The sequence below is a fragment of the Lygodium microphyllum genome, chromosome 15, assembly GCF_053477565.2.
Source record: "Lygodium microphyllum isolate KBCC chromosome 15, Lygodium_microphyllum_v1.1.10, whole genome shotgun sequence".
Taxonomy (NCBI): Eukaryota; Viridiplantae; Streptophyta; class Polypodiopsida; order Schizaeales; family Lygodiaceae; genus Lygodium; species Lygodium microphyllum.
In genome coordinates, this window is record NC_141149.1 from 96787292 (window position 1) to 96859380 (window position 72089).

The following is a 72089-nucleotide window of genomic DNA, read 5'->3' on the forward strand; positions in this document are numbered from 1 at the left end:
GACCTTATTGTGCACCCAAGGTTATCCCATTGGTACTAGGTGGATATGCATTCCAAAGCTTCAAAAACCATGTGTTCCTCCTTGAGCTACAAGGGAAGCCTCAAAAGTGACTCAATCAACTATCATAGTACCACCAACAAATCACAAGTTAAGATCCCTAAAACTACAAGAAAAGACTCATTAAACCTATGAATCTCTATAGGGAAAAGGCACTTGTAGAGCTTCTAAGAAACACTTACCATAGTTCCTTTCTGCCTTGAGCATCAAACAAATGTAGGCATCAAAATCAAAATCATTTAATCAAGTATCAACTATGAAGAAATCAATGCCTTGGCAACCATTGGTTGTTGATAAAGCCTCAACTAGGCAGAAAAACAAATACTACCATAGCCCTTGAATGCTGCACAACCAATGGGTCACTCCAAGGATAAAGAGAAGGCCTACAAGAAACCATCGATTGCCATCAATTCCCGAGGACTTTCTAAATCTTCATCAACAATTCCCTCTAGAAATCTGAGTCCATCAAAGTCACAACCCCACCAAAGGATACATCATCACCTCTCACTATTCATCACAACTTATAACAATAATCAAAGAAGACAACAACCACCTTCACAAATGAATAATCAATTGAATGTCTACAATCAATGCCTCCAAAGGTGTCAAGTAATCATAGCCATCAAATATGTGTTACCAAAACCAATAAACCTTGAGATTTTCATCCATCATATAAAAGACCCTTGATCCTATAGTAACTGCTAACATCACTATTAATACATGTGAAACCATAGCCACAAGCATCAAATTTCTTGAAAATAGTTTCATCTTGTTCAATCGTAGTTATGTCTAGATTGACCTAGATCTTCTAGATGACAAGATAGTTGAATCTATTAGATCCCTTCCATGTTCATGGGAGGATTACAAATTCATATTCACCAAGCATGTTACCATTGCAAAAGAGCTAATAATAATATAGATATCTTGGGAAAAAGTTGTGAATAGCTACTTGATCACTTTCTTCAAGCATAGCTATCTAGACACTAGAAAAGAATATATATAGGATTTGGACTGCCTATAAAAATCAAAATCGCCATTTTTGAAGAAATGATTTACTCGGTGAGCACAATGGGAAAGGATTGACTCTTAGATCATGACAACATAGAAAATGATGAGCAATCAACACAAATAAGTATGATCCAACCTATGTCACTCCTATATCACGACACAAATCCCTTCTTGGATAGAATGCTTAGTGATGAGTAAGAGTTCTGCATTGCTAGTATATTAGATTCAAGTGACTTCCTAATGGACATCTTGACCTACGTCACACATACATGTCAAATAACCTCAACTGCATACAAGAATACCATTGACATTGACACCCTAACTTTGTTCTAGGTAGACAAGAATACATCAACATCAACATCCTAACTTTATTCAGCATGATGTGTCCTAATCACTATCTCAAAGGCCCTCTACTTCCTCAAAATTAGGCATCAATTGCTTCGAGAACACCAATAATCATAAGTAGGTAAGGTTCTTCAACAACATCATTTTCTCCAATATTGAGGCTTGCACTTTAAGAGTATTTCCTAAACATTCATTTAATACACACCAATGCATAAATAGTACATAGAATTGAAATTGCCATCAAGATTCCCCTTCTAATTCTAATGTTTTTTGTTCACCTTATAAGGCTAGAAGCCTCATTTTATGGCACTCAAATATTTATTTACAAGAAATAAAAAAAGAAAAGAAAAATAAATGAATGTTTATGCATGATTGCACTACACGGCAAGGAAGTCCTCAAGTTAGGAACACCTAGTGGCCTTGGTTGGTGGGCTCCATCCCTAATCTGCTAGCCTATCTTACAATTTCCCCACAATTACTCAAGGCCCATAAAGGGCAAGGCATACCTAGGGAGCTCAATTGGACCTATCTCCCTAAGTCGCTTGCACTTTCCTCTTCCTACTTCTCATTCACACCAATGTCACCATAGTAACAATAGAAGCATGGAAAAAGGGAACTTGAGCAAGAAACCAATTTTTCCAACTACCAAATGTAGTTTGCAAGCACTACAAACGTTGTTCTTCAAAATAGTTTATCTTTGATATGGTGCTTTATCCAACCTACTTATGGTGTATCCCTATAATATTCTCCAAGTTCCCTTTTCCTCGATATCAATGATTATCCCATGCTCAATCACCAAGTTCTCCTACTTCATTGACTAAAGAACTAACTAATTTTTCTTTTGATAAAGTAACTATATAAGAATGTGCATCTATGCACATATAAAGTAGCTATGTAAGTATGAACATGTATTCACATATAAGCATCAACTTATGCATGGTTTGGATCCTCGAGTGTGAGATAACACTCAAGGCTTACTTGGAGTTCAATCCATCTCCCAAACCAACAAAATATGTGTTGTACATTAGAAGTAGATTAGCATTTCCTCTAGGGAGGGAATGCATGCAAGGTTTTCCATTGCAAAAATAAAATATGAGGAGAATCCTAAATCATCATTTATTTTTTAACAACTACTCTTCCATCCTCTCTAACCTATTACCTAACACCAATGAGCAATCAAGCTTATCCAACAAGAAAACCACCAATCAAGTGCGACAACATCAACAACAATAAGACTTTCAATAAAACCAGCCACCAATTTAATAACTGAACATTAAGTATAATGCAACTTTCTTCATCGACAACTACCACCACTCCTCTAAGGATAGCATCATGATGTCCATACTATTCCACGTCCACATTGAAATATTCTACCTTTGATAATGAGTCCCATGGGACTGGTACTTGTCTAGGAGGGGGCTAATATTAGCTAAAAATAGAAAATAATAGTAAAGAAAGATAAAAAGTCAAGCCATGTCAAAGAGGAAGCATACAAATTGAAATGCAAGAAGTTCCTTGGGATTTTTTTATTTTTATTGCATTGTGTTAATTTAGACACTTTCATCTACAATGTCTAACTAAAATGTATTTAAATCTTACGATTGCATTATTGTTTTATAATGTTATTTAAGAGAGGACTTGCTCTCATTGTAATGTTTGCATTACTCAGTTCACCTTAATAAACAATATTCATTCATTACAATTCACCTTAGGAAACAATATGTGTCCATATTCTATCAAAATAAAGCAAGGTGCAAAATTATCTGCTTCAAAGAAAAGGTATTTAATGTTTAAAAATATATTTGTATGTAAAGTTGTCACATTTTCATACACGTGTTCTTAGAAAAATTGAAGTGTAGCATTGAATACACACATTTTGAACTAATGCTAATCGTATTTCAATAATAAGGATGATTGTTATTATTAGTAAGGTGTTACATACCAATTTATAAGTAGAAGTACTTAAGAAACCCTCCCAAGTTAAGCTTATTAAAATAATGTTTATAAGATAAAACAAGAAGAACTAGCCTAGTGGATAGTTACTTGGTAGTTAAGTGTACTTGAATGGGGATGCTGCTAGGATGGGTGACCTCCTAGGAAATTTTCCTACAAGTGAGTAGTGGCTACTCCTCACATATAGCCAATACTACCAACAAAGCCTTTGTAGCCCATTTCCAAGTATACCAAGGCCAATATTCCAAGGTCTATGCGCCTTGGTTGCCACCTTAGTCATCACCTTGGACTTCTCTACCTTGCTTGTTGTTATGATAATAAGAGTTCGTCAAGTGGAGTCTTGGGAGTTAATGACCATGTGGCTTTGCATAGTGATTAGTAGTCACTTCAGTGACTTGTTTCATGGGATATGTGGTGAAGGATGAAGCATGAGATCAAGAAGACCATTCAACATAGATTTAGGGGTGCCAACAAGACTAATTGGGTGGATGCTATCCAATGTGGCCACAAAGATGAAGGCGATGGCATGCTAATTTGGAGAGAACGTGAGGAAAACAAAAGGTGGGGGAAGAGCCAAAGTAAGTAAGTGGAATGGAGACTCATGCATTAGATAAGAGAGAAGAGAGGAGTATATTGGGATTTTTTTTAGCATAGAAAAATAGAGGAAGAGAAAGTAGCAAGCTGTCCTTGAAGATCTTCATCTCTTACAAGATCTTGAAGGTGATCCCTCACTTGATTCTTGGTTTGAACATCAAGGAGCCTTCCTTGATCATCAGAGAGGATATTTGATGGATTTACACTCTTCGTGTGGACTATTTTGGGCTATGAATAACATTCAAGAATAGGAAAACAAGCCAGAAATGGAGATTTGATGCTTAAACATGGCTTTTCTTGAGTTCTATTGCTTGATTCTTGATCTCTACATTTGGTAGACATAGTATAAACAACAAATATAGATTTTCTCTTGGATTTGGAGTAGCATCTATACCATGTTTTACTACTATATTAAAACTATAATTACAAGGCTCAAGTGCTTTTAAAGGCGCATAGAAAGTATTTGCAAGGATTTATGCATTCCGATTCATGTGTCTTGTCTATCTATCATATTCCATCAACAGATTGATGTATGCATGAGATTTTGAGGTGTTACTTATAGCTTTTGGATTATGTAAAGTGGGGATTATTTATTTATAGGGCTGAAGTGCTTTTAAAGTCACATAGAAGGTATTTACAAGGATTTATGCATTCTGATTCATGTGTCTTGTCTATCCATAATATTCCATCAACAGATTAATAATGTATGCATGAGATTTTGAGGTGTTACCTATAGCTTTTGGATTATGTTAAATAGAGATTATTTATGTATAAGTGTATATACTAAGCCATAGAATACCTCATTAGAGAATTTTGGAATCTCCCAAGTTCCATTTTCAAATAAGGAGTAAAGATTTGACCAAGTAGTTAAATCTTAATCCCATATTTGAGAGTGGGACTTGGGAGGATTGCTATATAGCATCTAGGAAAATTTACACATTCAAGGGGATAAGATTTGACCATGTATCCAAATATTAATCACATTAATAATTTCCAAACTTTATGAAAATTCCCAAAGTCTTGAATATGTGGTTATAGTCTCTGGGCTATCATCCCAAGTATGTGTATGTGCCTTTATCTTGGGCATACCTATAAGATCTATCAGATGTATTGTAGATTGATTACTCTCCTAAGCTATATAAAATGAAGTCACTCAATTTCACCTCCATCTATCTCCATTAAATCTTTCAAATTCTAAATTCTCTTCCTTCCGTCTTATTCCATCTCTCAATCTCCCTACACTCTTTTGTCTCTTACACGTGTGGCAGTCCTTCAACCCTACATGCTCCAACACCATCTTGATTTTACTTTTTTCTATAGCCAATGAGTACATACCCACCATGTTGATCTAAGCTATCCATTATATATATAACCCACTTTGTGTTTAATTCATGTGTTATGCATATCAATAGACCCCCTCCCCTTTGTGTGTCCCAAGAAAATATGAAAAAAATGCCAAGAATTTTTGTTTGAAAGAGTAGATATTGTCAAAACCATGAGAAGGGAAAAAATATTAAAGAAATCAAACCTTTGTCGAGAGAATTTGAGAAGAAGAGTGTGAAGTAGCCTTCATTACAAGGAAATGGAAAAATAGATGGTCATTTCAATGTGATTAGGTAGTATTGCCATAACGACAGTCATTTTCAATGGGATTAGGTAGTGTCACCACATGTGTCACTATTTGCGTTAGCAACACTAATAGCGACAATGTTTTGGGGGGGGGGGGGGGGGGGGGGACATTGAAACATAAGTGTGGTATTTTATAGGTTTGTAAATGAGCGAGAGCAAGAGAGCAAAAGAGAGAGAGAGAGAGAGCTCAAAGTAAGGGAGGTTTAGAGAGAGAGAGAGAGAGACACACACACAGAGAGAGAGAGAGAGAGAGTGTGTGTGTGTGTGTGTGTAAGGCCACCATTGCCCACTGCCATCAACAAAGAAAAAGAAGACAGGTGCAAAGGGGCATAAAGGAGGAGGGTACCTTGCTACGAAGGAGAAGAAGAAAGAGAAGGAAAGTGTGAAGGGATTTTTCTTCAAGGTAAGTGCATTCTCTCTTCTCTCTTTGTTTTTCCCTTTTCTTCACTTCTCTTTATTTTTGTTGATGAACATATGTATAGAGAGAATAAGGGAGAGAAAGAAAGGGAGAGAGCTCAAAGCAAGGGAGGTTGAGAAAGAGAGGCTACCACCACGACCATTGCCACCGCCATCCACGAAGAGAGAGGAGAAAACTGCCAAGGAAAAGGAGGGAACATATGAAGGAGGAGAAGAAGAGGGAGGGAAGAGCAAAAGGTTTCTTCTTCGATCTTTGAGGCAAGTGCATTCTCTCTTCTCTCTTTTTTTTGCTTCTATCTTTCTTTTTGTTTATGAAGAGATGCATAAAGAGAGAGAGAGAGAGAGAGAGAGAGAGAGAGAGAGAGAGAGAGAGAGAGAGAGAGAGAGAGAGAGAGAGAGAGAGAGAGAGAGAGAGAGAGAGAGCAACAAAGAGAGGAAGAGAGAGGAATAGGGGGAGAGAGAGAAAGAGAGAAAGAGAGAGAAATAAAGAGCGGGAGGGAGAGAAAATTGGAGAGAGCAATACAAAGAGGGAGAAATAGGGGGAGACATAAAAAAAAGATGAGGGAGACAAAATAGAGAGAGCAATACAAAGAGAGGGAGAGATATATATATATATAAATTAAAAAAATAAGAGAAAATAGAGAGAGAGAAAGAGAGGGAGAGAGAAAAATAGAGAGATAAGAGAGAGAGAGAGAGAGAGAGAGAGAGAAGAAAGGAAAATAGAGAGAGGAAAGGAAAAAAGAGGAGAGGAGAGAGGGAGAAAGAGAAATAGTGGGAGGGAGAGGAAGAGAGAAAAATAAAGAGAAGAAGTAAAAATAGAGAGAGGGAGGGATACAAAGAGAGAGAATATATATATATTTAGAGAGAGAGAGAAGAAGAAGAAGGGATGGAGGGAGGGAAAGAATGAGAGAAATAAAGATAGGAAGGGGGAGGGAGAGAAAGAAATAGAGAGAGGGAGAGAGATAAAAATGGAGAAATACAGAGTGTAACACACACACACATAGAGAGAGAGAGAGAGAGAGAAATAGATAGAGAGAAAAATAGAGAGAGGAGAGAGGGAGAAAGAGAACTAGAGGGAGTGAGAGGGAGAGAGAGAGAGAAAAAAATAGAGAGAAGAAAGAAAAATAAAGTGAATGAAAGAAAGTTATATTAGCATCTACAAGAAGCCAAGTTGGCCTATGAGACCAAAAGGTTACATACAAAATGTCTAGGAAGTTTTTCAAGTCTCCTAGTAAAGCTACTATCTGGTGTTGGTAAACTAGGTGAGTAGGTATAAAATGGTATATAGACTCTATACAATCTAGATACACTTTAGGTGCAGTGTGGAGCTGCTCATGGAGCGTGGTCATCTTAAGATGTCCCACATGGGCTTGTCTAGCATGGAGAGACTGAATTGGCAGGGTATGGCTCCTCGGTGGTGCTATAGTATCTGTTGTATCTGTAGGCGATGTCTCCTACAGGGGCGTGGGCCTACTAGGTGTGGGCAGCAAGCTCTGTCTCTCTCTATAGCTCTATCCAAGGTGACTCCTCGGGGTGGGGCCACTGGTCAGTTGGCTACAGTCCTCATTGTAGAGTGGGTGGCCAAGGGTCAATAGAACTCTTGGAGGGTGCATTGCTACGTGTTTTTGACTATTTGGTCTCGGACCCATAGAAGGTGGTCCCTATGTCGGCGAAGCTCTAAGAGGAAGAGTCCAAGGCATTTCTGGTCGGGAAAGTCAAGTGTTTGGGAGAGTGGTCTAAATCCCTCCTTGAAGAGACACTGGAAGTGGCCTCTGATCTCGTAGTACATCAGGCATCTATATATGTAATGTTCTTCTATCTCACTGGCTCCAGCTGGCAGAGTTGCCAGATCTTGTCCTCTTTGGGGGGGAGAGTCCGCTCCGTATCTGCCTATCTCAATCCGTGGGACAGGTGTACATCCATGTATCTCGGGCGTATAATGAAGCCATCATGTGTGAGGCGTAGGAGGTGCTCTTCAATATAGAAGGATATTATTTAGCTACACACAGCCAGGACATGGGTATTACCGACCGAGGATCTGGGAAAGAAGATGTCACTTCGGACCCCGTGGGACAGGTGTACATCCATGTATCTCGAGCAGGCGTATAATGAAGCCATCACGTGTGAGGTGTAGGAGGTGCTTTCGATAGAAGGGCATCTTCTTTCCCAGATCCTTGGCCGATAATACCCATGTCTTGATTGTGTGTAGCTAAATAATATCCACCTTGATGATGCGGTTTAGCTCCTCCCGACTAATCTTCACGTGGGGGCAGTCCAGACTATATTGTAGGGGTGGAAGGTGGTCCATGTGTAGCCCATGCAGCTGCAGCCAAGACTCAGTACAGGGGCATACCAGCATTCAATGTCCACTTGTGATACGAGTTGTTTGGATGATTCTAGTGCAAGTCAGGAGTATATGTGTCATGGTAGGCTTCAGGGCCTCTACCACTATAGGTGGTACTCCCAATTCTGCCCTCACGATCTCGTGTGGTATTGATGGTTTACTCCTGATCAAATGGGAGATCATCATCACCAGGGGGCATTCCATCTGCTCCCATCCTTTGTATCTATCCTCCTCTTCAGGCAATGGTTAATCTTGTGTGGTTCATCGTGTATGCTAAAGGCTAGACCCCCATATCGGGACCCCATATAGAAGTGCTGGTGTGGCCAAGGTATCAAAGAGCCATAGCTTCGTCCGAGGTTCCTGAAATTGTAGACGTGCACATTGGCTTTCCATATATCCCAAGGCAACGTAGCCATGTGTCAGTCTATCTGCCCTAGCCTTCCTCAGGTTGAATCTCACCTTGAGAATGTGGTCCCCATGTAAACATATTTTTGGACCACCTCGACTATATCCTCTTAATATTTGAAGTGGGGCACTGACCCGTGGATCCATTGGGTGAATGTGTTAAATACCATGATCTTGGTTTTTCCCAAGTTCACTTTGAGGTGCTTGTCTTGGTAAAAGGTCCGTAATGCATTTAGGTGGCACAGCAGTCCCTCTGGCATGCTAGAGAGGAGAACTATCATATGCATATACTAGCATGGGTATCAGTGTCCCCCCCAGGCAGGACCCCTCCCCTCCAAGTCTATCCACATAATCTAATATCTCATTGATGTAGATCCCGAACAGGGTGGGGGAGAGGGGTAGAGAATGTGTGTGTGTGTGTGTGTGTGTGTGTGTGTGTGTGTGTGTGTGTGTGTGTGTGTGTGTGTGTGTGTGTGTGTGTGTGTGTGTGTGTGTGTGTGTGTGTGTGTGTGTGTGTGTGTGTGTGTGTGTGTGTGTGTGTGTGTGAAAGAAAAGACAGAGAGAAATAAAGATAGAGAGGGGAGGGAAATAGAGAAATAGAGAAATAGAGAGAGGGAGAGAGAGATAAAAATAGAGAAATAGAGAGACAGAGAGAGGTGTAAAGGAGAAGGAGGGAACCCATGAAGGAGAAGGAGAAGAAGAAGAAGAAGAAGAAGAAGAGAAACATGAAAGGATTCTTCTTCAAGCTTTGAGGTGAATGCATTCTCTTTTCTCTCTTTGTTTTTCATGGTATAACTCTTACAAATGCCCAAAAACTCCCCCAAAAAGACTTGAACAAGTTTGAAATAAGCTGGAGTGAGCAAAAGATCCTGTATATATAGCTAGAAAAGTGGCAGGGCTACATGCCCTGCCACCTAATTTTTTTCCCCTCTATAACCTTCGCTATTTGCATCGAAAATTTAGTTTGTAGTCATCACTATTTGCGTCACTAATTCTCATAGCGATGCATATAGTGACACTAATAGTGAGTGATCTATCGCATTGCTAATAGTGACTCAAATAACAATGATAGAGGTGATTTTTTACATGAATAATTTCATTACTTTAAACTTTGGTATTGGGTCTATATATTGTAGTTCTTTTAGGCTATCCAGTTCACATTTTGTCATCACATTACTGCATGATCCATGACTTATTGCAAGAGGCACACATGTGATACTAGTCGCATTATGTCTGGTAGATAGATGAAATGATACTAATCGCACACATTGCTTAAAGATCTTCATCTCTCATAAGGTCTTGGAGGCAATTTTTCATTTGATTCTTGGTCTCAAACATTACGGGAGCCTTCCTCAGTCATCAAATAAGAGTTTTGATGGGTTTATACTCTTCATGTGGACTATCTTGGCTTGTGAATAACAGTCAAGAATAGGGCAACAAGTTGGAAATGGAGTTTCAATGCTCCAATAGGGCTTCTCTTGAGTTCTATTGCTTGATTCTTGACCTCTACCTTTGGTAGACATAGTATAGACAATAAAGATAGAGTTTCTCTTGGATTTGGGATATCATCTATACCATATTTTACTACTATAATAAAACTATAATTATAGGAATAAAGTACTTTTAAAATCCCGTAGAGGGCATTTACAAGGATTTATGCATTCTGATTCATGTGTCTTGTCTATAGTGGTGCCATCTATCATGTTCCATCAACAGATTGATATATGCATGAGATTTTGAGGTGTTACTTATAGTTTTTGGATTATGTTCAATAGAGATTATTTATGTATTAGTGTACATATTAAGCCCCCATAGTCTCAGTTTGTGTTGGGCTATCACCCCAAGTGTGTGTATGTGCCTTTAAATTTGGCATATTTATAAGATACCCTCTAACACCAACACCATTCTGATTTTACTTTTCGTCATAGCCAATGAGTGCATACCCACCATGTTGACCTAAGATATCCATTGTATATAAAACCCACTTATGTGTTTAATTCATGTGTTATGTATGTGAATAGCTCCTCCCTTTGTATTTGTGTGTGTGCCAAGAAAATGTGAAAAAATGCCAAGAAATTAGTTTTGAAAGAGTGGATAGTGATCAAACCATAAGATGGGGAGAGTGTGAAGTAGCCTTTTAGACTTGAAAATATCCAGTTCACTACAAGAGAGTGGAAAAACCCTAAAATGTGAACTAGTTTCACATGATCCACTCTAGTTTGAAACCATAATGTGGTTAAGTTATCATAAAGCAATGGTTAGGGAAATAAAAGAAATAATTATGTCAACAATGAGATTATCGTACACTCCAAAGCTTACTTCAACAAAAAACATAGCTTGAAAAACAATGGAAGGACTAATCTTGATTGAATGATGCATGAGGCTTCTGAAAATGTATGCTTTTTAAGCTTCTTTGGTAAGCTAAGATCTCTTTACCTTGAAGATTTTGATCATCACATGCATGTTATCAAAATCACTTACAACATAGTTAGTAGGATGCAAAGGATGGAATAAATTGAATCATGGGAAAGCTCTCACGTTAAGAGAAACATGGTAAAGTAGTCCATTGATGAGGGGAAACTATAAATATGGGTTGGATCCTTGAATCCGAACCCTACATAAAAATACTTCAAAGTAGGATCAAAGAGAGCTTGATTGAGTGTGAAGACACGAAGATAGAGTTATCCCTTGCCCGGAGAGGTAACTCATTTCAAAATAGATTGCCCAAGAGCTTGTTTTCTCCTCATTGTATGCAAATCTTACAGAACATAAAGAGTTTCTTGGCATCACTTTGGTCACTTCTTTTCTCTCTTACCTGCAACATGTTCACCTCAACAATGGTCTACCTTGTAGATCTTGATTGTGCTACAATACTCGCCTTGGCATATGATGTCAAATGATCAAAAGGTGAAGCATAAGCAAGCTTTGATACCACTATTGCAAAGCACACCATGTGGCGAATCTCATATCTTAAATTTTAGAAATAAACAATTGAACTAAGCATAAAAGAATTTGAATATGTTAACAAATTCACAGAGAACAAGAAAAAAACACAAGATAGGACCCAACCTCCCCCATGAAGAAAGCCATGGTTTACCATCCTCTTTTATGAAATATTTCATAGCTATTCACATTCATGACATATATATATAATTACAAAGAAATACAAATATCAATCAAACAATAAAGTTTTACATATTAAGAGAGTTCTTGTATCTTGCAGAAGTTATTGATGTTGAAAATTCCATATGCTAAATCATGACGTTTTGACATCACCATTGTCGCATGATCCACGACTTATTGCACATGTGATACTAGTCGCATTATGCCCAGATAGATGAAATGTTACTAGTGTGTTTTGTGTTGTGGTAAGCTTATTATTAAATGGAGCTATGTATAATTATTATTTTGGGATGTGCATTTTAATGCATGGAAATTGTATGCTCTATAGAGTGAAAATATTATTAGAAATTGTATGTTTCATCATAGTGTGGAAATATTATACTTTTGTAGGTGCTCAACACAAGCACAAAGACTCTATATATGGGTACACGTCCAATTGATTTGTTTTTGGGATGTATTATTGTAAAAAGCCTAAAAAGGCTAAAATATTAGTTTTCGAATGTAAAGCTATTAGAATAGGTTGTATTAGATCTATTTTGCCAAAGCAAGTCATGCAAGAAAAGGAAAAGCAAGGAAAGCTAAAAACACAAAAGATTTTTTCAATATTTTTTAAAGCACAAAATCTTAATACAATTCATAAATATTCCCAAATTTATTTTAAACCAAACATGACTATTGTTTCTAGTTACAAAATTAAAAATGGTGTAGTATATAGAAAGAGAACATAGTCGTAGTAATAACAGAGAGCTCACAAAAATTGAGGACATGCATGTGACATGATGTAGGGTAGATCGCTACAGTGTATTGAAATAGCCTAATAGTGATAAATATTAGTCTCTATGGGGGTTGCAAAAAGAAGATAAAATCTATTTGCAAAGGTATTCCCAAAATGAGCATCTTCACCATACAAGTCACAACAACATCACCTACAACATATCCCCATGAGAGCTACGTGTGTGAAGAAAGAAGCCCAATCCTCGAATTATAAGTTGTTGAAACAATGGTGAGAGGAAAAAGAAAATTCACAAGCAAAGGAAGAGCAACACCAAACATAGACAGAGTACTTCCAGACAACACTAATAAAAATATGTTTTCTTAATGTGATCAACATGAAGAGATGGCTTATCCATACTAAATGAAATTAAAAGTTTTGGATAAGCATTTGAATCTCAACCTTACCCACCTTTACTAGATTGGAGTCTTGTGAGAAACAATGCTTCAATCCTCCCTTGAGGGTCCTAATATTTGGCTAATCTTTATATAGATTGTGGGGTAACTCTATGGCTCTATCGTGAACTTTCTCCTCCCTACATCCTCTTGCACCATCTCAAGTTTTATTGCCCCATAAATGTTTGTGGGCCAATCCCTTGGCACTCAAATGAAAGTACTCTGAGGTGGAGTTATCGTTGTTGTTGGTGAGAGGGTACTAAGCCACGTGGAGGTATTTGGAAAATGGAGTGCATATTAGGAATGAAGCAAGATGGTTATATCAATATATGAAGGAGAGATGAAAGGGAGGTAATGGAGGAAAACGATGGATGGGGAGCACAATTGGACTATGTCTGATGGCTATAATAAGCTACCATGCTTTATTCTCTTCCCTTTAGTTGTTATTCATCTCTTTGCATGACGTGGATAGATGGGCAACTAGCTTGATGTTGATCTCTCGTTATGGGATGAAGAAGTGATTGGCTTTACTTTTCCAAAGGCCTTGGGCATTGAGAAGATAATTGAGTGTGTCGATTTGATAACAAAAACAAGTGAAGGCACTAATGTTTATAGTAGCCATCCGACTGTTCTTAGAGCAAGAGGTGTCGTAAACAATGGGCCAGCTGCAAAGATGTTCCATGTTAAACTGCAAGCCTCTTATTTCTGTTGAAAATTGCAAATAGAAGTCAGAATAAGGGTCATCCTTGACTAATAGACTTGCTCAAATGAATGCCTCCATAGACATGATCATTAACATGCAAGAGTGCATGAGTCGGAGCATGAAATTGTGTCAAAGTGGACATACATGTGTTAATGGCAACCCCAAATAGCCTTGTGACTTATGGGGATTGGTAGAATTCAAGGTTACATGATTGTTCACTTGCACACCCTCAAATTTAGGCGTGTCTTTATTCTTACGAGCTACATGGCTTTTCATGACACAACCTTTATCCACGGGCACGAGTTTGGCGTGCATGCAGTATTGTATCTCTTAGGTGTGGCACAAGCATTATATTTCAACCTTTGCACACACGTGTTCCGAGATTATGGCGATGTACTCGGAGGTGGTGTCAACCTAGAAAAGTAGAGGCATGTTGCCTGCTACTTGCACTCATGCAGACATTTTTGGAGCCGGTGTAAAAACCTAGTAGCAGACATTTTTGGAGCCGGGATTCTACATTTTAGGATGGAAAACTTGATATCCAAGTGATCAACAATCTGGAAAAGAGCCGGCAAGGAAGCACACGCCCATCCATGTATTGGAGAAACGATAACAAAGCCATCTCGAAACATATTTGCAAGCAGCAACAAAACAAAGCTTGCAGAGAAATGAGAGATCTTGGGCAGCCGCCGTCTGTGGGAATCGAACCCACGACCACGTGGTTAAAAGCCACGCGCTCTACCGGCTGAGCTAAGACGGCTCGCTTGACAGACGCGCTGTGCACAATTTTATCAATTTATTAAGCTCTGGTGCTCCCCTCTCCGGTCTTTTCAAATCCGTAGTGCATGGATACACGGGACCTCTATCATATGTCTCCCTCGCGGGCGAGTCCCGAGATACTCTTAAGATGATTCGTCCCCTTTCCATCGATGTGACACCGTTGGTGTAAGGACGTGTATATCCAGGCGAGGGAGGGCCGGAGGGGTATGGGCACCACGCACTCAATTTGTGGGGCTTGCATTCGCGCTCACTCATCTGCTCTCAGCATCTTTATCTGTTCTTTTGTCGGCCGCAAAAGATCATGAATGATTGGAAGTTGGAGAGCTGTGTATGTCAAACTACATTTTAGTGCCCACGCCCGTTTCGGATTCACGCTTGAATATCTGCCCCACATATTGTCGCATATGTCCCCAGTCTTACAGTGCGCTCTCTCTCTCTCTCTCAGTCCAAATACACGTGTCTACGCCAACGACCGATACCCACTTAGCCAATACAACTCTCTGCACTCGTCCTGAGCCGTCCCAGCACGCGTCCTACACTACCTACCCTGAGCTCGCTGCGTACAACAACTTTTAGACAGTGCAAGGGAATCGAGATAACAACCACCTCACCGCCAAAGGCAGCAGGCACCCACTCCAAAGCTAAGAGAAGCCTTGCTTCCTTGGGGAAAATCCTCACTGGGGTGGGGTACGTGCTAATTAGGGATGTTGCTCATCCATCCATCGAACCCTGGCGGAGGGGTCCGATGACACCTTCGAGAGAGCTTCTCAAATATACATGCATCATTCTCCAGATTTCGGTCCCTTGTTTGGGCCCACCATCTCATCTCGTATTGATTGATTCTCGTCTTCAGTGTGAAGGCTGGCAGCGGCGCCGGAGCACCACTCATGTTAGGATGTGCCGACCAATGTGCTAGATTAAGTGCTTTCCTAATGTACTTGGACATTGATCCTTTCTACCATCGAATCCCTTAGTAACCCATCCCAAACGAGTATCCTCCTCCCTCAAGCAACCTAGTAGCTCCATGATGATTCGAGATGCAAGCTCAAGCAACCGCAAGCCTCTACCTTCAAGCTCCATTCTCCATAGCCACACGCGATACAAGAGAAGAGAAGAAGAAGAGAAAAAAAGAGGAGATGATGGAGAGATTTTCTCCTTGATTCCTCACCTCAGAGTCTCTCACTCCCTCTCTCAAGCATATACAAGCAAGCAAGGAGAGAAGAAGAAAAGAGATCACTTTTGCCACACACCAAAGAATGAGCCTTTCATTTACTTTTTGAGTTTATATACAAAACCCTAAATCCCTTGGGCACCCATCCCCTTTTTTACATGACCAAGCATCTTGCCAAGGTCTTCTTTCTCCATTCCCTTCTAGTTGCCTTATCCCTTCACCCATATCCGTTTAGACTTTACAACTTGCGCAAGAGGGAGCCTAGCGCTTTTATAAAATGAATTGCATTACACCCTACACTTTCCTTACGAGAGCCCTTGAAGGTTCTACCTCATCCTTGAGAGAGCATCCTTCATCCTTGAGAGGACCTCCCTCATCCTTGAGAGAGCCTTGCTAGAATATTCGGTGCTCTTCTTCATCCTTAGGAGCACCTTGCTAGAATCTTCGATGCTTTACTTCATCCTTGAGAACACCTTGCTAAAATATTCAATGGTCTCCCACGTTTTTTCTAAGCTTGCCTTCTTCTCCACTTTTCCTACCAACTAGGCAGAATGAGCTTTTTCATTCACTTTTTGACTTGGGCTTACTTGGTCTTTCTCTACTTCCTTTTGGCAATGCGATCCTTGGCTGTGACATGTCTTGTAAGAATACAACAGCTAGACCCACATAAGTCATCTTTCAGGCATTGAGTCACATAGATCTTATCTACCATGGAAGAGGTTTTAACCAAGATTTAAGCTCACTCATAACCTCTCTTAATAATTTGGATCCTTGCAACTTTGAGCATCTAAATCATTGGTGGCACCTCATGCGAGACCTCATGAGAATCCAACATTTTGAGCATATCTAGCAAACTACACGCAATAAGGCCTCAAAGAGATACATTAAAATCTACCCAAGGAACAATCAAGGGGTTTGAAATAAATAGGGCCTTATTTATAAGGGAGAGAAGAAAAAGAACAAGGCAAAAGCAAGCTTCTAGCAACCATATCTAAGAACGCTTGTTCCACCCTAGCTTAATAGGGTAAGCAAGTGTAAAGAAGGGTTTAGGAAGAAAGACTGAAATGAGTATAGAAAGAGAGATCGTGAATTAAAAGGGAGAAAGGTAGAGAGGAATGAAGAGAGATAAGTAGAGGACATTAGGCAGGTGGATTCAAAAGACAAAAAGAAGATAAAAGAATAAAAGTACAAGAGGTGTGAGGACAAGGCCAAAAGAAAATCAACCTTTGTAAAAAGAGGAAAAATCTAAAAGTAGATCAAACAAATATAGAGAGAAAAATAGGTAAGTTTTCACTTTCTTATCACACTCGCGCCCACCACCACATGATCTAGATCATTTTCATCTCTTTGTCTAAAAATTGTCCTACCACACTGAGAAATAAAAGTTAGGTACTTCTCAAGATTTGGGACCACGATGTCTGAGAATTTGTGCAAGTGCCTAACCTCTACACATGCTTCAGATTTTAAATTCCACAACTACTACATGTTTGTTTGGTTCCTAGTTACATTCTTCTCCTTGAGTCTATTGCTTTTAATGTCATGGATTACCTTTGGATGTCCATAAGATAGTACTGGTTATTGTGCGTGCTTTATTTAGATTCCCTTGATTCATGCATCTCATCATCTTCCATTTGCACTCATCACACATGATGGATTGGCATGATGATTGTGTTTACCGTGATGAGGGTGAAGATATTTCTGATGGTCAGGGATATGCTTCAAAATCTTATGATCATGGCAATAGATCCCATTGAGGTGCCACAGTGAGTCAATGCCCTCCAGAGCCATGCAGATTTAAACACTCACTCTAGTCTTTATACAGACTCATGTGCCTAACCAATAGAATAACAGGAAGGAAACCTGATAGCCTTTTGCTTCGATTTGTACCTAACTGCAAGAAGTTAATCAAGAGCTGACATAAGACCATGCCAAGATAGAACTGGCATTCTATGTGACAAGACATGGCATTGACCTGAATGGAGGGACCCCAACCATATTAGAGAATGCACCTTGAGTTGTAAAACAAGAAAAAGAAACTACAAGAATTTAGATATTCCCAATGTACAAAGGATCTCATAAGCACCGAGTCTGCAGCCACAGCAGCCCACGTTATCTATAAGACCAACCCTGATAGGGCAACCAGCTGGTAGATAAAAGGCAATAAGAAGCCTTCCCATGACAGTTCTGAAGAGTATCATTGACAAAATTCACCAATTACATTAGGCCAAACTTGAAAATGTTCTCTCAAAGTAAAATTACATGGACTGATGTGCAAGAGGGCTCAAGCTTGAACCAGTACACATAAGAGACAGTTAGATAAGCAGTGAAGATATTCTACTTGTTCTCACCTCCTAGCGGAAAAGAAAAATGCTCTCTCACAGGAATATTTTCTACCAAACCAATGTCAAACAAATGCCCAGTTAAGGGCAGCTTAAAGTCTCTCAGAATGGAAAAGGCATCTGCCATGCGACCTTTGGGAACATTAATAGCCACTGTACAATGTGGAACCCAGCAACCAGGTTGATAGTAATCACCTATTTCCAAACCCTCCCTCCTCAGCAACTCAGAAAACTGTTCATGGAATGTGAGAAGAGGAATCGTGGGTGTTGCTGCAAGAAACAACACATTCTCCTCTGTAGCAAAACTCCCCACTGCAGAAAGCGTTACAGGAAGGGGTTGTGCTTTTGTTGCAAAGTTCTTGATGACATTGTACAACTTGGTTGGCTCGAGATTGGAACTGGCAAAGACAGTAATATGAGGCCGTGCTTCAACCTCAATCAGCTGTGAACTAATTTGCCTTCTTGCCAGTACATTCCAAATCTTGAGTACTTGATTTTCAAGCGCAGGATCAAAATAAAGCTCAACAGAATAGTTCTTGGGCATCCTGGGACCTCTTCAGCTGAAGTACTGCAAAACAGAATATTTATATCAATGGAAACTGTTTTGGCATGTACTACTACATCTTTGTGCAATACACAATAATAGCTTCTCATTCAATACAAACTATCAAAAAGAGAACATAAAGAAACTTTGCCCTTCGGGCAGCTATGATCAGTAGAAAGACTTCAAAGAAGCTTCAAGCACAGAACATCGTGAATGATTAAATTAATGTTGCTTCATCCATGTACAAAAACCCACACAGTACAAACATGGAATAAACGTTGCTTGTTAGAGAAAAGCAATCATGCAGGCAGGCCAGATCTGGCCTGGGGATTGAATAGCAAGTCTACCAACTTCAAGAAGTATTTGTTGACCTACTAGCTTTTACTCTTCTCCTATGTGAATTGAGTGCAAAAGTGCCTATATCTATTTGCCCCTTCGAAAAATTGCAAGCAATCTAGTGTAATACATGGGGCCCAAGTTGCACAATCATAATGGGAACACAGTTTATATTTCTCTAGGATACATTTCTACTGGCAAGAAAAAAGTAGCTAATTACATCACCAACAACCAAAATGCAACACAAATAGCCTCTAAAACAGTGCTAGTGCGAAAAAGAAAAAGGGTACTACCGTGCTGTAAAAGCTCATCATACTTTGGGCCCACTTCTGGTGGATTGCAAGCAGGAGTAAATTGTCACATGCACGCTAGCTGAGTGTGATATGGACATCTATGAACATGACAGAGCTACAGCACTACAGCAATCAGTTGGCCAATCAATCAATCACGTAAAGACCGGCAAGATCGCAACACAAAACAGTGCAGACCACGACCAGCCTCCTTCCCACCCACCATCTCCTCAAGTTCCAATTCCCCTTCTACCCTTGGTGGTGTAAAGAAATACCCTAACACAGAAACAAAAACAGAAACCGTACGACAAAGCACAAACTAATAAAAGAACACAGTTAGAGTTAGGGTAACTCAAAGACAATGAACACAGAAAACAAATGAAATGATATGACTGCTGAATATACAATGCTCATGCAGCAAACACACTATGCAGTGAATGAATACTGAACCTCAAACTCCTATATCTCAAGGATCAAGGCAAGGGTAATGAGCTAGAGAGTGTGTCCTACTCTGAACAGATCCCGAATCGCAGCAAGGCAGCCTCCAAATGTCGAACACCAGCAAATGCAACCAAGGCTGGATTTGATGCAGATGACAGTGCAAGAGAGAGAAAGACTAAAAATGCAAGTTGCAAGAGAGAGAGAACCGCAAACACAGGCAAGGAGAGAGAAAATCTGCTGCGACAGCAAGGAGGAGAGAGAAAACTGAGCAAGCAGCAACTGGAGAGTGATCAACAGCAATCGCTCTGCTGTAAACAACTGCAAACTACGAGTGGAAGGCTGGAAACAGGCGCCAGAGTGTAGATCACAGCAAGGGACAACTGAGACTGTGATATCCTCTGCGAAAGAGGTATGGCAGCAAGCTTAAAACACCTGAAACCTACAAAAACGAGATCTATTACTGAATGGAGGGTAGCATACTTATTTATAGAAAGTTTGGGCCCTCCCAAGTGGATTTATACTTATAGGACACAGATACTCTCTAGAAACACATTTCTTTTAAATAAACAAGGTTACTTCATTAATTAAGCATGTTTTGGGGTTGTTTAAGTAAAGCTGATGCATTTTTAGCTCAATACCCCCTCTCACACCCAACAACGGTGCCACGAGATGAAGGCCAGCCATGCCCTTTTCCTTTATCTCTTACCCCAAGGCGTCCCACCCCAAAGCAGTCAGAGCATCGAACAAAGGGTGTACGTCGGCTGCCCAATGGCTTAATAAGACTACAAAGGCAATGATTATCTTACCATGGGAGTCCACAAGTGATCACCCCAAAGAGGACAGGGCATCATATGTAGCAACTCTTTAACCTATCATTCCACCTCTTCAAGCTTAGAATTTGACAATCTATAAGGAGCTTTATTAATGGGCTTGGTATTAGAGACCAAGTCAATAGAGTTCAACCTCTCTCTTGGGTGGCAATGAAGATGGGGACTGAAATATGTCTTTGTATTCCTCTAACAATTCATTCAATGCTGAATGCTTCTTCTTTTGAGTAGGTATGGGCTGATCTAATGCTTATTCCAATAATAGTCAAAGAATGCATCAATGGAGCTAGAATAGTGAGGGGGTCATGGAGTCCTCACATGCGATGACAAGGTAATAGCAATCGACTATAGGATAAGGATCACTAGAGCCACTAGTGCATAACATTAAGTTGTGCCTCACCGTGAGTAATCACTAAACCAGTCTAAGAGTCAAGGACCTCGATTGTGGTCATTGTAAAGAAAACTACTCGCCCCAACCGGCAAAGCTCTTGAGCAAATAACAAGTTTACCCCAAGCTGAGGAACATGATATACATTGTCCAATGAAGTCAGATCTGGACCCTTGTCAGTGGCAAAACTGATGCAACCTTGAGCCTGAATCCTGACCGAGGAGTTGTTTCCTACATAGACCCGCCCGACTGCAGGGGCTCGGGTATGGAAGATGTCCTCTATAGGAGTCACGTGATATATAGCTTCACTGTCTACAATCCAAATAAGAGCTGAAGTGCTCAGCTATGATGAGTGAGCCTCTGCGAAAACCTTGTCAAGAGAACTCACAAATATGACGAGACTCGCATATGATGCCTCTACGAAGACAATGTGGACCGCTGCAGACCAGTCAGACAAGTCCTATGGAGTTGAGAATGTTGTCAACTGAGATGGCTGACTGCTGGTAATGTGAGTCTGAGCTTTAAACTGCCCCTTGCCATCACCTTGCCTCCCCTATTCGGGGTTGCCTAACTAAGGGGCTAGGGTCTAAAACTTAGGTTTTTGTGTTGTGCCTCTTGCCTTTGATCAACACTCATCGTCAAAATAGCCAGCCTTTTGACAATGTTGATAATGCCTATTCTTTTTAGGTACATTCTCTCACCCTGGTTTGAGTTGTAACTGGGAGTTTCCTTGTGATTCCCCGGATTGATTTTGTTTTTTATTTTGATTGAAAGTTAGATTTGTTTGCCCTTCCCTTGTTGCCTCTTCTGAGAATGAGCAACAAGAGCCCCCTTTGAGGGATTATTCATATGAAATCAATCGAACAACCGTGCATAACGCAACAGCTGATACTCAAATTCATAGAAAGTAGGCATGGCAGGCTTTGAAACTATACCTTCCACAAAATTGAATTATTTCCTGGGGAGTTTATTTAGAAATAGTGTGACTTGATTGTCAGAGGACTTCGGAGTCCCTGTAGTGGAGAATTCAGCAAGAAGATACCAATACTCAATCAACTTGACTTTCAAGTCATCCCGGTCGCAGATTTGGAAATTTTGAAGCTCATGGTCAAGATTGATACGATGGGTCCTAACCCAAGCCGCATAGCAGTCAATCAAGTGTACCCATTGCTCTGACGCTAAGTCAAAATGCTGAAGCTGAGAATGAAACTTAGGTAATAAGCCCTACACCAGCTCGACAATAGCGAAGGCATTTCTAGCCTTCCATGAGCGGACGACCTCGTATGGAACAAGTATGGGATCCAGGTTGGGGTTCCAACCCCTACACAAGATCCCATAGGTTCTGTGAGTCAAGGACATGTCTCATCAAGTTCGACCAAGTGGTAAAGTTGGATCCGTTGAAACGAGTCTTGTCATTGAATGCATGCTTGGCGGAAGATAAGGTAGAACCATGAGGTGTCGAAAAAGCGGGTTAAGATGGATGGGTAGAATAAGATGGTGGTGGTGGTGGAGGAATCTGATAACAAGAAGAAGAGGGAAGAGGTGGATAGGCAGAAATGGACTGTGAATGTCCAATGAGTGTCGATTGAGGTGAAGGCACTGAAACATGAATATTTCCATAAGATATCGATGTAGGTAGAGACACTAAGACACGGAAGCCTTGTCCAAAGTTCGGTTGGGGCACAACAAGATGACCAGAAGGTCCATTAGGTAAGCCCATGGATGCAAACTGGGATATCAACTGATCCACACTCGGGAGAGATTAGAGGGATAACTAGGCTGCAATGATCCCGAAAGTGTGTGAGAAAAAGGTGGAACACCATCCGGCTAAGGCAAGGATGAGATTCTAAAAGATGTACCTATGTTTCCATAACCCCCCAATGTGATGTGAGGTGCAACGTGAGGTGTCTAAAATGGGAATATAAATGGTGTGAATGGAAGTGGAGAAGCAGTAGAAGAAGATGGTGGAATGGGTGGGTTTTGAATTTGTGGAGTAAAAGGTGAAAATGAATTTTGTTCATTTTTCCCATTTAATGATTGAAAATGAAAAGTTAATGATAAAGATACACCATGTAATGAAGGAATGCGAACACCAAATTCATTCTGATTTTGAGAAGCAAATTGAAAAGGAAGGGTAGAAAAAGAAGTACTTGGCTTTTTTGTATAATCCCTACGACGTGTGTTAACATACAAGAATTGGTCCTCAAGAGAATCTTTTCTGTAGTCAACAAACCATACCCTTTCTTCCTCATGATTTCTACTAGTATATTGCAAAACAAAAGAGATAAAAGATGAAGGAACAAAAGAAGAATCTAAAGCACCTTGCATCGGAGTAGACGGAAGAGGATGAAAGAATGAAATATACTCCGGATCTCTTTCTCCAACAAGGGGGCCTATCCCTGATGGAGGTCTCGACAACCCTGCAACATCATCAAACTTACGCGCAAAATCTGAAGAGAGAAAATCATGTATACCTTCATTAAGTAGCTTTTCTTGAAGGGAAATCCTTCAATCAACCTCCTCAATCTTCTTTTGTTTGTAAGCCATGAACATGTGATATTCTTCATCAGACAACTTATAACTTTGTTTATTCCTTGTGGTTAGAAGTGTCTTCCACCATGTTGGAACTTTATGGAGCAAGCTAATCTACCCACTCTCGCTCGATTCTTGGCATAGATGTTTCTGAAGACTGAATTGATATTGTTGTGTTCGAAGTCATATGAACCTACTGTAGTTTTTGCTTCTACGAGAACTTTCATATCAAGGCCTAGGTTTCTCTGAGAGAACCCTGCTCTAATACCATGTAAAGAAATACCCTAACACACAAGCACAAACAAAAAATGTACGACAAAGCACAAACTGATAAAAGAACATAGTTAGGATTAGGGTAACTCAGAGACAATGAACACATTAAATAAATGAAATTATATGACTGCTGAATATATAATGCTCATGCAGCAAACACACTATGCAGTGAATGAATACTAAACCTCGAACATGTGAATCTCAAGGATCAAGGCAGGGGTAATGAGCTGGAGAGTGTGTCGTACTCCGAACGGATTCCGAATCGCAGCAAGGCAACCTGCGGATGTTGAACATCAACAAACATAGCCAAGAAAGGTTGGATTTGATACAGACAACAGTGCAGGAGAGAAAGACTAAAAACGCAAGCTACATGAGAGAGAAAACAGCAAACGTAGGCAGGGAGAGAGGAAATCTGCTGCAACAAGTTAAGGGGAGAGAAAATCTGCTGCAACAGTATGAAAGAGAGAGAAAACTGAGCAAGCGGCAACTGGAGAATGATCAAGAACAGTCGCTCTGCTATAAACAACTGTAAACTACAGGTGGAAGGATGGAAACAAGCACTAGACTGTAGATAACAGCAAAGGACAGCTGAGATTGCAATGTCCTCCACGAAAGGGGTGTGGACAGCAAGCTGAAAACACCTAAAACCCGCAAAAACGAGATCTATTACTGAATAGAGGGCAGTATATTTATTTATAAAAAGTTTGGGCCCTCCCAAGTGGGTTTGTGCTTATGGGACACAGATACTCTCTAGGAACGCTTTTCTTTTAAATAAACAAGGTTGCTTCATTAATTAAGCATGTTTTGGGACTGTTTAAGTGAAGCTAATGCATTTTTAGCTCAATAGGTGGAACCAAGGGTCCTCATCTTGCTATGATGGCACCAACTTTACATGTGCTTGCTCTACCACATCTTCCTAAAAAGGAGAAATTGGACGACACCAACTATGCCTTATGGTTGTGCAAGGTGGAGTATGCATCCTAGATACCTTCAACTTAACCTTATTCCCCACCCTACCACCAGGGATCCCCTCATTAGATCCATTGCTAATCAAGTAGCCCTTTGAGACTAGCTCAACTCTCGAGCCCGCCGTCCATTTCTCTTCATGAGCTGCGATGGCTCCAAGCTTGTGCATATTTTGACCAAATTATCTCCATTCTATCAAGTTAGAACTTTGCATAATAGATGACCCCCCAAATGCAACTTCCATAACTCTCTGTTGCTGATTCATCCATCGTGAAGGATCACATCAACAAGATTGTGTCAAGAGTGGATGCAGCAATGGAAGTGTAGAAAACTATTGTAAAAGACTGCATAACGCAAGAAAAAAGAGAAAAGAGAAACACTACAAAGAAAAGTAGAGCACTGCACAAAGAACTCAAGAAAAAAGAGATGCTCAAGAAATGGAATCCATATACCAAGACATGAGACAGTACAGAAACAACGTGAGTCACCAACTGTGTGGGCACTAGCACTCACTCCATCTCTCCATCCATACCTGCTATGGAAATATCCAGATAAGTGACTAGCAAAGGCGGAGGGAGCCTAAATATATAGGCATAAAACAATGCCAATGATGTATCAGGTCGGCCAACTAAATATAATCATAATAATAATAAGGTCAACCAACATAAAATGCCACCAGAAAAATACTTAAAATAGTCAATTGTGCCCAACCCATTGTGACATGCACAGACTCACACATAGACTGACAAATTCGCTAACAAATGGAGGAGATACTAGGTGAGCTTGCATCCCTAAGGAAGAAGGTTTCTTTAGAGAACATGGTTGTGACCCTACTCTCATATCTTTAGTCACCAAAGTAAGAATCTCCATGACAAAGGGGACTCGGTCACTGTTGGTGACAATTCACCCATACCTATTAGAGGTACAGACACCATTCCTTTACTCCTTGACAAACGAGTTTTACGTTGGACGGTTGAGGTCCTTTGGTCTTATTTATCTTCTCTATAACCCCATTTTGAACCAAGTTTTCCAGAGTAGTTAACTCCCACTTGATAAAAATATAGAAATCCACCAATAGATTTGATCCTCATGGGATTGTAAACATCACCATGAAGTAGATGCAATTTGGATGGAGCACAACATGTGAATCTTTTGGAAAAGAAAACTAGTGCATCTTACTAAGTAAGCAACCTTCACAAATGTTTGATGGTAGATTGACTTTAGGAAGATCAACCCCATGTCCTTTGACTAAAGCTTCAATAAAGCACAAGTAATGTGCCCAAGCGTCTGATGCCATAAAAATAAGTAGTTTGCAATGGATCTTTTCTTGATAAGGCATAATCAACAAGAGTTTCACCAAGCTACTAAACATATGAATCAAGACAATAAAAGCCTTTTATAAGAGTAGCAATCAATACCATGGAAGAAGTAACGTTGTCAATCATATATGGCACAACAAGGGCCATCAAACACAAATTGACAGCCATATAAGATTATTCTTAGCTCCTGGCAAAAAGAGAACATCTTGCAACATCATAGAAGTACTAGAGACCATAATAATATGAATATAGCGAATACCTTGAATAGCAAAAGAGATGTTATTAGCACACATAATTGTGTGCCCCCTTAGGTACATGAGACATAGAAGTGTAATTCTCGAGAAGAGGTGATGTAATTAGACACACAATTGTTGAAATAGCAAGTAGAAAGGTGAAGGTGACGATCTTGTTGGTGATAGCAAGACTAAACAACTCCTCCAAGACAATTCGCTTCCAATATTCTATGATGTCATGAACTGTCTTTTTAGCAATAATTGCACATCTTTGGCTTTGTAAATGTATCTTTTTGGGTGCTAGAAGAGGGTGGGCCTGTATGGAAGAGGTCTTCAAGGTAGAATGGGTGAAAGAAAGAGATACGACCAACATGACTTGCTAATTTTTTTACTAGCATGCTTTGTTTCTTGGGTGAGTCATAACCTTTCCACAATGGCGGGTAAAAAAGGCTTGATATGTCCCCGTGGTATTATTGAGGTTGAGATAGCTTTATTCTTCCTACAACAAAAGAGATACAAGCTAGTCAAAGGTATAGGTAACTTAGTCACCCATAGTTACCAACCATAAAGTAGTAGCAAAACCTTGATATGACTCAACTAAACTATAATGTTTATCTAGACCAACTTCAATTAATAGTTGCTCTCAAAGATCCTTAATGCTAGAAAAACAAGCATCCATATTACCTCCATTCATACAAACATATTCCAGTTGCTCACGTAAGCAGGCAACTCACACTTCATTACGTACTGGATACACGAAAGCAAGTTGATCCCACTCTTGCTTGGCTACTTACATGATCAGATATGAGAAATAATGCCTTTCTTCACAAATAAGGCTATTAAGGCATGTGGTTGGACATCATGGCCCTTCCAACCTATTTGCTCTAGAGTGGGAGCTAGGGTAGAAGATAAACATGACTTGGCATCATGAGAGCCATCTCTCGACATGGAGCCAAAAGGTGGTGTCGGTATATGAGAAGTCTACCTTTTCTCACTGCTACATATGATATTCCATATATTTTTAGCAACGAGAATATATCCCACCCATCATGTGAGTCCACATAGGATAATTGGTACCTCAAGCTTCTCATCAATGACAAGCATGCCCAATAAATTATTATTATTATTGGCCATTGAAGTAAATTAGTAAAATAATATTCCTAGAATAAGAAAGAGAAAAAAAAACCCATGAATCGAGAGATACCAAACCACTTGAAGAATGATGTGCTAGCCACTTATGGAAGCCAAATAATATACAAGGAATACTTTTTCTCTTGTTATTTTATGCCAGTGGAGAGAGAAAGGTATGCTAACACTAAATATTCAAATGAATATAATATTATCTGACAAATGCGGTGAGCAACAATATGCACAAATCAGTCATTGAAGGCTAATAATGCTCTGAAGATGTGGACAGTTTCAGAAATAGATAATATAGAAAAAATAATTTTTCTCTTGTTATTTAATGTTAGTGGAGAGAGAAAAGTATGCTAATACTAGAAATTCAAATAAATATAATATTATCCGACAAATACAGTGAGTAACAATATGCACAAATCAATCATTGAAGGCTAATGATGCTCTGAAGATGTGGACTGTATCAAAAATAGATCATATTTATCAAAAGATGCCCAAATTATAAATTTTTTATTCAATGTCGAGTGAAATCAACACGAACAAGCTTAAGGATGATGTCATCAATGCAAGGAGACCAAAGAAGGTGATTCAAAGCAAAAGCCCCAAAATTGGTAAGCCAAGGATGGGGAATCACAAGTATATCCACCTTTTTTATGTATGGACTATTATCATGATATATTGGCTCAATATGCTTATACAGCTTAAAATGTGATTTTGTCTTTTCTTCAAGGATTTAAAAATATGGTTAAATGCTTTTCTTTTTCATTCAAGGGTGGCTAATCGCCAACACATCCCAAAGTTACAATTACATCATCATGAACGAGATGCCCAAGAGGAACTAAAACTTTAGCCAGGCGGTTAGATTAATCGAAAAACCTAGATAATTAAGACTTTTTCACTCAACTGGTCAAATTGACTAGAAGTCTATATAAGGAGTAGTTTCAAAAAACAAAACTACGTACTCATGATCAAAGAAACAAACCATGAACCTGTGAACCTATATAATGAAGCTCTCTTGAATCCAAACTTGGCAACTCCTAAACTTTAAAAGTTTACTATTTTTTGAAGTTACTTTTAAAGTTTTGTTCATGCCAAAAAGCTCCAGAATTTTGCAAGAACCAAATTTGTCTTCAGCGCCTATATCAAATTTTTAACCAATTGAGATATTTCAAAAGGATTCAAAGCTTCTTTCTCTAGAAAATTAACATGTGGCATCTAGAATGGAACACGCATCATTTGAAAGCAACAAGCATCCCTACACTTCTCATTTTGCTTAACACATGTCATTTTCAACAAACACTTAATCTTTTGTAGCCTGTACTTTCCACTTTTAAGCACGCAAGCCAAGGTCTCTCTCTTCACTTTCACAAGCTCTACTACTGGAATTTCAGCCACCCTATGTGCACACCTATCTAATACTCATCTAAGAAGCACTCTCTACTCAGTTTGATCAAACCAAAGCATGAAAGAAGAAAATAATCATGTAGTGCAAAGTATGCAGAAATTAAGGTTTCAAAAACCCTAATTTTCAAATTTGCAGCTAAAACTAGTCTTCTGAAACAAGCTAAATAATAGTGATCATAAAATAGCTTACATACATGAAACATATCAGCAGATAAACAGAAGACTCACTAAACAAGAGAGCTAGAACACTCTTGCGTAATAGATGCCACACGATAGGCATCAAAGTTTGGTGCACCTTTTAGTATTTATTTATCACTACTCAAAGCTTACATGAATCACAAGTAACTTGTTGTCACACACCAGCACTCTCTTGATGCCACTAATTCCCTTGTGCATTTCTCTTGACTCAGACCAAACTTGTCTCCAGTGCGGTGTCCTTAGTTCCTCTCACCAACCTTGACCATGCGACAAATATGTCCATTCACACTCTAACATCTTTAATGCATAAGAATACATACCATCCATAGTCCAATGACCAGCAAAGTAACATTTGAGGTCTAAAGCTAGTCCCACACTGTTGCATGCTATAAACAATATCGTAAACATGCATATATCAGTTCAAGACTAATCCAATCTGCTCTACAAAGCCTTAGCCTTGTTCATTTATCAATTCCAATGCTTTGCCCTCAACCTTGCACACCCAATTCATCATCAAACTAAGTAAATTCAAACCTACACTTCAGATTGACATTGCTACTACAGCAAACCAACATTCAATTCATGTCAAAAAACAAAGGACACCATCATACTAAGTAAATTCAAACCTACACTTCAGATTGACATTGCTACTACAGCAAACCAACATTCAATTCACATCAAAAAAACAAAGGACACCATTGTACTGAGTAAACTCAGACCTGCACTTCAAATCGACATTGCTACTACAACAAACCAACATTCAATTCATGCCAAAAGAAAAGGGCAACTGCTCTAATCCTTGCAATTTGCATTCCATTAGGTACTGCCTTGCATTTCCCTAATTGTCCCATGCATTTCCTGCAATAGAATGGTTGTATTTCAGCAATTTCAAGTAGCACAACTAATCCACAAATGCACAATGACCTTGTCACTTTCGATAGTGGCCTCCAACTAACTATATAGTATTCAAAAATATACATAAACACTTCAGCCTACCAAACCCTAAAAATAGCAGCCGACATTTGAGCCCAAGTTCACAGAGCATTTGCTTTGTCAATTGTCCTACATAGTCCCCATGCAATCCCACATTGTTCCTCCCATAAACGGAAGGATTTCTCACTATGAAACTATAAGTAAATCACTTTCTTCGACCTAAAAAGAAATGGAGAAGGCCCATATCCATGATCTCAAACACCTTGTATAGTACCTCCTTTGTCTGCTTGACCTTTTGGGCATGGTCACTTGTCAAGATGAGATTATCCACATAGATCACAAACAACATGTGCCCTCTAGCTAAGGTGTGGCTAGGGATCAGAAGAGGAATGCCGATACCCTAACTTTCCTTGGAGAAACGAGTCTATCTTCTTGTTCCAAGCACATGGAGCCTGTTTGAGGCCACAAAGGGCCTTCTTTAACTTATACACTTGTCCATTGGACGAGAAAAAGGCCAAGAGGCTACTCAACATAGATGTCCTCCTTTAAATCACCATTAAGGAAGGCAAACTTCACATCAAGCTAATAAACCAGCTATCTCCTATGGTTGGCTAAGGCAAGAACAGCCCTAATGGTAACCATCTAAGCTGTAGGTGTAAAGGTATCATGGAAATCCACCCCTCGCCCACCGTGCAGATTCTTTTGCAACAAGCCATGTCTTCTGTTTATCCAAAGTGCCATCACTATGATAGTCTTAAAAGACCCATTTGACTTCAATCACCTTCCTATGAGTGAACCAAGGCACAAGATCCAAAGTGTCATTCTACTCAATAGCATCCAACTCTTACTCTATAGCCTTCTTCCAATGCTGACTGTAAAGCCTCCTTCATGGAGGTGGACTCCCTACCCTATATGCCAAGGGTCATCAAACAATAGTTAGTACAAACAAGCTCAATGAAGTGTGTCTAACTCCCTGACATCACCACAGGTCATCCTACAGCTAGCACTCCTAAAGGACTCCCTCAATCTTTGAATCATGGAGTGTATCACAAGCCGAACGAGGGGAAGGTCGATACTCCCCTGGCCGCTCTACATTCGCTGAAGTCTCTAGAATATCAACGAGGGCAGACTCAATAGGTAAATCTGATGGTGATGCAATCTCCTCCTTCACTGAGCAACCAGGGTGGAGCCTCAATAGGTAGGGGCTCCAAAGGCACTAAAGTAGGTGCCCAACTATCACCAAGATCTCCAAGGATAGGATGCTCAACACCCCTCTTTGGAACTGGAAACTAGACAAACTAAACATCTTGACTACTCGTGTATACCTCCCGAGAAACGGGATCATCACGCCTCTTCCCTGGGACTACGAGCTATGAACCACGAACAAGGCGAAATCGAATACACTGAATCAGGACAATAACTAAAAAAAAGAGTTATCGCCATATCCTTCGAGGTAATCACCTTCCCTATGTTCTAGACGGCATCTGCAATTGCCAAGGCGTATTGACATGCTCCCGCATAGAAGAGAACTTGTGGGACTCATAATTCCCATCTGAACCTCCAAAAACCCCTGCTTCATCACGGTCATCCAATTGTGCATTTGATAACTCCAACCATATCTCCCGAGCCACGGTCAAGTATACTCTCTCACTCACTCTCTTTCACACAACTATATGGAGTCCATGGTCGAGTTTAAATAAGAATAGCCAATCCATCCTATTGAGCTAAAAATGCATTAGCTTCACTTAAACAGCCCCAAAGCATGCTTAGTTAAGGCAGAAACCTTGTTTATTTAAAAGAAATGCGTTCCTAGAGAGTATATGTATCCCATAAGCACAAACCCACTTGGAAGAGGCCAAACTTTCTATAAATAGATATGTTGCCCTCCATTCAGCCCTAATCTCGTTTTTGCAGGTTTCAGGTGTTTTCAGCTTGCTACCCACACCCCGTTCATGGAGGACATCACAATCCAAGCTGTCCATTGCAGTCTTCACTCATCTGGTGCCTATTTCCAGCCCTCCGTCTCATCAGTTTGTTGTTGTTTCCAGCCAAGCAACTACTGCTGCCCATCATCCAGTTGTCATACAACCTGCCACATCAGCATAGTGCTGCGTTTGCAGACCCCAGCTGCTGCCCTGCAGATTTTCTCTCTCCTCCAATTGTCACCATCATCTCCTCAACCTTTCGCTACTGTTTTCTCTCTCATGCAGCCTGCGTTTGTTGTTTTCTCTCTCCTCACCTCATTTTTAGTACTTTTCTCTCCTACAGCCTGCATTTTGTCTTTCTCTCTCCTCACCTGCGTTTGTCTTTCTCTCCTCACCTGTGCTTTTAGTCTTTCTCTCTCTTACACTACCATCTGCATCAAATCCAACCTTCCTTGGCTGCATTTGCTGGTGTTCGACATCCGGAGGCTACCTTGCTGCGAGTCAGGATCCGTTCAAAGTACGACACACTCTCCAACTCATTACCCTTGCTTGGATCCTTGAGATACAAGAGTTCGAGATATAGTATTCATTCACTGCATATTGTGTTTGCAGCATGAGCATTGTATATTCAATGGTCATATCATTTCATTCATTCTCTGTGTTCATTGTCTCTGAGTTACCCTAACCCTGACTGTGTTCTTCTATCAATATGTGCTTTGTCATATGGTGTTATTTGTGTTTCTGTGTTAGGGTATTCTTCACATGGTATCAAAGCCGAGTTCTCTGAGAGAAACCTAGGCCTTGATCTAAAAACTCTACACAAGAAGCAGGAACAACAGAAGGGCAAATGACTTCGAACACTACTTCTACACCACTTCTCACATCCAAGCTAAATCCATCGAGGAACAAGTCAAAGTGGGCTTCACAGCTTGCTTCATAAGCTCCTGATATGGCTGAACAGATATTGGACCACCATGGAGTTCCATGATGTTACGAGATTACTGTAGCTAAGTACAATCTCATTTTGATGCATAGAGCCCAACAACAAATAGAAGATAACTCTAAATTTCACCCTTTAGATTCGGTCCACTGACTACTAACCATGCAGGAAGAACAAAATCTCCACTTAGGACCATCCGCAAGTGGAAACTAGCATAGAGTACACTCCATTGCCTTCATACTTATTCTCTCCGGTACCAAGTACGTCTAACATTTCAGATTCTGTTAATGATGATTCCCCTTCTCCTATTGGTATGGCTGATTTTCATGATGAAGAATGTATACAAAACAATTTCTAGTTTATGAGTAATGAGAAAGACAAATATTTCTTCTCTTTATGAACTCAAGACTAGGTAAGCAATTGAAACAAGAAAGTGAGTACTCCTTCCCCTTCTTTTCCTTCAAACAATTTTGTTTTCAAAGGTCAAAATGAAATAGGTGAATCTTCATCATCATCATTTCAATATAATGCATTTAATCGACAAAAGAAACCCACAATATTTCCCACATCTATACCTATCACAAATCCATTTAATCTCCCTCCCATGCCACCCTCTTATTCTGTTGCCACATCCTTTCAGCCTCCATTAAGTGCACCGCATGTTGCATCTCATGTAGGATCACATGTGTTTTTACACACCACACCAGGGGGCTCTTCAAACTTAGGCACAACTGTTAGGACCTCATCTCTTCCTTAGCTGGGTGGTGTTCCACCTTTTCTTCACACACTTTCGGGACCATTGCAGCTTGGATATTCCCCCCAATCTATCCCAAGTGTGGATTGGTGCCACATTTTGCCTCCATGGCATTACCTAATGGACCCTCTGGTCATTATACTATATCCCAACCAACATTTAGACAAGGTTTACGTGTCCCAGTGCCTCCACCGGCACCGGCACCGGCACTGGCACCGGCACCGGCACCTTACGAAAATATTCATGTTCCCGTGCCTCCACATCAATCGGCACTCATTGGACATCACAGCCTATTTCTGCCTATCTAGCACTTCCCCTTCCTCCTCCTTATCGAACACCTCCACCACTACCATCTTATCCTCCACACCCATCCTACCTCACATTCCCAACATCTCATGGTTCTATCTCATCTTCCATCAAGCATGTATTCAATGACAAGACTCATTTTTATAAGTCAAACTTTACAACTTGGGTCGAACTTGATGAGACATGTCCTTGACTCACAAAACCTATGGCATCTTGTGCAGGGGTTGAAACCCCAACCCGATCCCGCACTTATTCCATACGAGGTCGTCTGCTCATGGAAGGCTATAAATACTTCCGCTATTGTCGAGCTAATGCAGGGCTTATTACCTAAGTTTCATTCTCAACTTCAGCATTTTGACTTAGCATCAGAGCAATGGGCACACTTGACTGACTACTATGCGGCTTGGATAGGACTCGTCGAATAAATATTAACCATGAGCTTCAGAACTTCAAAATCTCTAACCAAGATGACTTGAAAGTCAAGTTGGCTGCATCTCGATGTCTCCTTGCTGAATTCTCCACTGTAGGGACTCTTAAATCCTTTGTTGATCAAGTCACATTGTTTCTTAACAAGTTGCCACGTAAATACTTCAATTTTGTGCAACAAGTGGTTTCATTGCCCAATTTACCCACATTCTATGAATTTGAATGTATTGGGTTATGCAAGACTATTCAATTAGTTTCATATAAATAATCCCTCAGAGGGGGCTCTTGTTGCTCATTCTCAGAGGGGCAGTAAGGAAAGGGTAAAAAAAAATCAAACTTTCAATCAAATCAAAATCAAAATCAAGTAGGGGGTATCACAAGGAAACTCCCAATCTCAACTCTAACCCGGGTCGCAGAATATACCTAAGAAGAATAAGTATTGTTAACATTGTCAAAAGGCTATCCATTTTGACGACAAGTGTCGATCAAAGGCAAGAGGCATAGCACCGAAACCCAAGTCACAAACCCTCGCCCCTCAATCGGAAAACCCCCCGCACGGGGGGCAGGGTGATGGCAAGGGGCAATGGAAAGATCATACTCACACTACCACCAGTCAGCCATCTCAGTCAACTATGTTCTCAACTCCAAAGGGCTTGTCTGATTGGTCTACAAAGGCCCACATCGTCTCCGTAGAGACATCCAATGTGAGTCTCATCCACATCTATGAGTTGCCTTTTAACGAGGTTACCACAAAGGCCCACTCATTACAGTCGAGCACATCAGCACATGTTTGGTTTGTGGACAATGGAGCTACATATCACATGACTCCTATAGAGGACATCTTCTGTACCCGATCCCCTATAGCCGGTTAGGTCCACGTAGGAAACAACTCCTCGCTCAAGATCCAGGCCTAAGGTTGCGTCAATTTTGCCACTAACAAGGGTCCGAATCTAGCTTCACTGGACAATGTATACTATATCCCTCAGCTTGGGGTGAACTTGTTATCTATTCAACAGCTTTCCCAGTTGGGGCGAGTAGTTTTCTTTACAACGACCATAGTCGAAGTCCTTGACTCTCAGACTGGTTTAATGATTGCTCATGATGAGCCACAACCTGTTTATCTACACTGCTAAAAACTTTGAGACTCCCCCCTCACAAAAACAGATCCCAAAATCTAAAGTCCACACTTTTTCAATATTATTGTCGAAACAAAGGAGGCTTTAGAGCTTATAAGCTTATATAAATTTTTAAACATTCACATAGAGGAAAAGTTTATAGTCTTGGTTATTTACATATGACCATCATTACAACTACCAACTCCAATATGAAGCACATGTATTAGAACCCATCATTTCTAAAATTTGGGTAGAGGAACAAAAACAAAATCTTTCTTTATATCCTACCAACTCTACTATGAAGGACATAAATGAGTGCTACATACTTGTTTCGTGATTGCCAAGATGTGTCTATGAAGGCATGAATGACAAGTTACAACTCATGTAGCAAGATCAAATGCTTGTATGTACACACAATATGCACCACCAGTACCAAAGCTAGCTCTCTCTCTCTCTCTCTCTCTCTCTCTCTCTCTCTCTCTCTCTCTCTCTCTCTCTCTCACACACACAAATGATTGAATTAATAAACCGAAGTACTTACAACACACCTTCTAGCCAACCAAGCAAAATCAAAAACATGCAGCAAATATCGGTGAAGGCAAAAGCCAACAAAATACAAAGCTATAGGGCCAAGACAAGGAGATAAAGTGGTATGAACGATATCCAAACATAGAGCATCTACCATAATAGCCCAAGGCCTCTCTCTCTCTCTCTCCTTTTTTTTCCCATAAATCAAGTGGCTACCCTAGTGGTAAGCCACTTGCTTTTATCAATCCACTAACCCGGGTTCAAATCTCCCTTTTCTCACACCTATTCTAATGACCATACAGAATGTAGGAGTTGAACCCAAGACCTTCTGGTCACCATGCATTCAACTTAACCAGTTGAGTTACACCCACTCTCTCTCTCTCTCTCTCTCTCTCTCTCTCTCTCTCTCACACACACACATTTGAATTGCTATCATGGCCACCAAGAGACCTAGACTCTCAAAACACAAACCACCAAGCACACATCAAGCACAAATTGCTGAAATCTAAGCATAACATGCTAGAGCTATGGAGAAGAGATTAGAGATCCTACATCACGACAAAATAGATATGAAAGCCCTCCTCATCCCCTTCCCATGTATGATATATGACATCCATCATACCAACTAGACGGAGCTACTGATAGATAACCCCATAGTCATCATTATTGTACTCTTATAACCATGCTAGATAGGGACTAGACATAGGATAGATTTTCCCTAGATTTAGTTTCTTTTTAAGTCTTTGCATGATAGTCAAGACGTGGACTTGTATGGTGATTCGTCTCATAGGTCAATTAGCCACTAATAAAGGTTAAATCTCTCTCTCTCTCTCTCTCTCTCTCTCTCTCTCTCTGCGCAGGGGCCATGCTAATCTTGTCTATATCGTTTCAATCTTATCAGATGTCTCCAAAGACTCTCTCTCTCTCTCTCTCTCTCTCTCTCTCTCTCTCTCTCTCTCTCTCTCTCTCTCTCTCTCTCTCTCTCTCTCAATATTTTTTTTCCTTAAACACGCATGCACAGGAAGTCCAGCTACATGAAAGAATTCGATCTTAAAGCCCAGTTTAAGCAGACTTGCTGAAAATAACTGATGCCTGAAAGACCGGCTTAAGCAGAGTAAATGAAATATAGCTAATTAACACTGTCAAAAAAGGGAAGGGGGGGGGAGAGACAGAGAGAATGGAAGGGGCGATCCACATACCTGTATTTCCCGATGCTCTGTGGCCTGTTATGTGTGTGTGCACGCTCTGCTGGCCTCCCACGAAATTACGAGTCCTTCTCAAAATAAGAGCGTCTTTCGAACGTTGCCAAAAAGGCGACACTGAACACGTCACTCTTGTATTTTAGTTAATCAATACGCATCACTAAATCAAGTAGCTCTATTAGCTCAGCATTTAGAAACGCTTAGTTGAAGTTTGAACCATCCATAAGTCCTTACGACCGAGCCACACGCAAGTCCTTTGACTTGTGCGTGAAACCCTCAAGGTCCAAGCCTTGCATCCCCATGCAAGTCAGAAAATGCCATTAATGTAGCTTCAGTGACAAGGAGAAAGCTAGTTGGAAGTGGATGAGAGAGAATAACAAGAAAAAGAGTGAATTTCATACATACACAAATTGGGAAACACCACATAGCTCAAGTTGAGGAAGTTCTCTCAAGTATCACTATTTTTGGTGGCATCTCTCACTGAGTCAAGTAGCATGAATTACAGGCAATAAGCCAAAGACCTATAGCCACATGACAATGAACTTTGCTACACGTACTTAATTGTGTTGATTTTGCCTATGCATGATGGGGATCTTAGAAGCCCTTCGCACATAAAGTGTTCCTCCATTAATGCTTGAGTATTGCAACCATTCTCACAATACATCAGGGCACAGTTAGTAAGCTTTTCCTTAATAAGCAAAATTGGTGTATCATTTCAAAAAGACCTATAAATTGCAAACATTTCCTTTACGTAAAGGCCCTCTTATTTGAGAAGTTTTAAAGTTTAAACCAACTTTCCTTCATATTTACTGGCATTTTATGCTAGACCCATGCAAACCAAGGTGTTAAGAGTCTCACATCATGTGTGAAGGGGTTGTGGGGGTTTATTAAACACCCTTTACCTATCACACTTGGGATGAGGAGTTAGAATATCTTACTTGATCTATCAAAGAGAGACAAGACAAAAGCATCTAATTGAATTAAGACATGCGAGTACATCAACTTTTCATCATTTTCATCCTATTATCATTTTCATCTTGCCCAACCAATCAAATTTCATAGCCCCACTAACCTGCCAATCAACACCCCTTTTGGACAAGTGCTTGTGGGTGCAAGCGAGGGTTTCTATTAACCCTGCTCACCCCAACCCCATCCAACATGCCCATGGCATAATGGGGGGAGTGGTACCTCACTCCCCACATTATATCCTAGTGTGACTCGACCCTAAGGTCCATATCAAGTGCAGATATGCAACTCTCTCTCTCTCGCAGATGTGCAACTCTCTCTCTCTCTCTCTCTCTCTCTCTCTCTCTCTCTCTCTCTCTCTCTCTCTCTCTCTCTCTCTCTCTCTCTCTCTCTCTCTCTCTCTCTCTCTCTCTCTCTCTCTCTGTGAAGAACTTTGAATTAATGAATTGAAATATTTACAAAGGACCTTTTGACCAACCAAGCAACCTCAACGACAAGTAGGAAAAAACAATACACTGAGCCAAAAGGCTACAAAAAAACATTAGGCTTTGAGAATAGAAGAAGGGGATCACAAACAACTTGGGTGGTGCTGATGATATGCACCCATGGAGCAACCACCTCACTCGCCGAGGATCGCACTAGTAAAACCATGTCCTTGAACACAACCCACATTATCGTAGATACCTGAGGTTGAATCAAACATAAATGCATTGCGTCACCCATGTCTACCAAATGTGACAAAGACCTATCCAATTCAAAACATGAAAATGACATGATTCTAGCTATAAAGTGGTCACGGATGGCATCTTGCCCAAACCAAAGAACAAACTATTGTAAATTGATGTGTCACTAAAGTCCATACTTAGGAAATGAAATCACAAACCTATCCAGCAACTAGGCAAGAAATTTAAAAAAGAACAAGAGTTTCATCACATAGAGTACAAAAGACACATCCACCACCAAAGATCTTGTGGACCATTCAACATATCCCCTAAGGCAGGAAACCCCATAAGAAGCCTCCCTAAAAAACTTTTCCTTCATAATTGAAACAACTAATCACACCACTTAGCTTTACTCTCTCGCTTTATTCATTTCCTCAATCACCCATCTCTTATCCTCAACCATGTTATGACAAGCCTAATTCATTGATCATTTTAGAAAAGCATCCAATTGGACAAATGTCCAATCCAACCATGGGGATGAAGCTCTCTCTCTCTCTCTCTCTCTCTCTCTCTCTCTCTCTCTCTCTCTCTCTCATGGAATCTACAAATTCTTATTTTATTTAAATAAAAATATGTATTTTTGCACGATGATAATATATATATGTGTCTAGGAGCAAGTTTTGAACAAAAAAATTTACATTTGAGCATAATGAAACAATGACACAATATGGAGCAGAAGTTAAGGACCATATTAGATTATATGATTTGCTAAACAACAATGAGCATATGACTAAGTTGTCATTCAATCTCCAAAAAGTCTTATTTTGCAAGATTCTTTCTTAATGAGAGCATGTCTTCTTTACACCACATGTATCAACTATATAGTCACAAATAAAGTAGCAACATTACACTAATATCCTCAACAAAAATAAGGAAGTCTTTTTACAATCTGTACTCCCTACCATGTATTACAACAATCAAACACCCATCTAAGATTCAAACTATGAAGAAAATGTATGATATTGAATGTTACAAGCACCATAGAATGCCCATTATGGAAAATTTTATCTAATTTTAAAACAAATGTCAAACAAAACTAGAATGACAAAGAAGCTACCTACGTGTGGGAAATAATGTGTAGAAGCTTGCAAAGAATACTTGTGTGTGTGTGTGTGTGTGTGTGTGTGTGTGTGTGTGTGTGTGTGTGTGTGTGTGTGTGTGTGTGTGTGTGTGTGTGTGTGTGTGTGTGTGTGTGTGTGTGTGTGTGTGTGTGTGTGTGTGTGTGTGTGTGTGTGTGTGTGTGTGTGTGTGTGTGTGTGTGTGTGTGTGTGTGTGTGTGTGTGTGTGTGTGTGTGTGTGTGTGATATGCTACGACAACACACTACAACTTTACATGGACATATTTTTTCTTTATGCAAACAATTTAAAATGTTAATCAAAGGACAAAGGCAATTGCAATGACTAGAAATAACTCCATGGATAAAATGAATCGTGCATGGAGAATAGAAATGGAGCATATGCCCATATTGAACTAATGTAGCACAACTAGGTAGCATATGTCACTACCCTTTCACCATCACAAAAGAGGAGGAATCATCCTTGTGTAGTGCAAGTAAAACACTAAATGCTCGTAGACACGAAAAGCCACCTAGAAAAATTATAGATATAGCTTTGTACACAATCCTAATGAATACACCTTACAAGGATCAAACAAATGGTAGTCTTAAGTTGCTCAACAACGTATACTAAGATCCATGCAATTTGGGCTCTTGAGTTAGAGGCACAAAGTTAAGTAAAAGGAAGAGAAAACAAAAGTGAAATATGTAAAACTAAAAAAGGTACTAAAAGTAAAGGTGTGTACATTTTTTAAACATACTTGACCCTAATTCTCTTAGAGAGGGTAGTTTGGTAGTCATATAATAGGGACCAATCCTAGTTGCCACCATCTAAGCTAACTTTGAGCAAGTGGATTTAGGTGAGTAGGTGTTCCCTAAGTCTAGCTCACAATGAAGCATCTAGCCTTAATCCACAAGGATTGACATGTGGTTTCCTAAAGACACAACTATAGTCTTTAGCAGCAATCTAACATCTAGCTTAAAACAAATGTCTTTTGCGAATTGTTAAACTTTGAGGTAGATGAGCATTGCACTTGATTCAATGAGAGTGAGAAACAAGGAGGAACTGAGTGTCAACTCCTCTACCCATAAGACATAGTATGACATTGGCCCCTTAAAGTAGTGCTTAATCAATTCTAGGGCTGACTCTTAAGAAGATTATGCTTGTCAATTTTTTTCCTAAACTTGGGGAAAGCCACCTAACTAACGGAGTGCACCGACCATATGACGATTTCTTTAGGAAACCATCCACCCGCTTCCCTTGGTGTCATGGTATATTTTAGTTGTTAAATAGGCATGCTACCATGCTATAATAACATATAAAAATAGCTTTGTTAATTAGTGTTGCACAAGTTTTCTTGGCACACCTTTAAGATATGGATACTAAGCAATCCATTTGAAAATATAACTATTTTTTATTTTTATTCTCATATATACAATAGCTTCAAAAGTGAACCAATCCAAAAGTGGGTTACCACCTTGCTCTATTTATTCTGAGTCTTCTAACACTTAACCATGCTAGGATCATATAGGTTTCCAATTCTATTTTAGGTCCAAGATCGAGATTATAACTAAAATAGAGCCTCGCTCATTCTCGCCTACCACACCAAAAGGGTGAACCTTTCTATATGGGAGACTATACATACTTAAGCATTGGTCGACCATCTTCCATAGTGTACATATACTCTTACTGAAGAGTAATTGAAACAGCCCTAGGGATGGCATCATGCCTCATTCTCGTTCGATTGCTTGAGCCATGGACCTAATTAGTATAATTATTTTCATACTTTAAAGTAATTATACTTAGTTTTTACTTTTTTTACAAATAATTCCTTTTAAAAGAATATTTTCAATAAATCAAAATCAATAAGTTAAAAGTTTTCTATGATTTCTCAATCAAATGAAGTTCATTTTTGTATATTTGAACATATTTTCCTTATGTGCCAATGAATGCACTCTATTTTCCTTTTTTTCCATTCATAAAAGCATACTTAAGTATTTATATGTGTGTGAACGTACTCTAATGAAATAATAAAAAACTAAACATTTCTTGCAAAAGAATTACAAATTACAACTATTTGAGTATTTATATTTATTTTATCAAGTAAATAAATAAAATTAAAATAGAAAATAATCTTGTCATAAAATTAATGCTTTTTATGTTTGATTTTAATTTACTAAAAAAGAATAAAAATATGATTTAATGATTCAATTAACTAATTATCATCGATGCTTAATAAGATTTTTCTAAGAATCTTTTGACAATAGTAATAATTAAAAATTTTAACTATTTTTAATAAAAAATTTAAATTAATATTTTAGCCATACTTACTTAATTTTACTTTTAAAGCTAATTTATTTTTAATATTAGAGTTATTTGGTTATATTTTTTATTTCAAAATATATATTTTTTAAGAAAAATAAGATGAGGATTATTTAAAAAACTCTTACAATTAAAATTAAACATAATTTAATTTGAAAATAAAAATACTTTTATCTCTATCATAAATTTTTAGAAATTTGAGTATTATTTCAATTATTTTTCCAAAGTTAAAAGTTGGAAAATTTAATGAAAATAGGATGATAAATTTTTAATTATTTTTAAAATACTTAATTTGATTGCAACAAGTAAAAATAAAATAATATGCCTTGACTTTGTTAATGACCGTATTTTCGACATCATGGCTACTTGAGGATCCCATTTTTTTGATATGCTTGTGAGGGGCCATTGTGGACGGAAATGGTGAGGAAAGGAAGGATTTTTGGATAGGGAGTCATCATGCAAACTATTGCTAACTCCTTCTTGTGAAATTTCCTCACTTCTAACTCGTAAATTTTCACTCCCTCTCTTTCTCTCTCTAAGGAGTCAACTCATCGTTGTATATATCGAAAATGAGAAGAGGGACTCCTTTTAAAGTTTCTTTTTGGGGGGAAGGAGGAGAGTTTCATCTTTTAGTGAGGGTTTAGTAATAGGAAATTATTTTTGTTTTATTACCTAGGAAGGGTTTTTTATTTTTAATAGAAAGCAATCATTATTTAATTTAGTGAATTTTTTAAACTTTTGTTTTTGTTTTATATAAGAAAGAGAAAGGGGGTTTTTTTTAATTATAAATTTATAAAGGTACCCGAGGATGTCGGTGGGAGGGGGGGGGGGAAGGGAGGATTAATGGATTTTTTTTGTGGCATAATTTTTTAAGAAAATAATGTATAAAAATCAATTAAGTTTAAGAAAAAGGTTTGGATTATATTAAGGAGATTATGGCTAAGGAAAAAGGTGTAAAATTATCAAGAAATTGAGGTAATTCTTGATAATTTTATAAAATTTATTTTAAAATAAAAATAATTTTAAAAATTAATTGTAATTAGAAAAACTTGATAACTAATTAAATAATTTAGAAAATTGATTTTAAACTTATAATAACTCTAAAATAATTTTTAAAAATATAGAAATTTATTTTAATTTAAGAAAACTATAATTAATTTATACAAATTTATTTTTTTCTAAAGAGGTATTAATTAACTTAGTTTAAGCTATTCTAACTAGAAATGGATGGGTGAATAAGGCTAAACTAAATGTATTTGACTGAAGTAGAGTTGGGTGTGTTTCATTCTCTTCCTCTTAGATAAATTGAGATGTCCTTATCTTGAGAGAAACTCAGGGTGTTTCTTTTGAAGGATGATTCATTGATTTCTAAGATTCTCATGCATTGGTCTTCAAGAATCCCTTGGGCTAGTATCACAATTTTTAAATTATCAAGGATATGTTTTGGATTGAAAGTATAAGATTTTAGTGAGCTTATGTGAAATACATTGTGGATCTTTAAGATGAGGAGGTAAGGCAAGCTTGTATATGTGTGATCCCAAGGCATTTTATAATTTTGTAAGGCCACAATACTAGGGAGTAAGCTTTTTGAACTTTCCAAGAGATAGGGAGCTATTCTTTGGTTGAACCCTCAAGAAGACTATGTCACCTTCCTTAAAGGTTCGATCAGTCAATCAATATAGGCCTTTTGTCAATCTTGTGCTACTTTTATATTTTGTTGGATTGCCTTGTCAACCTGCTGTTACATGTTATCTAATATTCTTTTAGAGGCTTCCATCTTTATAGTTGAATCAAAGAAGTTTAGGGAAGATAAGCACTCTTGTCTAAATAATTATTGGAATGGGGCCATTCCAATTCTTTGTTGGAATGATGTTTGGGGTAAATGCACCTGTGCCTAGCCATCCATGTATTAGGTATATATACAATACCCACTCCATGGATTAGTTACCCATGCACCTATACACTGCAGGTGGCAAGTGCCCATCATTGTCACTTTATTCTTTATTATTTCAGTGACATTTGAATAAAGGGAAGGTTGGGCACACATTGTGACTGTTGGAGTTTCCACATCTTGTGTCTCTCTCTCTCTCTTGCTCTTGCTCTTGCTCCTTCCACCATAGCTCTTACTTCTACTATGTGCTTTCACTTCAGGGCTCACTTCCTTCAACTGGTATTAGAGCTTTCTTCTCCATGAGCTCAAGCTTGGTCTAGCATTACTTCAAGTTCCATTTGAGCTACATGCAGTAGGAATTCACTATTGGTAGTAGCCACCATTGCTTCATCTCTTGATATTTGTATCGGTCATCTGTTGCTCCAACACTCATTAGAACCTCTTGAGGCATGAACTAGAACCTTTGTAGAGGTCATTTATCACTATTTTAAGTCCTACTATGGGTAACAAAGGTAGCAGCAACTCCACGCCAGTTTGCACCATTTTGCAGGTTGAATGGGGCAACAACACTCCTCTAACATTTCCTCCTCATTGGGTTGCTCACTTAGCTCTTACAGCTCTTCTTTGATGCTCAACATTGGCCTTGGCATTGGCTTCAACCCTTGCTATTGAGATTGGGCAACTAGTATTTAGCTCATTGACTATGTATTCAACATCTAGTCTATAAAAACAAGGTAGCCCCCTATCATTGATGCCTCTTGCTAATGCCAGGAGGCATATTCCACGATGGATTCTGTGAGGTTTTTCAGTGGACTCTGTAAAACTATTTATTTTCTGGGGCTCGTACACAAGTTGGATTCCCTGTGCAAGAAGTTGATGGGAACGCCTGTCCTTTTCGAGCATCAGATTAATTTAATATGCACGTGGGTGATTCCATGGCAAGTGATTCTGTAAAATATATATTAAATTAATGGACGTTTACGAATTTAGAGTGCGCACTCAAATTAAATTAATGTTAGGATATATTTCTAACCTATTTAATTATTTTGTAGCTAAAGACTGCTAGGTATTCACTTTTGTTGGGTTTTATTTAATTATTTTCTAACAATTGTGAATACTTCAGTTGATGTGTAGAGCAAGGGGCGGTGGCGCTGGGTAGCACCGGGCGATGGTGTGAATCCAAATGCCTAGAAGAATTACTATTTTTTATGGGCACATGCCTTATCACTATAGGTGTGGCACCAATATTTATTTAAGCGCGCTTATTTATTAAAGCACTTGACAAAATATTTTTTATCTTATATGTGCATAGGCATTTGGTAAAATATTTCATTATTTGATATTTGTATTTGGGCATAGCTCGACTTTTGGACACCCAAACGCCTTACTTTATATTTGGGCAAAAGCAAATGCAAAAGCAAAAGCATGCTATTTGTAAAGTGGGCTATTTTTTAGCTTGAAGATAAATAAATCTATAAATACATGCCTTGTGAAGCGCTCACACAAGGCACATTGGGGGGAGATTGCACCCAATTTGTTTTTTTGTCTCATGTCATGCAAATTCCCTTTTGCATTTTACTTGAAATTATGAAGGTTTGTAGAGTTTTTTATTCTTGGGGACCTTCCGACATTTACTACGCACGCATACAACATCCGATCTATGCACCACTTACTTCATGGTGATGCATAAATGATGCCCATTCATGCTTGGTTGACGCCAATACATTCGGGGAAGCTTACCCATTAATTGGAGATCATTTTGGAGTTGATTTAAGCATTGTTGGTTGTTGTAATAACTAGGGTTGAAGCTCATTTGGTTAGTGGAATACATGCCTATTGCTTCTCGGGTGCTTATTGACTACTTGGCTTAGTATACCGATGCTTATAGTCCATGTTACATACTTTGTCATGACTCTAGAATACTTTTGAGTAGTGTGATTAAAGTTCATTTTGATTGATATTGTTTGTCATTTACCTTCAGCAAGAATTATTTGAGATAGTTTATACCTATTATCCTTGGATAATACCTAGGCAATACTCTTGTATGTTTATGTTTGATATGGATGCCACATATCTTGACTATGCTTGACACACACTAGGATTTGCCTTTGACTTGAAATTGAGTTATTTTGGAGCTTTAGACATTGTCATTGGTTGTCAGTTACCTACCTAGATTTTACAATGGATGCTTTACTGGCTACTTTGGCTTGGATGCTCTAAATGTATACACTTGGATCTTGGATGTTTGATGCTATGTATGTGATGTATTGAAGATTTGCTTGCTCATTTTGCATCTAACTTTTGTTCTAATGGGAGCCGCTTCATTGACTTTGATGTTACATAGAGCTCGTGGTTATGTAGTTGATCTTGATTATTAACACAGTGGGATATTCACTTTATGTACATTCTCTCTTTACATTCTATATGGGTTGTTTATGCATTGAGAGCTTATTTGAGTTGACACTTGTCTTGGACTAGCACAAACCTTTGTTAGGTCCTTGCTAGTTTTGTCTTGGCTCTTTATTGAGATTTTGCTCGGTTAATCGTGCCTTTTGTAGGTCTCTTCCATTACTCCAAGACCTACTACATGCATGACCATTATGCCAATTGATGTATACCATACTATAAGATTGCAATTGACAGCTTTTGGTGCTTGTCTTATGTATGGTGGTTGCTAGAGTTTCTTACATACCTCGCATGACATTGGATATCACACGGCAATCCTAGTTTATTATGCATCAATGACAGATAAGTTTTGGCTTGGTTTTCTTACTATTGCACTTTATTTGCAACAAACTGTGATTGTATATTTTGGCAATTCTGATGAGGGAAATCCCTTTCGCTCTTGATTCAACAGTTTCTCTTATTTTCAACTTGACCTAGCAGTAGTTTTGGGGCTGATTTGTAGGTTATTACAACAACTTGTTTTGCCCTTTTGTGCATTTAGTTGCTCTCCATATGGTTAGTGGTTCCAATGATAGTGCTATGTTTAAAATTGACAAGTTGGATGGCACCAACTACAACTATTGGAAGGCCCAAATCTAGCAAGTTTTAGAGCAAAAATGCAGGTTAAGCCTTTGAAACATGAGGGTGTCAAGCCCAAACGTAGCTGAATTAGATGAATTATGTAAGTCCACCATCATATTATTCCTCTTTAAGAAAGTGCTCTATAATATTGTCTTTGATGGACAATTTGAATGGGACTTGTGGAAAAAGATTCATAATGTCTATGATAAGCAGAGCCCCACTTCTCAGATATATTGATTGAAGCAACTCATGGACCTTCACAAGAACAAGGACACTTCCATGTTAGCTCACTTAAATGAGTTCAAGGGCAATCTCTCCCCTTTGTTCCTATTGGTTACATTGCTTGAATCATGGGATACATTTCGTACTGCTATGTGTATAAACATGCCTATTGATGGGCTAGACCTACAGGGTGTAGAGGGTGCACTCTTGAATGAAGAAGTTAGCAAAAAAAGGTCACTGATTCCCGCATCTCTCATGCTTTGACAACTAGAGGCAATAATGGTAGGAGTGGTAATGACTGTTGTGGGAGAGACTCTCAATAGTCTCATTCTCATTCACATGGATAGTCTTACAGTAAGTCCCATGGCTATAAGTCCTCATTGACTTATCATTACTATGGGAAAGTAGGGCATATTTGGCCACAATGCCATAAAATGCATGGGGACAAGTGCAAGGAAAAGGGCAAGGGTAAAGTATAGGAAAAAAAAGATAATCGCAGTATTGTCCCTAGCAAGTCAGGCATTAAGATTGAAGAGATTGATGTTGTGTAGATTGATTTTGATGATGATTTTATGCTTGTAGCTTCTTCTCTTGATACTTCATAGCTGGTTGACGCTTTGTTAGGGTATACTCAATGTTGGTTGATAGATTTAGGGGCTTCCATTCATGTGACCCCTCATGGAGAGTGATTCCACTCCTATTGTAGTTTGATTGGATTTGTCTGTTTGGGTAATGACCTAGTGCTAGAGAAAGTTAGTATTGGTGATATTCGGTTGCAGTTATGGTTCAGGTTGCACGTTTACTCTTCATGATCTACGTCATGTACCAGCTCTCAGAAGAGCCTTATCTCTATTGGCACTTTGGATAATGCAAATTATATAGTTTATTTTGGTGATTCCTCATGGAAGATTACCAATGGGAATCTTGTCATCATTGCACATGGTGCTAATTCCAATACTCTCTACCCTTTACTTGTATCTGGGTCAGTTGACCATGTTTTGGTAGTGGATCTAGTTTCACATGTATCTCTTTGGCGTCATCACCTTGGATATATGTCCTTAAAAGGAATGAAAATGCTTACTTGTTTGCAATATCTTTTGCCCCTTGCCTATAAGTGCTTTGAGTCTTGTGATCATTGTTTATATGGAAGACAAACACATTGTATTGCGAGCGGTGATTGTGGATAAACCCCTCACACAACCCATGACACACAAGAAAAGGAGCACCAACATAGGTTTGTGGCTTGGTACTAGTCTCTGAGAACCTGAAAATCTAGCTAAAACAATCTACTCTATGTTGTAAAAGACGAGAGAAATTAACTTCACTATCCCAATATCATGACCTAGCCACCCAAACAAAATATTTTTATAGTAATTCACAACGAAACAACTCTTGAAATTGAGTCAAACTCTTTAACCGATGAACTAACAAGTAGCCATAATACTTCAATGAAACATGTCACATTTGGTTCATATTCAACAAGTGGCTCTTAGGAAAATACGGTTTCGTATGGAACTTTTAGTTCTACAAATTGTCACATAAGATCCAATTGTACAGAGGATGAAGAACAGTAAAGTTTGAGTGTCATTGCTTGTCACCCTCTTGAAACACTGCTTGTAGATGAATGCTGATGATTGGTGGCATGCATGTTGGGCACCTTGTCTTGAAGCCACAGGTCTAGATACTTGCAGTCAAAGCAGTCATTCTCCCCTTACTTTGACTTGTCCACATTTGTGACAACAACATCACCATTGATGGCATTTATTTCACTGCTGCAAACCACCTAGACATATCAATAAAAGCCTTCCATATCTTACATTAAGAGACCAAATTAATCAATGAATATTGGGAAGACATGAGAGGAAAACTTATCTATTTATGTGTCAAGATTAACACCAAATATTTGAACACAAAGAGTAATAATCTCATTACCATAAATTCTCTTGTTGTCCTCCATCTTTGCATGAGAATCAACACCAATTAATCAATCAAGATGGAAAAATCCACTTGCTATGTAAACACGCTGTCGTAGATTTCGTGTAAGGGCTGCTGAACACGGAGTTCAAGTTGCAACAAGGGAAGAGACTAACAAGAAGAAATCGAATTTTTGATGCCAAAGTTCACTATATTCCTTCTCAAGTGAGTTACATGAAGATCAAGTTTAGAAAAATCTGAAGTATCTCATTAACTGTTTTGCGTTCAGGTGTATGATGACAGGTACATTGAACAGAATAATGGGCATTATCTAATAATCCAGTCAAGCATGTCCCTTAGTGCACGACAATGAGAGAACCAGCTGTTGTACAACACATCTGATTTCTGATGCTCTCAGAGTTTTCTATCATATACGAAAAACCAGTAATATAAGGGATCTCAAAGCAGTGCAGCCCGTTCTTAAACAGGTACCAGGAGGTTGGAAGAACCAATCAAGGGCCGTCAGCTGATCAGTATTATCTCAAAAATGATTAGATCTTATCAGTAGTACCTCAAGAAGACTTCAGCATCTCAGAATTTCTTGGTGCAAAAACTTTCTGCTCTTTGTAGATAGTAACAGACTGTTCACTCCTCGCTTCTGAGGGGAAGAGATGAGTGGCTAAAATTGTGAACTTGCCCATTAAGGCTGTTAGCCCCATGGTTTTAAGACTGTGTTTCATCTGCACTCAGTGCTGGAGAATCTGCAGATGAACAAATGGAAGCATCCTTACTCTGCAACTGGTCATAAGCTCTGTAAACTGTATCCGAAGCTCTGCAGATTGGCGATCAATTGACTTCTTGTGGTTTTTCCTGCACAATCAACTTCAGCAGACCTGTACGAAGAAGTTTTCATTATCGGATAACAGCCTTTATATGTCAGATGCCTTCAAGATAGCTACAAAATGTCGGGCATAAGGAATCCTTTGATTTTGTCTAACGTCTGTTAATGACGATGATGCAGAAGAAGAACAGTCATTCTCCTTTACTACCATCGATGACTCTCTGCAGCATGTCTATCACCTTCTCGAACTCTCATTAGTAAGCCCAGACACGGTTAAATCGTATCCTGTTTTAGGTACTCTCTCTCTATCAGAGCTTTGTCGTATCAGTCAACTTGCAAAAGCGTGAGAGTGAGGGAACCAGCTCATCTGGTTACAATTTCTTCTGTCATCTGCAAAAAGTCCGTCACTTTGTCTTCATCGGCAATTAGCATAACTGCCATCGACTGAAACACTTTTTGCTGTCATTAATCAGGCCGCTAACTTCACTCGCTACTGAAACCAAGGCCAGCCTGACAGCATTCAAGACTACAGCTTAGAACTTTGAAAGAAGCCACATAAGGTAGAGCCAGCTACTTTGATAGTCAGGCTCTATATTTTCCATGTTGTGGATCACATTTAGTCATCATACTGGATGGCTCATAAACTACATTTGTAATCCCAGGGATCAATAGCTGCTTATGATATGCTTTTTGAATAGCAGGATGATAATGCTGCAGTAAGCATTAAAGAACACTTTTGCCATGGTGGTGAAGGCCTGTTACAGTCATCAGATTCAGATAAACGAGGGAAAACCAAGATTCAGGATAAGTAGGACCAGGGCGTTGAGCCATGGCAGCTCAGACTGAAAGTGCACTTGATGCTAAGCTCCACCATAAAGTCAAGGCACGTTATCATGCTGAAGAGGAGATGGACGATTGCAGGGGGATGATGATGAATGGCTATCAGAGTATCAAGGGCTAACAGAAGAAACAGTGCAGCAACAAAAGCTCGAACGAACGATGAAGATGAAGACCGGCAGAGGGAGAAGACATCCAGGTGTCGCACGGAGCAACCTCTATCAGGCAGTTGATGGCTTTCCTCCAATCGTCTTCATCCACTTTTCTTCCCCTTCTACTATCACAGCATTACGATGACTCTTGAGGAAGCTTCGTCTTCCGATCTCCGTCCACTCCAAGCTTCGTTTTCTGGTGTTGCAGTCACGTTCTCCAAGCTTTAATCGATTTTTGTTATCCTTCTCATCTCCCTCTTTGTAGCCGCAGCAGTGTCTACGCGTCGATGCTTCATCCCGCCTTTCGTCACCTTCCTCATCCTTTGCTCTGCAACCTCCTCATCTTCTTCACCTTCTATGTGACATCGTCTTCAGCTTCACAACAACCTTTGCCGATGATCTCTCCTCGTCTCCTTCTACTATGTCCTTAATCTCCACTTCTTCCTTTCTCTCCTATCCTCTGTTTTTCGCATAATACTCCAGCACTCCGTTCCTCCCGCCTCCCTCCTGCCCAAGGTTTCAACACCCGATTCCAGATTTAGAGCTCTCTTCCCCCCTTTAGCATTGCCCCCTCTCCTTTCGCCATATCAAGCTCCCGCATTAGTCTAGCCCTTTGGTCCTCTCGTCCGCCACACAGCCCGCCATTCTTCCTTTTTCAAAAATATCCCCCTATCTCCCCAGAATAGACTAGCTTTTCCTTTAAAACTTCTTGTACCTTATCTTTAAGACAGGTCATACCATAGGCCTCTAACATCCAATTGTATGTGAGTGAATTTGCACCAATACCACCAGTTTGCTTCATTTCTTGATAAACACGTTCTGCCTTTTCCATCTGTCCACTGTTTATGTAAGCCTTTATAAGCATATTAAAAGTAGCATGTGCAGGCCGCACATTCGCAGCCTTTACCCTGTCGAACAAAGACTCCACTTCTTTTTAGCACTTCAATTGCAAATACATATTCATGGCACTGTCAAAACATGGTTGGAGTGGTTTGAGGTCAATCTTCTCAACTTCAGATAGTAACTCCAGAACATGACCAGTGTGCAATGCATTAAGGGAATATATACATTGGATGCGGATTATTAAAATGCACCACACAAACAATGAATCACACGCAGAAATTAACACAAATGCACAACAAAAGAAATGGAGGTGTATACGACTCGGATGCGCAGCAACACGACAACGCTCACATTAATCTAGAAAAATTCCCCCTTCAAAATCCTTCTCGCCTACCTTTGCTTTCCTCGCCATTCTAAATTTTGCCAGCATCCCTTCATAAAAATCAGATATTCAATTAGTGTCCCCCTTGAAACCGTTGCTGCCACCCTTGACACTAAGTTGATCTAATCCACGATCAATCTGTTTTTAAAAATATATTCAATGTGCTCTTCACTATTAAACCAATAGCTTATACATAAATGGCCACCCTTAAATGCAATTGGCCTAGATTTTTCAAAGCTCTAAAGCTTTAAAGCATCTTTTTTGCTTTTTACTTGTTCGCGTCCTCTATACTGCTCTTCAAAAATAAAAAATGTGTGAGTTAACCCTTCTAAAGATTTTAGAAACCACTTCCATTTTGCTTCCACATTTTCTCACATCCTCATGTTCATCCTTGTACCTAATAAACTTTGTGACCACCGCTGAGTATACCTTCATCAAAATTGATCTAGCATTCAATACTTTTTATATACAGCCCACTATATTTTGAAATAAATCTCGTGCTTGCTAAAGCTCTAGACCATGTGATTGTAACCTTGAAATGTTCATCAAGGAAAGATTTTCACCTTTCGAATTGTGTTTTCACAAAAACACTTGAGATATTTAGTCCCCCCCCCTTAGTTTGCAAGCATTTATGTGGAGCAATCCACCTGGATCAAAGACAAAAATAATTTGACCTTCATCGTGATGACCAACAAGGAAGTTTTTTTGAGTATCCTTGATCGAATTCAAATATAATTTCACTCTCGTTAGACTCCCATATGAAGCATTCTGACTGAACTCCTAGATCAAAAACATAGATTTTATCCTCTTCATCCCATGCTAGACAATTTTGTAGACCCGATGATGAGATAGAAAACCTATATAACATATACATATGAATGTACTAATCTAGTATCCCAAGCAATATGCTTCATATAACACGTCCACAAAAATAGCCTCATCATCTTGCTGATTCCAACCTTTGCCTCCACATTCCTTAACCACTTCCTCACAACTTGTAAGCTTTACAAACATTTGTATGCATCCAAATAAGAAAATTCAAGAAATTTTGAACAAACTTCTGCATCCTTTTAGGCACGTACATATCAAACACCACAATCTCTTCCCTTGACCCGATCTCCTCAATGCAATAGACAAGACCACACCTCATACTCAATACTACTTCCTCATCAAGAAGTAATTCCAATGGCTTCACCAAGTAGTCTTCCTTGTCACCTTGGACACCATACATTGCTACATACATCCAACAATTACTTTGCCAAATGCTAGAAATAGCCTCCTCTATCTACATACCCTGATTCTCTTTGATAGACATATCCTGCGCTTCCTTTTCCAACATGAACAAAGTACCAACATCTTCATACCTTGATTCTCTTTGATAGACATATCCCGCGCTTCCTTTTCCAACATGAACAAAGTACCAACATCTTCATACTCTAATAAATGAGAGACTCCACAAGAAATATCCTTAGCAAATTTCTTTTGAGAACTACTGTCAACCGAAAACATACCCTGCAAGTAAAAATCATAAAATATATCTTTATCCAAATTAAAGGAAAAGATAACAAGTGGAAATTCTTCTCCACACACATCACTTTACATTAGTTCTTTACATACAACATGCTCATTATCATCATCACTTCCCAAACTATCCAAAAACATATTCTCAATACTAGAAGCATCATCCAACTCTAAGGAGCACTTATCAAGAATTCATCCTGTAGCATATAGGATAGGTGCTCTAGTCTAGTTCCTTCAACAACCATCTCTACAACCAACTCATTAACATCAACAACTCCAGAAACATCACCACAATCATCATGGATCACTTCATCATGATTAATAACATCACTCAACTCATCACCAAATCTAGAAGAAACACCAAAATCCTCCTTGCAAACCAAGGAGTCCAAACCAATATCAATGGACATAACACCTCCTATATCACCAGAAGTTGTAGGGGACTCATGGAAGCCCTCCCCCTCCTTTCTAGCACTGTCAAAGACTACCACACTTGCAAAAAAATGAGCTTTCTCCAAAGCTAAAGAATAATCCATTGATGTACGTCTTTCCCTCTCTTTTGTATACATGCATACCTTCTCTTCAATATATTGATCACTACTTTGTTCATATATTCGATATGCCAAATCTTGTACCTTTTTCCAAAGCGGATCCAACACATCCATGTGATCCTCATAGTAGTGTCCCAACTCTCTAATGCCATTGAGTCAAAGCTAGTACAATCCTTGAAACTTTCTATATGTTTGATCACTCATGCCAGAACCTATAAGACGAATAAATAAAAAATTCTATATAAATAAAGAGAGACCCCTAATTGTTTATAATATCATATGGGACACAACTGAGAACTTCCAAGAAATAGTCTTCAATCCCTATAAAGCAAAATTCATCTGGAACACAACCGAGAACTTCCAAGGCATAGTCTTCAATCCTTGTAAAGCAAAATTCACCATATCTTCATCATCCACAATATGAAACATGTGCATACATTGCTCCACATATTCAACCCAAGCATGCACATCTTCATCCAATCTCTTGTGGAAAGTTGCTATCTCTATGATCAATAGCTGCCAAAATATAGCACCAAACCACTTGTTGGGGCTCCTCAGTGGGGGCACCAAAAAGATGCATCATGAGTGGTGATCGAGGACAAACCCCTCACACAAGAAAAAGAAGCGTCTGTATAGGTTTGTGGCTGGGTAATACTAGCCTTTGAGAACCTAAAAATTTGGCTAAAACAATTTGAATAATTGTCTCTATTTTGTAAAAGACAAGAGAAATTGACTTGCACTATCCCAATACCATGACCCAGCCACCCAAACAAAACATTTTTATATAATCCACAAAGAAACAACTCTTCAAATTGAGTCAAACTCTATAACTGATGAATTGACGAGTAGCCATAATACTTCAATGAAACATGTCACCTTTGGTTCATATTCAACACATGGCCCTTAGAAAAATATGGTTTTGTGTGGAACTTTTAGCTTTATAAATTGTCACACAAGATCCAATTGTGTTGAGGATGAAGAATGGCAAAGTTTGAGTGTCATTGCTTGCTGCCCTCTTAAAATGCTGTTTGTAGATGAATATTGATGATTAGTGGTCTGTGTGCTCGGCACCTTTGTCCTAAAGCCACAGGTCTAGATACTTGTAGTCGAAGTAGTCATTCTTCCCACCTTACTCCGACTTGCCCACATTTATGACAATAGCATCATTGTTGATGGCGTTTGCTCCATTGTTGCAAACCACCTAGACATAGCAACAAAAGCCTTCGATCTCTTACATTAAGATACCTAATTAATCAATAAATATTGGGAAGACATGAGAGGAAAACTTATCTATTTATGTGTCAAGATTAACATTGGCTACTTGAACACAAGGAGCAATAATTTCATTAGCAAAAATTCTCCTACTATCCTCCATCTCTGCATGAGAATCAACACCAATTAATCAATCAAGATGGACGAATTTGCTCAGTGTGTAAGCACACTCACATTAATCTAGAACAAGTTCCCCCTTCGAAATCCTTCTCGCCTGCCATGTAGACGTTTTGCTTTTCTTGCCTTTCCAAATTTTGCTAGTATCCCTTTGTAATCAAATATTCAATTAGCGTCCCCCCTCGAAACCATTGCTGCCATCCAAGATGCTAAGTTAGTCTCATATGCAATTGATATTTTTTAAAGAAATATATCCAATACGCTCTCCACTATTAAATTAATAGCTTATATATAAATAACCATCCTCAAACACAATTGGCCTGCATTTTTCAAAGCTTTTTCGAACCTCTAAAGCTTTAAAAACATCTTTTTTGCTTTCTACTCGTTCACATCCTCTATACTACTCTTCCAAAAAAAAAAATCATGCAAGTTAACACTTCTAAAGCTTTTAGAAACCACTTCCATCTAGGGTTCCACGCTTTAATGTGTTTTGCTTCCACATTTTCTCACATCCTCATGTTCATCCTTGTACCCAATAAACTTTATGACCTTCGAGTATACATCTGTCAAAATTAATCTAGCATTTAGTACTTTTTGTACCAAGCCCACCATATTTTGAATTAAATTTCATGCTTGCTAAAGCTCCAGACCATGCCACCATAACCTTGAAATGTTCATCAAGGAAAGATTTCCACCTTATTTAAGACAAATTGCATTTTTACAAAAACACTTGACAACATAATACACATACAAAGTTTTGTATGGCATGCATGGGTGAGCTTGATATTGCTTTCTATGGCCTTTGAGTTATTTTCACACACACACACACACACACACACACACACACACACACACACACACACACACACACACACACACACACACACACACACACACACACACACACACACACACACACACACACACACACACACACACACACACACACACACACACACACACACACACATGCGCACGCATGCACGCACGCACGCGCACCCGCACAACACCTGCACACGCGCGCACATACACACACACACACCCCTCTTATATGTAGAAATGAGAATTCAAATAATAGTTGGACTTTAATATACATTATAAATCTAAAGATTCCTTACATGGTGACCAAAAGGGGTTATTGCAAATGAAGTGATTCTGTGGTAACTTTGATTTGCAAGTTCACTTGCAACAACATTCAATGCGATGCGAAATTGTGCTCAATAAGCATGAGGTGCACAAGGATCACTTACATATAGATACAAATGTGTATGTGCACAAGTGTGGTGTAGGAAGAGGAGGAGGAATAAGGGAGGGGATGGGGTGTGTGCATGGTATGTGTATATGTGTATATGTGAAAGATATTGAAACTTGATATAGTTCTCAAACAAGACATATACGATGTCATATATGTTGCCATGAGAATGGAGAAAATTCAATTATTTTGTTGCTTTAAACTCCTAGGCTTGTTGCATAGGAATGTGGCATTGGTGTCTAAGTTTAGCATGAGTTCAAAGTATGTGTCTCAAATGTACACAAAAGGGGGTGGTTAGAACTATCGCATGATCACTTCACTTACTTGCAAAGTGCACAAGGCCTGCAAGTGTTTATTATAAGCAATGCATAACTAGAGGCCAGTTTATACAATTTGGATACACTTTAGCTTAGAGCACAATGCCATCTACATGGAGTTCCCATATTACAAGCTCAATCCTTGCCAACATTTCCATTTATTAATAGGTTGGAGCGTTTTGTGTGAGGATTTGAGGAATATGCACTATGCATTATAAATTTACACTAGAGTAAATATACTTGTACACTTTTGCATCACTACAATAGACAATGTTTGACTAAGGAGCTATTACATCGTTCATCTTAGTAGCTTCTGCAAAGATAAATGTCCTTGCAACAACTAGTTTGTGAAATGTATGTGTGGCTAATGATGGGGCACTATTATGCCATACTATTGTAGAAATAAACCAAAGAAATTGCATATATACTAGAAGAAAGCAAACCACATCTTCATTGTACTTTTTTTCAATATGGTGCCATTTTGACATAGTATTGGATTATTTGAGACATTTCATGAATACTCAAAGGTGGAAGTCATCCTAAAGGATGGTGTAATAATGCTAGTTATTAAGTGCATGCCACTCAAAACTAACAAACCCACTTTTCAATTGACCTTTTGCTCATTGACACACATTTTCTTTGTTACTTTGGTTTTTGTATGACCTTTTAAAATATGTCATTTTGTTTGTAAAAGATGGCATAATATATACTAGCGTTTTGCACGCACTTGCGCAGAACGCTAGGCCACTTCGCGACAACTTCGCTGTCTCGAAGCAACAAGTGAAGTTGCCGTGCTATCGCACGATAACTTCACTCCTTTCTCTCTCTCTCTCTCTTTTCTCTCCCCACTTTTCTTCTCTCTCTCTCTCTCTCTTCTTTTATTCTCCCCCCTCTCTCCTCTCTTTTCCTTCTCTCTCCCTCTCCTCTTTTTTCCTTTTTTTCCTTCTTCTTTTTCTCTCTCTCTCTCTATCTCTCTTCATTCTCTTTTTAAAATTTTTATTTTCTCTCTCTCTCTCTCTCTCTCTCCTCTCTTTTCCTTCTCTCTTTCTCCTCTATTTTTTATTCTCTCTTTTTTAAATTTTATTTTCTCTCTCTCTCTATAATTCTCTCTCTCTTCTTCTTCTTCTTCTTCTTTCACTTTCTTCTCCCCTCCAAGTCTCTATTAAAGTATGTAAATTTTATATTTTCCCTATATATAATTCTCTCTTTATGTTTATATTCTCTCTCTTCTTCTCCTCTCTCTCTCCACCCCCTTTTCTTCTTCTCCCCTTTCTCTTAATTTTCATTTTTTTCTTCTCTCCCTCTCTCCCTTTTAAATTTTATTTTTTTCTTCTCTCATTCTCTCTTTTAAATTTTATCTTCTCTCTCTCTCTCTCTCTCTCTCTCTCTTCCCCCCTCTCTCCTTCTCTCTCCCTTCCTCTCTCTCTCAAAAAATATTTAAATTTTAAAAAGAATTTCCTCTTTTCTCTTTTTTCCCATCTCTCTTCCTCTTTTCCTCTTTCTTGTTATTCTTCGTCTCTCTCTCTCTCTCTCTCCTCTCCTTCCCTCTCATCTTTTTTCATTTTTTTCTTCTCTCTTTAAATTTTTTTCTTTTCTATTTTTTAAAATTTTATCTTTCCTCTCTTTATAATTCTCACTGTGTTCAAATTCTCTATCTTCTTTTTCTTATTTTCTCTCTCTCATTTTCTTCTCTTTGTCTCAGTCCCCCCTCTCTCCTCTCTTTTCCTTTTCTCTCTCTCTCTCTCTCTCTCTCTCTCTCTCTCTCTCTCTTAAATTTTATATTTCCTTTCTCTATAATTCTCTTTCTCTATGTTCCTTTCTCTCTCTCCCTCCCTCTCCTCTTCTTTCTTTTTTGCTCTTTGTATATTTCTCTCTCTCTCTCTCTCTCCTTATTTTAATTAAAAGGAAAGTTTCTCTTTTTTCTTTTCTATTTCTTTTAAATTTTATCTTTCCTTTCTCTATAATTCTCTTTTTATGTTCAAATTCTTTCTCTATAATTCTCTCTCTATAATTCTTCTTCTTATTTTCTCTCTGTCTCTCTCCCCCCTCTCTCCTCTCTTTTTCTTTTTTCTTTTTTCACACACACACACACACACACACACTTAAATTTTATATTCTCTCTCTATGATTCTCTTTCTTTCTTTTAAATTTTATATTTTCTCTCTATAATTCTCTCACTGTATTCAAATTCTTTCTCTTCTTCTTCTTATTTTCTCTCTCTCATTTTCTTCTCTGTGTCTCTCTCCCCTCTCCCCTCTCTTTTCCTTTTTTCTTTTCCTCTCTCTCTCTCTCTCTCTTAAATTTAATATTTCCTCTCTCTATAATTCTCTTTCTCTCTGTTCCCCCTCTCTCTCCCTCCCTGCCTCTCCTCTTCTTTTTTTTCTCTTTCTCTCTCTCTCTCTCTCTCTTTGTCTCTGTCTCTCTCTTCTTATTTTAATCCTTATTTTAATTAAATAAATATTTACATTAAAAAGTTTAATCTAACAGAGAGAGACAGAGAGAGAGAGAGAGAGAGAGAGAGAGAGAGAACCTAGGCCCTACGCATGAGAGAGAGGGGGAGGGGGAGAAGAAAAATGTTTAATTAAAAAACTATTCTCTTTTCTATTTCTCTCTCCATTTTCTTCTTTTTCTCATTCTTATTCTTATTCTTCTCTCTCTCTCTCTCTCTCTCTCTCTCTCTCTCATTCTATCTCCTTTTCAAAATGTGTGAAAAACTATGTTCAAAAATTTTAAATTAAAAAACTTTCAAAATGTTTAATTAAAGAAAAATTTAAATTAAAAAGTTTAATTTAACACAAAGAGAGAGAGAGAGAGAGAGAGAGAGAGAACCTAGGCCCTACACATGAGAGAGAGGGGGGAGGGGGGAAGAATTTAATTAAAAAGGGGATGGGAAAAGAAAGAGAGAGATTATAAGTGAGAGAGAGGGGAAGGGGTTTTAATTTAAAAAAGGGAGGTGATGAGGGAAAAGCTTTAATAAAAAAAGGGAAGGGGAAGAGAAAATGAGATATTGGATGTGAGAAAGAGAGGAGGGGAGGGGGTTTTGATTGAAAAAGGGAGGTTTGGAAAAGGGGGTAGGTTCTGGAAGCCCTTTGGAAGTTTGGGGCTCTCCGAACCTATAGCTAAAATAATATAGTAGTAGGATTAGAAAAGGTAGACCTAAGTACTCTCAAGTCTTTTTGGCTTGCACCATAGCTCTTGCTTTCACTTCATGCTTCCATTTCAAGGCTCACCCCCTTCAAATGAAGCATTATATGTATACTCTATATCAAGAATCATGTGGTGAAGAGACTTGCTTGAGCTGTTGCATGTCAAACACATACCATACACACAAGAGGAAGCTCACTCAAGAACAAAAGAAGAGAAATGGAGGCCAAAACATTTCTTGCTGGTTTCTTCTTTTCTCCGAATCAGGAGTCAAGATTGCATGGATAGATGTTACTGATGCAGTTAACATGATTGCTCGAAGAGAGCGCATGCAACTAAGATTGGGCTCTACTTCAACTTCAATAACTCCATTGATGGAGCTTGTTCCACCCTCAAAATCCCCTATTCCTTTGACTCAACCAACTCTTTCTTCTTTTGTTCCTTCTACAAATGATATCATGGACAAACTAATTAAAAGCATGCGTGACCTTCATCTGAATCTTATAGAAATTAGTTTCAAGGTGGAGAAGCTGGATGTCAAAGTTGAAGAACAAGGACAATCATCAACTCAAAGACCCATGAGAGAAGGCTTTAAGAGGCGCTATATTTGGTGCGACAGCCAACAACATGACAGGAGGAAGTGTTTTGCCTTCCGTGAGGCTGAAGCACATAAGCTCATTTTTTGGAAAGACAAAAAAATTCATGCAGCTAAAACTGGTCTTCCACTGGAGCTAAATTTTGGCAATGGTGGAATGAAGAAAAGATTAGAAGATTTAGCTGTAATGAATGCCTACACAGCAATTGATGCAGCCAAAGAAGATTTGGCTAACGCTAGTCAGTGCATTCGAGGACTAACTGGTTGGAAAGAACTGGTAGATTCTTTTTTCACCTTTGCACATTTGGTTGACGTCAATCATAAAGAAGTCTTGATTGAAGAAAAGAGAAGAAGAGAAGATGAACTAGGGCCTTCCTCTTCTGGGCCTCCAAAATGGGTAACTAGAAGAACGCCTGAACAACCAAAGCTTGCTGAAAGTATAACCCCAAATCAAGAGATGGAAGATGTGCCACAAATAAAGGAGATCGAAGGAAAGAAGAAAGGCAAGCAGCCATGCTACAATATGCAGTTTGACATAGAATCTGCAACCGATCTCAAACGAGTCCTAGAAGAACGAATTCTAGGAAGCAAAATTGAATCCATCTTAGGCAAAATTCTTGGAATTACCAAACGTGAATTCCATGATGTAATTATTAATATAATCAAAAGGAAAAGACAATATGTTGGTGATGAAGTTGAAGAAATAGTGCATGCTTTTTTGCAAGTTCTTCGAGTTTTTGTGCAGGATGAAGAGAAGCTGAGTTCACAAGGAATTCATCTTGAAGTAGTTAAAGAATTAATTGCAGCGATTGAAGATGAAGATAAAGAAAGCATGAATGCAAAAATTAAAGAAGTGAAAGGTGAAAATGTAATGGTCAGCTAGTCCCAACCAGTTGGGCAACCCACCTCTCAAAAAGAAGGCCGTCTACATCACATGCATGAGGAGAAAGAGGCTTGGTTCATTCCAAGCAGTCACTACTCCTGTGTGCATTGGGCAAGAGAAACAATTGAGACAGTTGTCAAAATTAGAGAAAAAGAAATACCATGTATTGCACTCTTAGACCATGGCTCAGAGATAAACGTCATGGCAAGGAGTCTCTATGAAAGTGGTGGATGGCCCATAGATGTTGATCCAGGATGGCGAATGAGAGCTGCAAAAAACTCTTTTGGAGAGTTATATGCTGCATGTCCTAATGTGCAAGTAACTATTGGAGACATAAAAGATAATTTTCACTTTTTTATTTAAGACTCTTGTAGTTACCCTATCATTCTTGGGCAACCTTACATTTCTGAAGCCCGCTTGGAAATAAAAGCTCTCGATGATGGTTCTTCCTATGCTCAAATCCAAAGCAAGGATAATGAATGAGCTGTCCAATTTCTTATTGTGTGTGTTAACCATCATCAAAACAGAGATCGACTGCGTGATTATCCTGTGCCTTCTAATGCCCGAGAATTCAAGGGTTTTCGGGCTGCATTGCTATAAAAGGAGGCTATGATAGTTCGTCATGTAAAAAGATTGAACCTCCTTATGCTATAGAAACTGTGCCTCTAGCAAATTTGTATGTATGTATAGCAAGGTGCCATGAGAGTAGTAATGGGGGTGATTGGGGCCTTGCCCTTGCCTTCTTACATTGTAGGTGGTATGAGTTCCAGCACATGGGCACTTGAGCTCGACCCTTCATCCCTAGGTGGGCTCATGGGCTCCAGCTTGTCCTGCGTGGACTGCTGCTCAATGGATCTGTGCATTGCAAGGGCTATATCTTCCTCCTCCTTTCTTTTCAACTCCTCCTCTTCTTTCGCCTTTCTCTTTCTTTTATCCTCGTCCTTGTTGGATTTCCTACAAGCCTTTTGTAAGTCCTCTTTTTCTTTTTTCCTCCTCTCCTCTTCTTGATTTTCTTGTGCAATTTTCTTCTTTGTCTTCTTAGCCTCTCCATGGCTAGATTGCTCTTCCTATTCCCTGTCCTCTTCACCCTCACTCATTGTCCTTTTGTTGGATGGTATCTTTTGTTCCTGGTGAGGTGGTGACCTGCTCGGTGTTTCATCAACTCCTTCTTCTCCTCCGTGACCTTGCCCCAAGGCTTCTCTAATGATGGCAGTGAGGACCCCACCAAATCCAATGGTTGAGGCCTTTGAAGATGAAGCTTTCCTTTTAGCCTTGGTGGTAGGGGACTCTCCTCCGACGGGCTATCCTCCTATTGCTAGAGCCTTTGCTGAGGTCACAATGGTCTTTCTCACAAAGACATTGAGGATCACCTCATCTAGTGTATTGGTGTTGCAATACTCTCTAGCAAGGAGACATTAATGCAGCTCATGATTGTGTTATATCTTTGACTAGAGAACAATGCATGCATAATCTTGGCTTGGAGTTGGATTTCGGGATCCAAAATATCCGCCAAGATGATGCCATTGTCGGTGTGGACCTTCACCTTTTACATCCCTAGCATGGCGTATATATCTCTCTTTGACTTTCTCTCCACTTTGTTTTCTAGGTCCACTGCTCTTTCTACCAACTCTGGGGTTAATTCAATCTGCACTCGATGAGTTTCTTCTCCCTCCCGCATGGTCACAGTGTTGCAATTCTTGTGAAAAGTTCATAAGAACTTCTTGCAATGGATGTAATCCACTCCCTTGGCCCATTGCTTCCATGTATTTTTGCAGATTTGTACTGCTCAATAATCTTCCTCATGACCCGTTCTGTGATGGCTATATCATCTAGATTGAAGATATGTTGAAATTTAAACAGGTTGAAAGCCCTCATTTCCACCCAGCGGCTATATTTCACATGTTCTTCTTCTAAGAAAGGCAATTTGCCAGCCCTTTCTTGGCCTGGCATGATGGTTTCCTATCATGAAGTCATATTCACCATTAGTGCTTTTCAAAAGAAATACTCACCAAAGAAAAAATTCCATGCTTGCTGACTTGAGATGCTTAAGCACATTAGTAGAATTTTCCTTCAAGTAGTCCATTCCAAGATTTTATGCCATTTTTCCTCAATTTAAAAATTATTTTTCATCTATTTTTGACATTGACTAAGATTTTTAGTTTTCTTTGCGTGTTTTATTCACATTACCTATTTGATTTTACCTTTTGATTTCATCTTACCCCCTCCCTCCTTGAGAATGAGAAGTATCATTCCTAGGATTAGAGGTTAAAGGGTTTGTTGGGGGTAAAGGCACCTTCGCCTAGCCGCTTGTGTATTACTACACTGACAGTACCTGCCACTGTACACTGAAGGTAGCAGGTGCCCTCGTCTTGTCTCTCACTGAATATGTGCATTACAATGTGGTTAGGAAGCACAGAGTGCTTGGCAACTTTGGGATAAGATCAATTACCTCTATGACAAGAAAAGTCTAGCAAGTCAGATGCATTAGTTGAAATAACTTATGGACTTGCACATGAAGGAGAATATGACGATGTCTGCTCATTTGAGCCAGTTCATGCTATTCTTAAGAACTTGACTTCACAAGGCATTACCTTCAATGATGAGGTTACTCCATTGTATTTGCTTGGGACTCTGATTGAGTCATGGGATGTATTTTGCACTGCCTTATGTGCTCATGCTACTACTTTGAATTTGCCTGATGTAGAGAGTGCTCTTCTAGAGATCAATCTTAAGAACTTGGATGCCTCTCGTGTGTCGCATGCTTTGACTGTTAGAGGCAGAGATGGTAATGGAAAGAATGATTGTGGGAATGGCCGTGGCAAAGACTCGCAGAGAAAATTTGATCAAATGATAGAGCAACAGTACATGTTAAATTTAATGTGAAAGGTGTTATTAAAGACTCTTAACAATAAGTGTAAGTTGGTTGCAAAAGGAAGAGCTATCCAATTTCTTACTATGTGTGTTAACCATCATCGAAATAGAGATCGACTGCGTGATTATCCTGTGCCTTCTAATTCTTGAGAATTCAAGGGTTTTTGGGGTGCACTACTATAAAAGGAGGCTATGGTAGTGCGTCATGTAAAAAGATTGAACCTCCTTATGCTACAGAAATTGTCTCTAGCAAATTTGTATGTATGTACAGCCAATAGTATGGGCTGTTATAAGTCTCTTCTGGCCATGATTAAAGCTGAAAGAAAATATCTATGTCATGTAAAAAGGGAGCTGAAAAATTATGATATGATGGCTGAAAATGAAGATATTTCGGGCATCTTTTTTGGACTAGTTAGTACTGACACATTGGCTGAAATATATGCAGCTGCTCATGCAGAAAATTAGTCCATAGAAGTATGTATATTGGATTTTTATAAAAAACAATTCAAGAATTTGTTGAGCAGGAAGATATTGGTTTAGTCAACAAGGTTGAAGCGCAAGTGGAGACAAAATACAAGACGGTGGATAAGAAAGTCAAACCTATGGCAATCCCACTGCCTCCTGAAAGTGAAGGGCTCGCTGATAGGGCAGCAAATCAGTCAAGTCTTCGTGATCCTTCCAACATTGTTCACAAGTTCACATCTAAAAGTATCAAAAGAGCTCAAAATAGGTGAAAATTCTTTCCTTTCATCGCTTGAAAAACACTCTTTTATGCAAATGCCAATGAAACATGGAAAAGCTTTTGCATTTCAGCCAAGTGAAATAGGTTGTGTGGATCCAAATATTGTGGCTCCTATGGTCATTTTTACAGTTCCACATGTACCTTGGAACCTCAAACCTATTCCTGTTCCAAGGGCACATTTGCCCAAATTACTAGAACTTTTAAATGAAAAGATCAGAATAAAGATTTTGGAACCTTCTTCAGCACCTTACTTAAACCGATGGTTTACTATGCCTAAGAAAAATGGATCTTTACGATTCATTCAAGATCTATAGCCTGTCAATCATGTCACAATCCGAAATGTTGGTTCGGGTCCAATTGTTGATGAGTTTGTTGAAGCTTTTGCAGGTAGAGCAATTTATTCTATGGGCGATATTCAGGATATGACCAATTTCAGCTTTCATTAGAAAGCCGAGACATTACCACAATTTATCTTTAGGATCCTGTAAGCTTGGCTGCCTTGACACTTTTTCATACATACCCTCACTCTCTGGTGGAAGTGGCAAAGCAATTGGTTTCACCTTTTTGTCAACTCTCTTATACTTTGTCTCCACAAGTGCTTCAGCCCATTGTAATCCTTCTTGCTGAGCAAACAATGCTATAACATCATACATATCCAAAGAACATACTGACAACACTCTGTTTTCAGCCTCATTTTCTGTATGTATAGTTGCTGAAATTTCAACCATTGTGTCAGTAATATTCAACCCATAAAAGATGCCTGAAATGCCATCATTTTGAGTTAACAGCCCCAATGATCCCAATTTCTTAATAGCCCGTTTTATAGATATGCGTTCAGCCCTACACATAGCTTCCATAGGCTTAAACCAACAGGAACTGCTTGGTGTAAACTGAGAATTACCAAGAGTAAATACATGCTTCATTTCATCAAGAGGCAAGTACACCCTCTGAACAGCACTACTGTAGCCCCGCATTACAGTAGTGCTTAATGAAAATCCAGGTCTTTGAATTCCCTTGCATTTGGAACCAAAGGAGACTCTCGAAGCGTATCCTGATTTCTAGGATGATTAACACAAACAATAAGAAATTGGACTGCTTTTCTCCCATCCTTGCTTCTGACTCTTGCATAAGTAGAACCATCATACAGCATCTTTGTTTCCATGCACACACCTGTAATATAGGGTTGTCCCAAAATCACTGCATATGAGGAATTATCTTGCACAAAGAAGTGTTGCTCTTCCTGTACATCACCAGTCGTCACTTTTACATTAGGACATGCAGCATAGAGCTCCCCTGATGAATTATTTACAGCCCTATTCGCCAACCATGATCAGTGTCTATAGGCCATGCACCATTTTCATACAATCCCCGCTGAATGACATTTATCTCAGACCTATGGTCAAGTAAAGCAACACAAGGAGTTTCACGTTCCCCTATTTTCACTACCGTTTCAGTGGTAGCTCTAGCCCAATGATTTCTTGTGTAGTGACTTCGATGAATAAATCCTAGAGTCTCTTCTCCATATTGTTGCATTTGCCTTACTCCACCATGCATATTGCTATAAGACAATGCATTTTCAACCACTTTCTTCTCTTTTCCACATGCTATCCACTGATTAGTAGCTTCCTACATAGATAATCTAGTACTTACTTCATACTCATATTCAGCCCGAATACCCAACAAACCAGTTTCCTCTTCAAATTGCAGCAATGCACTAGTGGTATCACCAAGAAATTGACACTTCCTTTTAATTATGTCAATGATCTCATCATGAAATTCTCACTTGGCAATGCCAAACACCTCTCCCAAGGTAAATTCCACCCGACTGTTTAAGATCCATTCTTCAAGAACCTTCTTAAGATCTATGGCTGTCTCAATGTCAGATTGCAACTTATATCCTAGCTGCTTGCCCTTCTTTTTGCCCTCTTGTTTGTTATCCTGCTTTTGCTCCTGACTGACCTCTTCCATAACATGCTCGGGAGGAGGTGGCTGATTTGCAGCTTTAGGCTGATCCACACTTCTTCTTGTCATTCTTTTATATGTCCTTGCAATATCTTCATCTCTTTTTCGTTTTTCTTCCACAAGTACATCTGTGTTTTGTACCTTTGCTAAATATGCATACACTGAATATGCATCTACCGGTGATTCCCAACCAGTTATGCCACGAATGTCTTGCCCTGCATGAGACATTTCACTATCAGTGACCTTTCTCTTTTCAGCTGCATGTAAAGCACGTGTCCATATTTTAGCCTTTGGATCAACCATTCATTCTATCCAACTGTAAACCAAAAGTAGAAGCATGTACTGCCACATAAGCATTTTGGACAGCCAAGTCTTCCAACAACTTTTGCATACCTCCCTTTCCAAAATTCAAAGCAAGAGGCAATCCCATTTCTTGTGCATGGATCTTGCCATCTTTCTAAAAGATAAGCTGTCGTGCCAAGGCCTCCTGATAGGCAGCACAATCCTTTCTCTCGTGTTGCAAACTGTCACACCACATACATCTTTTTCCACGCTTAGGGGCTATTGCCCGTCCCCTTTCCTCTTGTTCTTTTTCGTCCAATTTTGGAACCTTCAATTAAAGATCCTGCATCCCTTTGACCAATTCATCCAAGACATCTTCCCTAATAGAGGGAACAATAGCAGATACACCCATAGGGTTAGCCACAGAAGTAGGTGGCTTACTGGATACATCAACTGTCTTGCCTGTAATAGTGGGCAAGCTAGAGACATGCAATCTTTCTCTTCTTCTATGCTTCTTCACAAGCGCAGTAATAGTTTCCTTGACATGTCTCCACTCTGTTTTCAAACCTATCTCTGTAGTCTGATCCTCCAGCAAATCATCAAGCTTCTCTTGAAGCTCAGGATTAGCTGCCTGTAGAAACAATTCAATTTTTTGACTTGCAAGAGCTTGCTGTTCTGCAAGATCCACTAATGTTTGAGTTAATCATCCTAGAAATCGAGATACGCTTTGAGAGGCTCCTTTGGCTTCGAATGCAAGGGAATTCAAAGACCTAGATTTTCATTAAGCATTGTTGTAATGCGGGGCTACAATAGTGCTATTCAGAGGATATACTTGCCTATTGATGGAATGAAGCATGTATTTACTATTGGTTATTCTCAGTTTACAGCAAACAGTTCATGTTGGTTTAAGCCTATGGAAGCTATGTGCAAGGCTGAACACATATATATGAAACGAGCTACTAAGGAATTGAGAGAATTGGGACTATAAATTGAAAATGAAGGTGTTTGAGGCATCTTTTATGGGCTGAATATTAATGATACTATGGCTGAAATTTTAGCAATTGTATATGCAGAAAATGAGGCTGAAGATAGAGTGTTGTTAGTATGTTCTTTGGACATGTAAGATGTTATAGCATTGTTTGCTCAGCAAGAAGGATTACAATGGGCTGAAGCACTTGTGGAGACAAAGTATAAGACAATTGACAAAAAGGTAATACCAATTACTTTGCCGTTTCCACCAGAAAGTGAGGGTTTGTATGAAAAAGTGTCAAGGCAGCCAAGCTTACGGGATCCTAAAGATATAGGTCATCAATTTACATCTGAAAGATTACAAGAATTGAAAGTTGGTGCAGAAGGGTTTCTTTTGCCTGTTGAAAGAGACTCTTTTATGCAAATGTTGGCTAGGCATGGAAAGGCATTTGCATTTCAACCAACTGAAATAGGTTGTGTAGATCCAAACGTCGTCTCTCCTATGGTCATATTTACTGTGCCACATGTACCATGGAACTTGAGGCCTATTCTAGTGCCTAAAGCTTACTTGCCAAAGCTGATGGATTTGCTAAATGAAAAGATTTGCATGAAGATCTTGGAGCCCTCTTGAGTCTCGTACTCAAATCGTTGGTTTACTATGTCCAAAAAGAATGGGACTTTGAGATTTATTCAAGACATGCAACTAGTAAATAGAGTGACCATAAGGAATGTGGGTGCAGGTCCTGTGGTTGATGAATTTGTAGAGGCTTTTGCAGGTAAAGCAATCTACTCTTTGGGTGATCTTTACTCGGGGTATGATCAGTTTTAGCTTGCAATTGAAAGCAGGGATATCACAACCATGAAGACTCCCTTGGGGTTAGTACGGATGTGTACTTTCCCGCATGGTGCAACAAACTCAGTGGCACACATGACAAATGCTATGAATATGCTACTCAGGGATTTTATACCACAATTGACAAGGCCCTTCTTGGATGATGTTTCAATAAAAGGGTGTGCACTGGATGGAAAGAATGAAGAGATGGATGCTCATGGGTGTAGACAGTTTGTTGCAGCCCATATTGTGGATTGTGAGAGGATTTTGATGCATCTAGAAGAGGTGCGTTTAACTTTTTCTAGACACAAGTCTGTCTTTGGAGTTGAAGAAGTTTTGATTGTTGGGCATATGTGTTGGCCCTATGGTGAAGACCATCACCAGCAAAAATAGATGGGATTGATAGAATGCAAGATGTATGCATGAATGTATTAGAGGTGCATAGATTCTTGGGTGCATGTGTGTTCTATTTGATACGAATTCCTCACTTTACACATGTAGCTGATGCTCTATACTAGCTTCTGAGGAAAGGTTAGAGATTTCATTGGGAAAGGAAGCATCAGGAAGCAATGAAGAAATTGAAGTAGCTCTTAAAATTTGCTCCTACATTGAGAAAGGCTGACTATTCATATGGAAAGCCTATCATTATTACTGTTGATACAAGCCCAATCAGGATTGGATGGGCAATTGGACAAGATGATCAGTAAGGACAAAGATATGCAATTCACTTTAGTGCTAAAGTGTTGACAGAACGAGAGAGAAGGTATCCGCAGGCTATAAGAGAATTATGGGGAATTGTGACAGCCCTTAAATGTGATAAGGAGCATTTTATGGGTGCTCATGTAGTCGTTGAGACCAATTGTTTGCAGTATTGGATATGATTACTAGTTGTGCAACCCTGGACATTGCTATACTCCGATGGATTGCGTACATGAAATCTTTGAACCCTGAATTTCAGCATATTGTAGAAAGAGATAACCAAGTGGTAGACATGTTATCTCGAGCATGCTATGAGAATGAAGATGGGATGATGGATGAAGAGGAAGAAGATGACTTTCTTGCGGTTGAAAATGATGTTGTAAGAGTGAATTTAGCAATGCAAGGTGTTGCTACAACATTAACAAAAGCTTGGACAACAAAGATAAGACACTTTAGATGTTTTCATCTTGTGTAGAAGTGTTTCTAGAAGACAAATATGCAGGAGAGTGGCTGAGAATTGGTCAATACCTCAGTATATTAACAAAGAGAGATGAATGGTTAGATGAGAAGTTTAAAAAGATTAAGAGGAAAGCCTATGGGCTTTTCTTAAAATATGGATACTTATGCAAACATGCTAAAAAGAAATAGGATATGCCATTGCGAGTTTTGGGTGATAGAGCTTCACAAGTAAATGTTATGCAAGAATTTCATGAAAGCTTGTGGGCTGGCCATAGAGGTGTTTGGGGTACTTTTGCAAAGATCAAAGAAAGATATTGGTGGTAGAGTATGTATAAGGATGTTGCTCACTTTGTGGAAACATGTACGACATGTCAAATGTATTCATCTATGAGACATCGAGATGGATTGCAACCCACATATCCATTGTCTCTTCATTTTAAGTGGGTGGTGGATTTAGTCACAATGCCTATAGGTCTTTAGAAAATGAGATATCTTGTACTTGCTTGTGAAGACTTGATTAATCAAGTGGAAGGGAGAGCTCTACATACTAAGACAACAAATGCTGTGTGTACTTTTTCTCTTAGAAGAGATCTTTTGTCGGTATGGCTGTGTGGGAAAAATTACTGCAGATAGGGGTGAGCTAGATGCAAATGAAGCTCATGATTTCTTTGCACGTTTGGGGATAAAGCTTGCTTTAACTTTAGCCTATTTCCCTGAAGGAAATGGAAAAAGTGAAAGAGGCCATCCACCTATTGTGAAGGCATTGGCAAAAGCATGTGGAGAGAAGGTAAAAGAGTGGCCATGATTGTTCCCTTATGCCTTGTGGACAGACATAACAACTCATAGTGCTCTTACAGGATATATGCCTGTAGAATTGATGTATGGTCAAAAACCTATCATGCTGCTGATAGAAGAGATGACAGCCACATGGAGTGTGCTACCTTGGAAAGAGGCTTGGAAAGAGGAATTGAATCGAGAGGAGTTATTGGCCTTATGCATTAGACAGTTGGAAAGAAAGTCAGAAGACATAGAGGCAGCAATTGCAAAGTTAAGGGCAGCAAGGATACAGAACAAGAAATGATTTGAAAAAAGACATAGATTGAGGCCAAGAACCATACAAGATGGGGATTGGGTATTGGTTTATGATAGCAGTTTAGACAATCAGTATAGTGCCATGCATAAAGTTTCCAAAAGATAGTTTTGACAGTTGATTTTTGACTCTAAGAAGTGCTTAAAAATAGCCAAAAAATCCGAATTTCAAGGAAAAAAAGACTTTGTCGAAGGCGGCAGCTGCAATTAATACAATTTTAAGCGACAAACCCCTAAAGTGCTTTAAAGACCTATCTAGCGATGGTTGGGGAATTTTCATAATTTCTCGGCATATCAGATGAGAC

General features: G+C 39.1%; 1 protein-coding gene and 2 non-coding genes across 3 annotated transcripts; all 3 read right to left on the reverse strand.

The window, feature by feature from the left end:
• Positions 1 to 14432: 14432 nt before the first annotated feature.
• On the reverse strand, positions 14433 to 14505 carry TRNAK-UUU (transfer RNA lysine (anticodon UUU)). Its single transcript has one exon. It is a non-coding gene; the product is annotated as a tRNA-Lys (tRNA).
• A 3388-nt stretch (positions 14506 to 17893) lies between these two features.
• On the reverse strand, positions 17894 to 37203 carry LOC148024798 (RNA ligase/cyclic nucleotide phosphodiesterase family protein). Its single transcript, XM_087693775.1, has 2 exons — positions 37050 to 37203; positions 17894 to 18603 (listed from the first exon to the last, which is right to left on the reverse strand). The coding sequence occupies exon 2, from the start codon at positions 18577 to 18579 to the stop codon at positions 18031 to 18033; it is 549 nt and encodes a 182-aa protein (XP_087549901.1). The 5' UTR covers positions 18580 to 18603; positions 37050 to 37203; the 3' UTR covers positions 17894 to 18030.
• On the reverse strand, positions 36664 to 36765 carry LOC148024799 (U6 spliceosomal RNA). The gene has a single exon (XR_015693457.1). It is a non-coding gene; the product is annotated as a U6 spliceosomal RNA (small nuclear RNA).
• Positions 37204 to 72089: the final 34886 nt, after the last annotated feature.

Coding starts and splice junctions, on each gene's coding strand:
- LOC148024798 (XM_087693775.1), bottom strand. CDS start 18,579: ATGCCCAAGAACTATTCTGTTGAGCTTTATTTTGATCCTGCGCTTGAA.